Source organism: Miscanthus floridulus, unplaced genomic scaffold, assembly GCF_019320115.1.
Source record: "Miscanthus floridulus cultivar M001 unplaced genomic scaffold, ASM1932011v1 fs_365_4, whole genome shotgun sequence".
NCBI classification, from domain to species: domain Eukaryota; kingdom Viridiplantae; phylum Streptophyta; class Magnoliopsida; order Poales; family Poaceae; genus Miscanthus; species Miscanthus floridulus.
In genome coordinates, this window is record NW_027096649.1 from 1 (window position 1) to 60,000 (window position 60,000).

General features: G+C 46.1%; 5 protein-coding genes, 2 long non-coding RNA genes and 1 pseudogene across 15 annotated transcripts; 5 read left to right on the top strand and 3 right to left on the bottom strand.

Moving 5' to 3' along the window:
* The first annotated feature begins 4,507 nt into the window (after positions 1-4,507).
* On the top strand, positions 4,508-9,197 carry LOC136531513 (F-box/LRR-repeat protein 14-like). Its single transcript, XM_066524167.1, is given in 3 exon segments — positions 4,508-4,703; positions 7,482-8,713; positions 8,715-9,197. Coding segments are annotated over 2 exon segments (1,395 nt in total). The 5' UTR covers positions 4,508-4,703; positions 7,482-7,543; the 3' UTR covers positions 8,940-9,197.
* Positions 9,198-9,701: 504 nt separating this feature from the next.
* On the bottom strand, positions 9,702-11,517 carry LOC136531512 (sugar transport protein MST6-like). The gene has a single exon (XM_066524166.1). It carries the CDS (start codon positions 11,424-11,426, stop codon positions 9,846-9,848), a length of 1,581 nt encoding a protein of 526 aa, XP_066380263.1. The 5' UTR covers positions 11,427-11,517; the 3' UTR covers positions 9,702-9,845.
* A 6,113-nt stretch (positions 11,518-17,630) lies between these two features.
* LOC136531515 (F-box/LRR-repeat protein 14-like) lies at positions 17,631-19,935 on the top strand (annotated as a pseudogene).
* Positions 19,936-21,251: 1,316 nt separating this feature from the next.
* On the top strand, positions 21,252-21,928 carry LOC136531511 (uncharacterized). The gene is made up of 3 exons (XR_010778048.1): positions 21,252-21,382; positions 21,472-21,684; positions 21,806-21,928. It is a non-coding gene; the product is annotated as an uncharacterized lncRNA (long non-coding RNA).
* A 5,638-nt stretch (positions 21,929-27,566) lies between these two features.
* LOC136531516 (uncharacterized) lies at positions 27,567-29,445 on the top strand. 2 transcript variants are annotated; one of them, XR_010778050.1, is made up of 4 exons: positions 27,567-28,069; positions 28,163-28,334; positions 28,411-29,069; positions 29,145-29,445. It is a non-coding gene; the product is annotated as an uncharacterized lncRNA (long non-coding RNA). The 2 variants fall into 2 exon arrangements; XR_010778049.1 differs by having other exon boundaries at positions 28,411-29,064.
* A 2,857-nt stretch (positions 29,446-32,302) lies between these two features.
* On the top strand, positions 32,303-33,149 carry LOC136531514 (uncharacterized). The gene has a single exon (XM_066524168.1). It carries the CDS (start codon positions 32,426-32,428, stop codon positions 32,933-32,935), a length of 510 nt encoding a protein of 169 aa, XP_066380265.1. The 5' UTR covers positions 32,303-32,425; the 3' UTR covers positions 32,936-33,149.
* Positions 33,150-34,512: 1,363 nt separating this feature from the next.
* On the bottom strand, positions 34,513-42,784 carry LOC136531509 (uncharacterized). 3 transcript variants are annotated; one of them, XM_066524157.1, is made up of 19 exons: positions 42,412-42,784; positions 41,856-42,000; positions 41,389-41,580; positions 41,149-41,305; positions 40,780-40,934; positions 40,220-40,323; positions 40,017-40,112; positions 39,797-39,887; positions 38,820-38,940; positions 38,549-38,745; positions 37,821-37,921; positions 37,691-37,746; positions 37,174-37,263; positions 36,978-37,077; positions 36,416-36,517; positions 36,269-36,338; positions 35,465-35,619; positions 35,283-35,337; positions 34,513-35,193 (listed from the first exon to the last, which is right to left on the bottom strand). In XM_066524157.1, the coding sequence occupies exons 3-19, from the start codon at positions 41,567-41,569 to the stop codon at positions 35,126-35,128; spliced, it is 1,899 nt and encodes a 632-aa protein (XP_066380254.1). In that variant the 5' UTR covers positions 41,570-41,580; positions 41,856-42,000; positions 42,412-42,784; the 3' UTR covers positions 34,513-35,125. The 3 variants fall into 3 exon arrangements, with proteins under 3 accessions (XP_066380254.1, XP_066380253.1, XP_066380255.1); XM_066524156.1 differs by lacking the exon at positions 41,856-42,000; XM_066524158.1 differs by lacking the exon at positions 41,856-42,000 and having other exon boundaries at positions 34,515-35,193; positions 40,780-40,916.
* A 1,216-nt stretch (positions 42,785-44,000) lies between these two features.
* Positions 44,001-50,257, bottom strand: LOC136531510 (protein FAR1-RELATED SEQUENCE 5-like). Of its 6 annotated transcripts, none has more exons than XM_066524161.1 (5): positions 49,985-50,257; positions 48,927-49,095; positions 47,185-48,835; positions 46,751-47,110; positions 44,001-44,534 (listed from the first exon to the last, which is right to left on the bottom strand). In XM_066524161.1, exons 2-4 carry the CDS (start codon positions 48,957-48,959, stop codon positions 46,797-46,799), a joined length of 1,998 nt encoding a protein of 665 aa, XP_066380258.1. In that variant the 5' UTR covers positions 48,960-49,095; positions 49,985-50,257; the 3' UTR covers positions 44,001-44,534; positions 46,751-46,796. The 6 variants fall into 6 exon arrangements, with proteins under 6 accessions (XP_066380258.1, XP_066380260.1, XP_066380259.1 ...); XM_066524163.1 differs by lacking the exon at positions 44,001-44,534 and having other exon boundaries at positions 45,143-47,110; positions 47,185-48,549; positions 48,607-48,835; XM_066524162.1 differs by lacking the exon at positions 44,001-44,534 and adding an exon at positions 45,143-45,212 and having other exon boundaries at positions 46,838-47,110.
* Between the last annotated feature and the right edge of the window lie 9,743 nt (positions 50,258-60,000).

Sequence of the window (60,000 nt, forward strand, 5' to 3'; positions counted from 1 at the left end):
CGTTTATTATGTTTCTTGGATGGGCGGATGACCATTATTCCTGTTTGCAGTTTGTGGTTAGGCAAATAATCATGCAAAGGGCATGCATGAACCAGTGAACCACCAGACGCACACGCACACTTATGGCTTTGGTCCTGTTCGCTTCTCTTATAATTCGTTTTTTTTCTACTTGTTTTTTCAACCGGAACAACGTTTTTCTCTTACAACAAACCAGCCGGAACAGTATTTCGACTTGTTTTTTCAGCGAAGCGAATGGGGCCTTTGTTTGAATGTATGGGTATTCGCTTCAATCCATACGTATTGGAGTAGAATAAAATGGAACTTAGTTTAAATCCCACTCCAATCCACTTTAACACATGTGGATCGAGATGAATACATGCGCATCCAAACCATGCCTAAGCCAGGACGTCAGGTGCAAACTTGTGGTGGAAGAAACTGATATGCATGTGTACACAAACATACATATATAGATCATTACCCATTCTTGCAAGATACTAAAGCAAGCTTTTGGTGACGATAATAATGCAGTACGTGCTGCCTTTCCCAAGCTAATGGAACACACGGCGCTATGCGGATGCACATCGTCTGATGCCTTTTCTCTTTCATTTCAGATATGGTCATGGTCTTGCCACTACTCTTCCAAGCAAGGAACTCCCGATCGACCTTCAGCATTGCTAATATTATTGCATACCCTTATCTAGCTCCTACATGACTCCATCGATCTGCAGCGCACGCCTTATCAGCTTCCAGGCAACAACAGTAGCACTACTTGGGCATTTCTTGCTGTGAAATAAAAGCCTTGCTAGTCTCGTTGGCATCTGCCGAATTGGTTGCACAACTTTCACGTAATATAATTTAAGTTAGGTTTATTTGGGTCGTGTTGCTTCCATCCTTCCACAGTAATCTATAGATTATTTGAGGATGTTGTAACCAGTCAAACTCTACTTGTGCTTAATGAAATACGTGTCGCAAGGACGCGCTCGCGAAAAAAAAGAAACAAAAGCCTTTATTTTTGACGACATACACAAACAGAAACAGAGACTTGTTCTACACACCTGGTGGCCGGGCCGTGTGTGGAGTGTGTGAGATTTGTGCTCGAAGGAAACTGTTGCTGTATATTTTGCAAATTCTTGCAAGACACTACCACTAGTAGTCCACTAAACGAAAGCTTCAGATGCCGGCCGGTGTTGCCTTTTCAGGTCAATGCGAGACTGCACATATATAAATAATATTATTGCCTTTTGCAATGGGAAATGGGGGCGCCACTACGCCCGATGCCGATCTTTGGCGGTACCACTATAGCTAGCCACTTCCTCATCATCTACTATATCCGCAGTGCGCATGCACTGCATCTTTCACTCAACCATTTCTCCTATCCTATGTATGCACATATAATAATTCTCAAGCTTTCAGGGATAATAAATAATTCTTTCAGCACAAATAAATAAATAAACCTCTCAACACCCTCTTCCCAAAACAAACGAACGAACGAACAAACAAACAAACACTGCTGAGCTGTGTTGTCTGCAAGTAAATGCAATGCTGTCAAAGAAACAAACAACGGAAGGAGAGCGGGAATTGGAGTTTTCATCGTCAACACGCAGGTTCACCCACCACAACCAATCTACATCAAAGCCAAGATGTCTGACTCAACCTCAGTTTTTATGGCTGAGGCTGCAGATTTGGCACTGGCTGCAAGTGTCACTCAACGGCTTAATCTGCAACATACAAACTTCCTATCTGACAATCAAGAGCTGGTATTGTTTCTCAATGCTTCAGACCACTCCAACCCTCCGGACTGGAGAAGAATCAAACACTTCACTCAGCTCTTCATCAACAACACAAAGCAAAGAAGCACAGGGATTTTCAAGATCAGGCCGAACCTAAATCAGACAGCAGATACATTAGCTAGACAGGCTGTTTTAGACTCAGAGTCCTCCACTCTGACTTTTTCTTCTTCCTGTTCTAATAGTGCTCATGTATCTCATTGTCCTCTAATGGCTGCCCTTCAGTAGCCATCGACTATGTAACACTGTTAACAGCTAGATGCTGTTGGAATTAAAGTTGTTTGTTGTCAAAAAAAAAAAAGCAACGGAAGGAACGGTGGATAGATGAGGCGATCAATCTGTCGCGATCACATCATTGGGATGACGGAGGAGATGATCTGGGATGGATGGATCATCCGGAGATTTCCGGCAGGGGATGGAGACCGACTGACCATATTCCGATCGAACAAACTGGATCGGAGGGAGGACACGGTTCCTTTCCAGTCCAGCGAATTGAATGAATAGAGGAATTAACAAGCATGCTGCGTGCATGTGGGATTATTTTGCAGCCGCACGCTCGGCTTTTCAGCAGATTCTTTAAGCTGCCCCCGGTTCACACCCCTGCCGCCGGCCGTATTCGTCGTCGTAATCGATCGATCCCCCGGCCCCAAAAAGACCGTGTCGATTGCAGTAGGATTCTCGCCATGCACATCTGACCCAGGATAGGATAGGCCACAGACACACAGAGACACCTGCCTGTCGAGCATTTTCTTTTCGTCACAAAAAAAAGTGTTGCTGAATTCAGTAGTCTGCACACAGGTAGATTCTTTTAAAACTTCTGCTTTACAAGTATTATTTTATGCTTTTCTTTATTTCAATCCTGACAATCACCAATAATTGCTGAAATTTCCTCTAGCTAATCATCGCTGACTGAATGACGACGACGGTGATATATATCCTCCTCTCCTTCTTTTCGAGATGCAAAGGATCTTGATGGGTGTTGCATTGGGTGCTCGTAGCGCTTACGCAGACGACGCCGGGGGGGCCTGTGGAGATCGCGGCGGAGTGCCGTGTGGGTCCGGATCAACCAAAGGCCTCTCACCGCCTCGTCCTTGTCCTCTCCCCCCCTCATCTGCTCTCCTCTCCTTCCAAAAGCTGGTGATGGCAACGGATAGGATAGGGACGGCATAAAATCAACGTCAGGAAAGTGAGAAGAAAGATCAAAGGCACTCATATATACTACTGTGTGTAGCTGATCTTTTGTTCTTAGCTAGGAGTAGCTTTCTTTGTTTTTTTAATGAAAAAATAAAGGAGTAGCTTTCTTGGTACCCAACCCAATATAGTGGCGTGGATTCTGATTCACCAAGCAGCAACTCCCTCACTACAGGTCGGTCGTACGTTCTGGTGGATTGCACAGCACAAGACTGATCTCAGCTAATATAATTCTTCAGTTCAATGTATACAACGTTAGCATCTCCTTCAAGGTTTAACCTTTCCTGGACACAAAGTATGCATGTATGTGCTGAAAATGCTCCACCAGCACCAGGATGGCCTTTTATTATTTTTCTGAGGTTTGTGGTTTGTCCTGTGTGGAACTGTGGAAGACCTGCTACTTGGGTTCAAGTTCAACTTTGGAGGCTGGACATGGTTCTTTTCTTTGTCTTTAGGGCTAGACTATCGTCATGTTCGCTTGAACTTGTTTGGCTTATAAGTCGTACTTTTTTAGTCAACAAATAGTATTTTTCTCTCATATCAAATTAGCCAACGGTACTTTCAGCCATGACTTATCAGCCAAACAAGCCTAAACGAACGGGGCGTATACTGCTAGATTTCAAAGAGGAAATAATTAATGCCGCACTTTTGTGTCACTCTCTTTGATGTTACAGGCTGAAACTATTGCTTGCTTGTGTGCTTAGTTTGTTGCTTTGCTTGCTTGGCATCTATATATCCACACAATAAAATAAGCCAGTTTTCAGGAACTGGGCCACGTTTAGTTCCTTGCAAAGTTGTCGCCGGCTGAATTCCGGATCCACTGTAGCGCACTGTAGCGTTTTATTTTTATTTGATAATAACTGTCCAATCGTTGACTAATTAGGCTTAAAACGTTCATCTTGTAAAGTACAACCAAACTGTGCAATTAGTTTTTGATTTCGTCAACATTTAGTACTTCATGCATGTACCGCAAGTTTGATGTGACGGGAATCTTCTTTTTGCATAGTGCCAAAGTTTAGAATTGGGGTAACTAAACATGGCCCAAGTTAAAGGAAGCAGTTTTTCAGGAGTCTATGACTGCGGCTGTGACTCTGAGCATTTCACACCTAGTAATGTGTCTAGGCAAGTACATTTGTAAGACAGGATGCTCCAGTATGTGGGTCATCCATTTCATTTATTATTTTTAGGGCTACGTTCGAACAGTTTATCTAACAAAAATGTTGTCTAAAAGTTTTTTTCAGACCTGCATGCCGCTCGATATAAGTTTCCAGATACAGAAAAAGATATCTACAATGTATTGCTGAAGAAGAAGTATTGCTCAAAAAGTATTGCTGAAAACCGTAAAAAAGAAAAAGTATTGCTTTTTTTTTAGGAAAAAAAAAATATTGCTGAAGAAGAACCACTGGAAATTCGGTATGTAGCTGCTGGCCTGTTGCCTTCTTGGCTCGTTTGCCCAGTATTCGGCCCACGTCACATGACGGCCCAGCCCAGCCCAACTTTTTATCGGGACCACAAAGAAGATATTTTCCTTCAGCTCGAAAAGTGAAAGGAGGAAGAAAATGTCTCACTGACGCCGGAGGCCGGAGCGGAGGGGAGGAGGGCCGACCATGCGAGCGCCGTCGCCGCCGTTTCGGTCCTCTGCTCTTCCAGCCGTGCTGGGCGCCGTCTTTTCTTGATCCCGTCCCTAGCAGCCGACCCCAGCTTCCGATTTTCGGTTCCTTGGAGGTATGATTCTGTTATGGCCTGTTGGGGTCTGATCAATTTGGGATCGGTCTCTTTTTTGCGCGTGTCTGGTTGAGATGACGGAGCTGGAAAATACTCCAGCATAATCGGTTCCTTGCTTATTTGTTAATTCTGTACTGTCTGGGCCTCGAATTCTAGGCTGTAACGTATGCTGCTGGGGGCGAATGGTTTTGATTTGCTCGAGAATGTTAGAATAAACCACGACACATAGTGCCCATGGCGTGTGCGTCACTGTGCCGCGTCGTGGTGGTGTCGTGTGTGTTGTGTCCGTGTCTGTGCCATTGCAGGCGAGCTGCGGTGCGAGGCTGGGTGTAGGGCCTGTCCAGGGCGCGTTGTGTTCGGGCATGCCGTGGTCGAGCTGGACTCTAGTCGCTGTGCATGGAAGTTGCCAGGACCGGTTCAGTGCTTGGCTATTTTAGGAGTTCGTGGTGTGCGTGGCGCCGGTCAGCATGGAGGAAGCCGCAGTCCGGGACGAGCGAATGGCTCCCTGGTGTCGCTGAGCGGGTCGTGCTGATCATGGCGTAAAGACCGGGTGAGTGGAGGTGAGCTCCGTGGTGTGTCCCGTGGTTGTTAAATACGCCATGTACTCCTCGGTTCATAGTTGCCAAGTCTAGAGAAATAAAAAGTGCCAAGATACAGGCCGTTGTGTCGGCCGCGGCGTTCGTCGCCGGAAACAGCTTGTGTTCATCGTCTCCCTCGCCGGTACTTTGTGTTCGTGAGTGCGAGTGAGTTCCTGGCTGTAGCTTACATTTGGTACCAGAGCCGGTGTATGTACTACGGTGGTTCCTTCAGTCCACCACGAGAGCCGCCGAAGAAGAAGCGCGTGATCCCACGCAGAGGTCCAACGGCAACGACGATGGCCGGTGGTGATGTGAAGGAAGGCACCAGCTCGCCGCGTACGGTCGTGGTGGAGCGCGGTTTTGGTGGCGTCGAGATCCCGAAGCTGACGAAGACGAACTACCGCGAGTGGGCACTTGAAGTGCAGTGCAACCTGGAGGGCATGGAGCTCTGGGATGCCGTGGAGGGCGGCAACGCCGAGCGCGGCAAGGATCGACGGGCACTGGCTGTCATTCTCCGCAGTGTGCCGCCGGAGATGAAGTCTGGGCTCGTCGCGAAGAAGACGGTCAAGGAGGCTTGGGAGGCGATCAAGTCGCTGCGCGTGGGAGACACGCGTGTGCAGGAAGCCAAGGCGCAGCACCTCCTCAAGCAGTTCGAGAATGCGGCGTTCAAGGACGGCGAGGCGATCGACGACTTCGCCGTGAGGATCGGCTCCATTGCCGCGGAGCTGCGCGAGTTGGGCGAGGACATGGAGGACGAGCGCGTCGTCAAGAAGATGCTGCGGGTTGTGCCGTCGAGGTTCAACCAAGTTGCATGCTCCATCGAGATGTTCGCTGACTTCAAGAAGATGTCGCTCGAGGAGCTCGTCGGCAGGCTGCGCGTGGCCGAGGAGCGTTGTGGCGGCGGCGAGCTTGGAGGCGAGCGCACCGGGCAGCTGTTGCTCACGGAGGAGCAGTGGGAGGCGCGTCGTCGTCAGCGACGCAACAAGGATCGTGCACGTGCGGGAGATGCGCAGAACGGCCATGGCGGTGGCCGCGACGACGACGACGACGCTCGCAGCACCACGAGCTCAGGAAGCAGGCGTGGCGGGAGCCGCTTCCGTGGGCGATGCTATGAGTGCAGCGAGCGCGGCCACATGGGCAAGGACTGCCGTGGGAAAAAGAAGGAAACAGCTCTCCTCGCTGATGTCGACAACGAGCAGACGCTCATGTAGGTTCGGCGTACGGGGTGTTGTGGTTTAGGGGGTGATTGTTGGAATAAACCACGACACATAGTGCCCATGGCGTGTGCGTCACTGTGCCGCGTCGTGGTGGTGTCGTGTGTGTTGTGTCCGTGTCTGTGCCATTGCAGGCGAGCTGCGGTGCGAGGCTGGGTGTAGGGCCTGTCCAGGGCGCGTTGTGTTCGGGCATGCCGTGGTCGAGCTGGACTCTAGTCGCTGTGCATGGAAGTTGCCAGGACCGGTTCAGTGCTTGGCTATTTTAGGAGTTCGTGGTGTGCGTGGCGCCGGTCAGCATGGAGGAAGCCGCAGTCCGGGACGAGCGAATGGCTCCCTGGTGTCGCTGAGCGGGTCGTGCTGATCATGGCGTAAAGACCGGGTGAGTGGAGGTGAGCTCCGTGGTGTGTCCCGTGGTTGTTAAATACGCCATGTACTCCTCGGTTCATAGTTGCCAAGTCTAGAGAAATAAAAAGTGCCAAGATACAGGCCGTTGTGTCGGCCGCGGCGTTCGTCGCCGGAAACAGCTTGTGTTCATCGTCTCCCTCGCCGGTACTTTGTGTTCGTGAGTGCGAGTGAGTTCCTGGCTGTAGCTTACAGAGAACTGTCAGTTTAGGAACCACTAGTCGTCGTTACATGCTGTACGCTCGCAAATTCCATTTGATTACTAGTCAAGTGCTCCTTTGAAAATTTATTTTCAGTTTGGCATGGGTGTTTGCTTCTAGACCCTGTACTACTAATTCGTTGATTTGTTCTAGGTTAATTTGCTATACGTTTCAGAATTTTCTCCTGATGCCTAGGGCTTTAGTTTAATTTGGTGGTGCTTATTTGGCTGCTCAGCGATTTAGGAAAAAAATAATAATATTACGGCACCTCTGTTCATGCTGTTTGTTAGTGAAAACAAACATATGCTTCTTGATGAGTGTTTCTGCTGTCGTATGATTATACTGCATTCAAATGCTTTTTTTTTCTGATCACTTTAATTTCAGTTCAGCACTCTGTGCCTGCTCGACAACCTGAGATTACTCAAGTAGTGTAGCTCCACTAGGTGATGGAGGGTCTCCCGGAGCCACTGCTTGCGGAAATCATCAAGAGGATTACGAGGACAAGCGATCTGAATGCTCTTTCCCTAGTGTCAAAGGAGCTCTACAATGCTGAGGCCGAGGAAAGGGTTACCATCCGCGTTGGCTGTGGCCTTCACCCTGAAACAAAAGCCTTGTCATCGCTCTGCTTCCGGTTTCCCAACTTGTGGAAAGTAGAGATCAATTACTCCAGTTGGACATCCAAACAAGGGAGGCAGTTAGACAACCGAGGGATTCTTGTGCTTTCGTCTCGGTGCCCTTTGCTGACGGATCTCACCTTAAGCTTCTGCTCCTACATTAATGACACTGGTATTGGTTATCTAGCGAATTGCAAGAGGCTCAAGGCCCTCAGGCTGAAATTTGCCCCAGCTATAAGTTCTAGTGGGCTTCTCTCGGTAGCGGTCGGGTGCAAGAGTCTATCTGCTTTCCATCTCGTTGGCTGCATGAAAGTAGGCAGTGTGGAGTGGCTCTCGTACCTTGGCAGGGCCGGATCAGTGGTAGAACTTGTGGTGAAGGATTGCAAGGGAATCAAACAGTATGACCTCCTAAAGTTCGGTCAAGGATGGATGAAGCTTGAAAATTTTGAGTTTCAGATCAGCAATTGCTGGTTATCAGGGACTCCTTCTAGTCCCTCTTATGATGCTCAGCACCCGTATAAATATGATCTCAGTTGTGAAAATCTGAAGGATTTGAGGTTGGCGCATATTATACCTGTGCTGATGTTGGGGCATATTGTAGCTGTGCCACATATTGGACTCCATTTTCTTTTGAGAAAGTGCAAAGCATTGGAGAGACTTTGCCTGCACTATGTTACTGGTTTAGAGAAGAGCGATATGATTGCACTGTTCCAGAACTGCAGCAACCTTAGAAGCTTCACACTCCACGAATGGCCTACGGTGAGGATGCCACTGACTGATAAAACCCTTGTGGTTCTAGGTCGCAGCTGCCCTATGCTTGAGGTTGTCGAACTGTACTTCCCATATTGTTCCAATACGTATCTATCAGAAATAGGCTTAACACAGGGTATTGTGATGCTGGTTCAGTCTGCTCCCGTTCGTGTTCTAATGCTTAATGGCATCGGAAATTTTGGTGATGAGGGAATGAGGGGCCTCTCATCTGCACAATTCTTGGAGACACTCAGTGCTTGCAGATTGCGAAATGATAACTGATTCTGGGATAAGTTTCTTATCGTGCACACCGTCCTTGAGCAATCTCACTCTCCAACAATGCAATAAAGTAACTGATAATGGAATGGCTGAGCTGGTACATTCACAGAAATTGGAATCTTTGACTGTTGTATGCTGTCATGGGATCTCTCTGAATGGCGTGCAGGGGGCTGCCAGATCAGTTCACTATTCGGCCTAGTCTGAAAGCTTCCCCAGTCCAGAAGGGAGTACATTGTTCCGGCAAATATTTTACACAAAGGGGACATCTCGTCAAGGCCAGGGCAGTACAAGAAGAATGGAATAATCTTTGGGCGTTATGTTTGCCTGTTCTTCCCCGTTATATTAGTGGCTATATATGTTGTATTAGGGAAGTAGTGACTTTGAAGACGGGCGATGCTATGTTGTATTCCATCTGGTAACTCGAAAGTTCTTATCATACATAGTGAAGCTCTTGTTGACACTTGTTACCCCCCTTATTTCTATCTGGAATGTCTTGCGTTGCTTCACAATAGGGAAATACGGAGTATTAGGCACAAGGAAAGAAGAATTGTTTTGTATGAAATGTGCAGATTTGTAAATGGGCGTTTGCAGAAGAGAAAGTGGGAGAACCGGAGGAGGCAAGAGATAAATTACTCTCACCAAATGCTGTTTGATCAAGGGTTTAGATTACCGATGTTATTTGTTATGCCTGGGATAGCAGTGCAAAATCACTGAACTTGGCCCAAATTAAACATGCGCTACTTGTGATAAATTTGATATTTTACAGCAAAGCCAACTGCACACTCACAAAGCATAGTACATAATGACACGTTTTCAATGTGCTGGTTCGTCGTTCAAAATAAATCTCGCGTTTTTCATATGTCGACCAAATGTAGGAGCACAGCCCACAAACAATTAACAAAACAGAACAAACAAAGAATAATGTCAAAAAAAAAAGAGACACAAACACTATATTAATAAAGCCCACGAACATTATTAAAGGTCACTTTTTTTTTTGAAACGAAAAGCTCACAAACTACTTTTGCAGGTAATAATCTATAAACAACTATAAACACACGAAACATTCTTTAAAGGAAAAGCTAACACATGAACATTATTAAATCTTCTACTTCTTTGCCTCGCCGACGCAGCCCATCTCGATGTCGACTCCATGGCCGTCAGTGTCGTCGCCGTCGTTGACAAACCGTTTCCAGTACCAGTGCGTCTTCCAGACGCCGGCCATGTCCTCGATGGGCACACCCTTGGTCTCCGGCAGGAAGAGCGCGATGAAGAGCGTCATGACGACGACGCAGGCGGCGAAGAAGAAGAAGAGCAAGAACTTGAGGCGGCACAGCATGGGGAGGAAGGCCTGCGCGACGGCGAAGGTCATGAGCATGTTGACGGCGACGGTGATGCTCTGGCCCGCCGGCCGCACCTCCAGCGGCATCACCTCGCTGGGCACCAGCCACCCCAGGGGCCCCCACGACCACGCGAAGCCAGCCACGTAGACGCACATCACCACCACCGTGGCCGCCGCGTACCCCGCCGGGACCGTCGCCACGCCGCTCCACCCGAACTTGGCGCCGATGAGGGCGCCCACCGCAACCTGCGCCGCCAGCATCTGCGCCCCGCCCTCCAGGAACAGCGCGCGGCGCCCGGCGCGGTCCACCGTGAACACCGACACGAGCGTGGACACGAGGTTGACGAGCCCGGTGATCACCGCCGACATGAGCGACGCGGTGCCGCCGAAGCCCAGCGTCTTGAACAGCACCGGCGCGTAGAACATGATCACGTTGATTCCCGTCAGCTGCTGGAACAGCGGGATCGCCACCGCCATCACCAGCTGGGGCCGGTACCGCCGCTGCCTGATGTCGCGCCACGGGTGCGTCACCGCCCTGGACTCCTCGCCGGCCGCCACCAGGTCGTCGTACTCGGCGGCCACGTCGTCGGTGCCGCGCACTCGCTGCAGCATCCGATTCGCCTCCTCGGGCCGGCCGCGCTCCAGGAGGGAGTTGGGCGTGTCCGGAAGGAACAGGGAGCCGACGGTGATGATGGCGGCCGGGACGGCCGCCAGCCCGAGGCTGAGGCGCCAGCCCCACCCGCCGGCAATCTTCGCCGTGCCGTAGTTGATGAGGTTGGCGATGAGGATCCCCAGCGTGATCATGAGCTGGAACCCGTTGTTGAGCATGCCGCGCATCCGCATCGGCGCCATCTCCGACAGGTACACCGGCACGCTCTGGTTGGCGAACCCGACGCCGACGCCGAGCAGCACCCGGCCCAGGATCAGCATCGCCACGTTCACCGCGGCGCCGTTGAGCGCGCACCCCGCCAGGAAGGTGACCCCGCCGGCGAACATAGACCACTTGCGGCCCGCGGCGCGGGTAACGGACGCCGCGAAGAGCGACGCGACGAGCGCCGCCACGTAGAGCGACGACGTGAACAGCGTCAGCAGCTCGCTGTCAAACTTGCAGTACTGGTTGCCGCCGTCCGCCGACTCTGCCTGCTTCCGGTACACCGACGGAAAGAAGCGGCTCAGGAAGGGGTCCATGGACGTGACGCCGCCGGAGATGCCGATGTCGTAGCCGAAGATGAGCCCGCCCGTGGCCGCCACCATGCACGCCATGAACACGAACAGGGTCAGCCCGCCGGGATAGTCCTGCCGCTTGCCGGCCGACGAGCTCGGCGCCACTGCCGCGCCGCCCGCCATTGCCACCACTCACAAACGCAAGCAAGCACTCACGTAGGGTACGTATATGGATTTATATGGAACCGAAGACGTATGATCTGATCGACGACACAACAACGCTGGATGCGATTTGTGATTTGCGAGACGACACAACAACGCTGGATTCTTCTTTCGTTGATTCTGGATTCGACGGAACAAGTCGTCGTGTTGTTTTATAGGTTGACATGTGCATGTCGGAGCTGCGAAAACACGTTCAGTTTTGCTGATTCCGATTAGAACTCTGATGAAGTGTGTCCTATCGTATTCGGTATTCCCGCATACGGCTACACATCTAGACCGCTAGACTTTTCCTGAATAACGCTGAAAAAAAGTTTCACTTCCCTGTATAACATCGGCTAGACTGCTAGACTTCCATGAATAACACTAAAAAAAAGTTTGTATTCCTGTGTAACATCGAAATAATTTACATGCCTTAATTTTTTTTAGATAATGGATAGAAATCCGGCCTTTGACTTCCTAAAAAAAATCCGGCCTCTATATCCAGTTATCCACACGTGGATATACACAGCCATTACATGCCTTATATTACACTCGTTTTATCTTTTGTTCCCTTTAAGTCTCACATAAAAGGAAAATTTTTGAGGGAAACATAAAAGGAAAATTTTGCTCCTCCATCATATCTTCCTCAAGCCTGTTGTTTCCCTAGCTACCTGTGCTCCTGCCTCATCATGTTACCGGACCTGTGAAAGTGCAATCAAACCTTAATTATGGGTTTTTAGTAATAATGACCATACAATTAGAGAACTAATGAGATTTATCGATATGACAAGTAGGGAATTCATGTTCGAGGATGCTACACGAAACGGAGGAGCCTCCAATTACAAATGTAGATGGCTTCAAACTCAAAGGAGGTTTAAATTCTTTTATATTTTGAATTTAAGTATAAGAAAAGTCGTACTATAAAGGAGGACACAATGCTTAAGCTAATATGTGCTACCAAGTGCTCAAACATACACATGAATCCTCAGATTCACAGCCAAGACAGTCTACACTTCACTCTTACCCTTGATGTCTTGCGTGGTGTGGCACTGCCGCGACTTAAGTGACCGTAGGGGGGCTAGGGGGTATTTATACCCTTCCTCTTCCTCCTCAATGGCTCTCTGCCTCTTCTTTCTCACTTCAGCACGTCCAAAACAGAGCAGGAGCTCTCTCTCTCTCTCCCTCCATTGTTGACCTCAAGCCCCAAGCAAATCCATTTATTTCCACGTCAATCCTGAAGGGAAAAGGGTCCAAAACTCGATTAGAGAGCAGCTCCATTGATTCTCTAACTCTAAAGAGCACTTGGTTCACGTTTTGGCCGACAGTTGTGCTTGTTACTCTTGGAGCTTGGCTCCTAGCCGGCTAGAGCGTCGCCCGTGGAGCTTGCCAACTTGTGTGGCAGCCTCGAGAGGTTTGTAACTATCTCTTGAAGCTAGTAAACTCACCCATCTTCTCAAGAGTTAAGTCTCTTGACTTGAGAACGAGGAAGGGTTGAAAAGCCCTAAGCCTTAGTGGCTAACCTCAACAACGTGGAGGTAGGCAAGCCTTGGTGGCGAGCCGAACTACGGGATAAATCATTGTGTCACTTGTGCTCGATTTACATTACTTGCATTTCATATTGTTGGTTGAGGTGATTTCTAGAGTTTCTGTCGATCTACTTGTGTGTGGTGTTCCTACAACTTGTCGCGACTTAAGTGACCATTGGGGGCTGGAGGGTATTTATACCCTTCATCTTCCTCCCCAACGGCTCTCTACCTCTTCTTTCTCACTTCAGCACGTCCAAAACAGAGTATGAGCTCTCTCTCTCTCCCTCCATTGTTGACCTCAAGCCTTCAAGCAAATTCATTGATTTCTTCATCAATCCTTGAGGGAAAAGGATCCAAAACTCGATTAGAGAGCAGCTTCATTGATTCTCCAACTCTAAAGAGCACTTGGTTCATGTGTTTGGCCGGCGATTGTGCTTGTTACTCTTGGAGCTTAGCTCCTAGCTGGCTAGATCGTCGCTCGTGAAGCTTGCCAACTTGTGTGGCAGCCCCGAGAGGTTTGTAACCATCTCTTAAAGCTAGTAAACTCACCCCTCATCTTAAGAGTTAAGTATCTTGACTTAAGAACGATGAAGGGTTGGAAAGCCCTAACCCTTAGTGGCTAACCTCAACAACGTGGAGGTAGGCAAGTCTTGGTGGCAAGCTGAACCACGGGATAAATCATTGTGTCACTTGTGCTTGATTTATATTACTTGCATTTCATATTGTTGGTTGAGGTGATTTCTAGGGTTTCTAGTCGATCTACTTGTGTGTGGTGTTCCTACAACTTCTAGCTCTTGATCTGTGACTTTCATACCTGCAGACCTGCAGTAGGCTGAGAAATTTCTCCGATCTAAGTTTTCGTTCACTGATTTTAAACTGTGACTCAAAGTTATCTGTAAGTGCGGCAGTGCCGCAGGGTGAATTTGATAAAAATTTGAATGTTTATTTTGACAGGCCTATTCACCCCCTCTAGGCCAACCAGAGATCCTACAACCTGTCCACGTTTAATGCCGGCATGAGATATTGAGATAGCTACTGGAATTTCATTACTAGTATAGATCCGTAGGGGACTCTTGCTTTTCCATATAATAAGGCCTTGTTTAGTTCCTCCTCCTAAAATTTACTTTCTATCACATCGGATGTTTCGACACATGTATGGTGTATTAAATATAGACAAAAAAATAACTAATTGCACAGATTGTGACTAATTTGAGAGACGAATTTTTTAAACCTAATTAGTCCATGATTTGACAATGTGTGCTACAGTAACGTGTGCTAATGAAGGATTAATTAGGCTTAATAAATTTGTCTCACGAATTACTGAGGACTTCTGTAATTTGTTTTATTATTACTATCTGAACACTCTCATGTGACATCCCGATGTGACACCCGATGTGACATTCTTAAACTTTACTCTCTGGATTTAAACACCACCTAAATCGTGTGCTTTCCTAGGGGAACTTTAGAAAGTGGTCTCCATATATGTGGACGCGACTTGTCCTAGTGCCACGTATATCCCTGTATATACAAGTAAATAAAATCTTCCAACCGTAGGGGAATACACCCAGCAACATATTAAAAAAATTACCCGCTGCCAAAATGTTATTCGCTACCCGGTTTCAAATTTTCTTATTCTATACCTAATAATAAAGAGACAAAATTTCCGCCGTACTTTTTTCTGTCTCCTCTAAATTTATTTTTCAGTTCGGGTTCGAATTCCTTTTCCGGTTCGGCAAAATTTCTGCCGTACTGTTTTTTCTGCCTCCTTTAAATTCCTTTTTCAGTCCGGGTCGAATTCCTTTTCCAGTTGAATTTCTTTTTTAGTCCGGGTTCGAATTCATTTTCCAGTTCAGTTTCCGTCCGTATTTTTATGGCTGCTCGCATGTGTTCCATCTTCCAGCATATCCGCTCCTTGGAACTTGGTAGTCCCGGCGACAAAAACAACTAGGCTGTGAAAAATACGCCTAAAACTTCATGCCACAAGTCCTAAAACCAGGTTTCCAATAACAGAACCCAGCATCGAGGCACCATATGCTTTATACGATATACAGCCTGTTCGGCAGGCCGTAAACGATCATGGATTATTTACTGCTGGTTGGTTTGGTGTGAGAGAAAAATATTGTTCCAACTTATAATCCACGATCGTATACGAGCAAGCGAACAGACTGATAAAACAAAATTTTTTATATTTGATTCTCCTTTGAGCTGCATTGATTCGAGAAATTCAGGTTGATACATAAATCTGCACTAGCAAAAATGCTCGTGTGTTGCAACGGGAGAACAATTTATTATGTCATCAGCGTCACGAGTGTTGCTGTATAGTGAAGCCGTGTGTGGCACAGTGGCCACAATATAGCACGCACGCGTAGTGTCGTCGGGCACGGCCAAGCAATGTAGGACGTCGGTGTGCCAACCATTAAGACATGAGCTAGCACTGCACAACTACGCGATAGGGCGGCACAACGCTCGTGTGGCATGACTCTGGTGGTGGCGGAGCAGATCAGGCTCCTTGCAGCGGCATAGGCGTGGCCCGACGATCGCGATTGAGAGAGCGTGCAACCCTTACGGTGCCCTCAACGATCAAGAAGAGTGACGTGCATGGGAGATCTAGTTGTGCCATTAGTACCCGCGACGACGCAACAGTTGGTGTTGATCGTAAGGAGTAGATGTATCACGTGAGGGTCAATCGATTGCTCCACTGTCGGTCTTCCGAACCGCAGGTCCTCATAATTTTAGTATGCTTGATGTGTCTTTTGCCTTGCCTCATCGTTATTGATCTCCTACGCTTTCTCAAGGGCTCCGATTCTTATAGGGCCATAGGTCTATGACAATCCATAGCGCACGTGCGAATTAGACTCTAGAGGTGTAACGGGTTTAGACCTAGGAGAGGGAGCAAAACAAAGCTACCTCATCCGGCACGAAGACAAAATAGGTGACAAACACATTGATTAGGAAGCGGACAGACAAATGTAACTCGAGCAAAGGATATAACGGATGCAACAAATTGGTGGTGAAAAATATTTATTGAAAAAATAGAAGATACTTGTTATTAAAAAAGAAATACGACTAAGTGGTTTAGTATTGGAGATAGAAGCATAAGTAAGAAGTAAAAGTGAGAGGTACACTTGGGGGAAAAACAAAACTATACAAAGAAAACTTGGAGTAGACGGAAACTTTGGGAGAAAAGAAGGGGAAAAACACAGAAAGAAAATAACTGAAGGATCCTAAAAAGAAAAAAAAAATATATGCAAAAACAGGGAAAAATATATGGACGAAAATAAAAAATAGAACCAAGTGAAAAAGGGAATCAGAAAGGAAAAAACAAAAAAAAGAGATTCAATGTAAAGGTTTGAAGGTCGCAGAGGGTAAATAGAAAACGATTCGTTTTACATCATGTAAGTTCACATGGCCTAGTGGTTAGCAACTGTCATTTTCATGGTGGAAACCACGGTTCGAATCCTCGCGTTGCCCGAACTTTTGGCAGGGCCGGACAGCAGTCTAGTAGCTTGAGCGAATCACGAGTGGACCGAACAGTTAGGCCAGATTAGAATGGGCTGCACGAAAAAAACGCACCAGAAATTCGAGAACATAAATACTTGATTTCCTTTTTTTTTTGTCTCACCTTTGTCGTGGAACAGTCCAAGATGAAATGTTATAAATGATTAGGTCAAAGTAATTTTGAAGTGCTTGATGATCATCTTGATTGCGCACTACAATAACTAAATTGCATTATAGTTCAATAAAGAATCTTGACATGAAGATACTTTTAGGCTTGGTTGGTGCCGTAGTTTGGTTGCCACGGATATATCCTGTTTGAAACTGCTTAAAAGTAGATTCTCAGTTGCAGAATGCGACAATCATGGAAACACGTCGTGGTTGTGGTAATTTTCTCCTCGCATCAGGCCACGGGCCATGGGATTCGAACTAGAGTCCTGTTTTTTTGGTACCGCGACTCACGCCACAGACGCACTGCACGGTGGGCATGCACAAGCTGAGCCAAACATGATCAAAGTGCGGCGAGCAAAATAAAAGCTACACTTGCGGCAAACTTTGGCAAGAAAAGGAGACTATAACATGTGGAAACAGTGCTAAGAAAGTGTGGCACATCATAATTATGACAGTGAACCACACAATTACATTAAAAACTATGGCGTGATTAACTTATGACTTGGCAAGTTGTGGTTATAAATCAAACAAACCATAAGCCCCGCATTCGTTCTTGAACTCTCAAGAAAAAAAGACTCCCGTTGCAACACACGAACATGTTTGCTAGTATTTTCAAAAAAGACAAATACAACAACATCTATGCCAAAAATGTCCAGAGTGCCAGCTTGCTTTCACAGAACAGGAGCAAACACGTTCTTCATATATGAAAATGCACAGGTAAAATCACAAAGTTTTTTAAAAAAAATAAAGGCATGAACACCACCAAAGCCCCAAACAAAACAAGCGTTATGAATTTATGATTCTCGGAAAAGGTAAAAAAAAACTGAGAAATTAGAAAATCTAACGTAGTATAACTGTCTAAGTTCCAGCCCAGTAAAGCCTTTTCCTAGCCTAGCCCAACTAGTGACTGCACAGCCCATCCGCATCGCGCCACGGCGGTGAACTACAGGGGAAGAAGAAAAAAGAAGGCAACCTCAGATCACTCCGCGGGCGTCCCATGGAGGGAGGACGACGCCGCGGAGATCGATCCCGCCGAGTGCCAGAGGTACTTCGTCTCACGAATTAGAAACCCCTAGTGCTGATCGTTCGTATGAATTCTGGGCACTGTTTACTTGGGCACTGCTTTGATAGGAACCCTCGATTATTCTGCTATGTCTGATTTGGTAGGTGTGGTGTCTGAACCGACCTCCAAGCACAATGGCGTGCTGGAGCAAAACGATTTTCGATTTTTTTAATGCAACTTGCCGTTACCTGATGAGTGCTTCCTAGTACATTTCACTCTATCAATGCAGGTGCTCAGGACATGTAACGGTCACGGTCAATTTGGATTGGTTATGTCGTGGACTTCTACTCTCTCCAATTCCTCAGTTTGTTGGCTCTGTTTTTTAGATTAAGTGTAGGCTCTGTTAATGTTGTTGTTTCAGCAGTTTCATAAACAATTGGGTGCTAGTTTAGTCTGCTGTTAAGCCCTTTTTTTGCTCGGTGATCTAGATACATATACATTGCTGGCTTAATGTTATTTCTCAAGCTGAACAGTCACTAAAAAAATGTTCATCATAACATGCTTATCCTTGAGCTTGGCCACTGTAGTCTGATTATCTGCATACGCTTAATTCTGATTTTCTTATTTCAGAACTCTCTGAGTACCTTCTCAATGGAGGATCTCCCGGAGCCACTACTGGCAGAAATCATTAAGAGGGTTATCAGGACAACGGATCTTAATTCACTTTCACTCGTGTCGAAGTGCGTCTACGCTGTGGATGCAGAGGAAAGGGGCACAATCCGTGTTGGCTGCGGCCTTCACCCTTCGACAGAATCCTTCTCATCATTGTGCTCCCGGTTCCCCAACTTGTGGAAAGTAGAGATCAATTACTCTGGTTGGACCTCCGTCCAAGCCCAAGGGAAGCAGTTGGACAACCAAGGCCTCTCTGTGCTTTCATCTCACTGTTCCTCACTGACGGATCTCAGCTTAAGCTTCTGCTCAGACATCGATGACAATGGCCTTGGTTGTTTGAAACTTTGCACGAAACTGAAGGCCCTCAGGCTGAGCTTCACTCCAGCGATAACCTCAAATGGCCTTCTCTTAATAGCGGTTGGGTGCAAGAGTCTATCTACTTTCCATCTTGTTGATTGCATTAAAGTAGACAGCGTCGAGTGGCTGGAGTACCTTGGCAGGGCTGGATCAGTGGTGGAACTTGTGGTGAAGGATTGCAAGGGAATCAGCCAGTTTGACCTCCTAAAGTTTGGTTCAGATCAATGGCAATTATTGGTTATCAGGGGATCCTGCGTTTGATGATCACTACCCATACAAATATGATATCCGCTGTGAGAATTTGAAGGATTTGAGGTTGGCACATATTATAACTATGCACACCGACGATAAGGGTCTCCCAGCACCGACTGCGCAAGAGATTGGACTCCGTTTTCTTTTGAGAAAGTGCAAAGCATTAGAGAAACTTTGTCTCGACTATGTTGTTGGTCTAGATGAGGACGAGATGATTGCGCTGTTCCAGAACTGCAGCAACCTTAGAAGCCTTTCACTTCGCCTCAAGCCTCTGCGCCAACTGGACTGGGATTTCAGGACACCACTGACTGATGAGAGCCTTAAGGCCCTTGGTCTCAGCTGCCCAATGCTTGAGGTTTGTTGAGCTGACCTTTACGTTTTGTTCGAGTATGTATCCAACAGAAATAGGCTTCACACAGAAAGGTATTGTTGCACTCATTCAGACTTGTCCAATTCGTGCTTTCATGCTGAATGGAGCGAACATGTTTTATGACTCGGGGTTGGAGGGTATTTCGTCGGCGCCATTCCTGGAGCGACTTGAGCTTTTGGATTGCCAGAGGATAACAGATGCTGGGATGAGTTTCATCTCGCGTGACCCGCGCTTGAGTAGTCTCACTCTCCGGAAATGCAAAAATGTGACTGATAATGGAATAGCCGAGCTGGCACATTCAGCGAAACTGGAGTCTCTGACCGTTGTAGGTTGCCATCAGATCTCCCGGGAAGGTGTTCAGGGGGCTGCCAGATTAGTTCGCTACTCAGCTGATTCTGAAAGACATGATTGTCTCAAAGGAATGAAACTCACAGGCAAACCAACCGCACCGCCTGTTCTGGAAACCTTTGCAGCTTAGCCTGTTTGGAAACGTTTGCTGCTTAAACAAGTTGCAGAAAAGACATGATATCGGAATGGAATTGAATTATTATTACCTATATGTTTCTTTCCATTTCTTATATAATATAATATAATAGCTTTAGGTTCGGAACTGTACTATTATACCAAAGTAATATTGCAGTTGGTATGTTGCTGTGGATAGAATGGGTATTACCCCTCATGCTATGTTTTTCCTCCTTTTGTGGAGAGGAGTCTCAAGATTTTTGACTGACTTCTTATACATGGGGTGGCTTCTAAATGCCAGACTTGCATTCAGTTATGCTTCCCTGGCCACTCTGGCAGCATCACGTCTTTTTCTTTCTTTTTTGTGACTGCTGGCAGCATCACGTCTGGAGCACACATTATTGCTGCCCCTGTTGGGTCGTGTTTGTTGTGGGCATAAGTTCATTTGCGTTTCAGATGGTGTGTGAACGAGTCAAGTGCGCACCAACCCTCTAGCTTATTCCTTCCAAAAAGAAAAACTAATATCTACTACTTTATATCTGCCAGAGTTCATTTCTTTTTTATATGTATATTACATATATATAGAAAATAGGGCTTGATTTCATGGTGCGCTGCTCTGAAAAACAAACTGAAGGTGGCGCTTTTCCACGATGGCTTCTAGTCCCTGTCTGGGAGACCTTCGGCGTGTTCGGCTCGGCTTGTTTTAGCTTATTCTCTCTCACAGAATATTATTGAATTAGCCAAAACCAGCCGGAACAAACTAGTATACAGTAAAAAAATGTACCAGCCGAACGAAGCCCTTATCCTCTAAAATCAAGTTTGGCTTCTATAGAATCTTTTGCAGTGTAGTATGAAGCCTTCTTTCTCTCCTCAAAATAAGGCTTCAGTGTGCTCAACTGCTCTGGCTCCAGCTCTAGATGCACTACTGAACACTGTAGCACAAAATGAACAACGTGGAGCTGATGTTGGGAGGGCTTCCCCTGCTCTGGCATAGGGGAGTGCTAGGGTCAAAATTAGAGACGGCTTTTTAGGTATGATACTCCCTCCGTCCGTGAATACAAGGCGTGATTCTATTTTCACAAAGACCAATAAACGAGTTTAATGCTGTGGCTTCCAAGAAGAGCGCTTCGGCTCCGCGTCTAATTTAAGTAGTTATCGCGCATGCGTGCATGCATCATCCGCGAGCCATTCACTCTTCCGCGCGCCAAAGCAACGGCTCGGACTATTCCCTTGCCCCGCCCTGCATGCATGCAGATGGATTTTTTTTCCGTTGGGGCGCCAAAGGAACTGCATGCACGGCGCGCGCTAATTTCTCTCGCATGACCGAAATTTTCTTCCTTGGTGCGTGCCCATTTTGTCCCTTGGCGCCTACAAAATTTTCATTGGCGCTAATGGAAATTGATTTGCATGTGGCGCTACGGCCTATGCCTCCGGTATGTTCCTCCTATAAATACAGGGAATGCTTATTCACAGTGGACACCATATCTTACTCCTCTAATCTTCCCTCTACTCATAATGCCCGGTCTAGATCTGAATTGAATCAGCCTATTGATTGGAATGAAATTGAGGAATTTGAAGGAGGCATACTTGATTTGAACTATGATTTCGTTTGGGGACCCTGGCAACGAAGGTACTCATTCCTGGTGTCTGTTTCTATATTTCGATTGTGTTCCCATGTGTGCCTTTCCAAGTGTAATAGTTCAGCGGCATCCATCGCAGGTGATGACGATGACGACGAGAGCGACAACGACGCAGCTGATGGCACGGATGAAGCTGGAGCCGAAGGAGACGCCGTGGCTCAACCTGAAGCTGGAGAAGCGGACAACGGTGTACACGCCATGGACCAAACTGAAGAAACGGACAACGGTGCACATGCCATGGACCAAAATGACGCCACTGCCGATGAAGCTGATTTTGTGGCATTCGATTCAGGTTGGTACCCGATGGACGTTCTGATGCAGGCATCATTGTTTTTTTCTCATTTGTTTTTGTTGCTGCATGTCCCATGCACGTACGGCTATTTGAATACGAGCATTTTTTTTTGTGTGTGTAGGCACTCCTAACAATATCAAGAGGAGGAGGCATTACCCTCCTGACATAAAAAGGATCATCTATGCCATGTGCTTAGAAAGATCAGCTCCAGGCATGATGAAGGAGGGAGTAACGAAGTCCGTTGCTGCTGATACGGGGGTTCCGTGGAGAGTTATCTAGCGCATATTGCAGTTGACGATCCAGATTTTTGGCGTGCTGCACAAGCAGATGGGTGGGATATACGGCTAATGTGTCAGCCACCCAACTCTCCATATCTTAATATTTTGGATCTGGGTTTTTTTGCAGCTCAGGCATTGTTTGAAAAGTCATCTCCATCGAACATCCAAGAAATTGAGTAGAATGTGATCAAAGCGTATTTAGAATATCCGGTGGACAGGTCAAACCGTGTGTTCCTAACACTGCAGGGGTGCATGATAGTGATTATGCGTGCAAAAGGAGGGCAACATTATGATATCCCTCGTATGAAGAAGGGAACGCTAGAGAGAATTCATCAACTTCCAATAAGGCAACAAGTAGATAAGGAAATTTATCAAGATGCAGTGAATTTCATCGCTGCATAGCTTAGTGTTTCACAAAAATGTACTCCTCCTGCATGTAACCGATTAGATAAAAAACAAGAGTACACCATTGCTCGTTTCGCATCACTTGTGTAGTTCTGGAAAATTAGGGAAGATGATTTTAAACATCATTGGACGGACAATCGCAAGGGCTTTCTCATCCTTTTCTGCTTCAGCAGCAACATGTGCAGCAATTCTAGCTTCTTCCTCGATGTCCTCGAATGAATCTGGAACACAGGTGTCGCTGGCCAGTGAGTCTGGAACGTACCGAATGCTGTCGGAGTCGGTGCCGTGATCGTCACCGGCCGCTTCACTTTCGTCCATGATCGTGAGCGGATGAGCTCCACCAGTGTTGGACAGAGCTCCCGCACGGCGGAGCTCCACATGTTGACGGAGACGGAGCGCTCGCGCGCGGCCAAGCTCGACCTGCGCTTGCCGTCGCATGCGGATGGCGCAGACACGGAGCACTCGAGCATGGCCGAGCTCCTTCTGTGCCTTCCGAGCGACGCATGCGTCGAGCACTGGCGAGCTGCTGTCTTGCTTGCGCCCCAGCCACCTCTGCCATCTTCGCCGCTGCACAAAAATGTTGTGAGCTAAGGCGCAAGCACGCAAGTCAGATTCTGCACTAGTCTCACAGAAGAAGATGCTACTTACTCATGCAGTGAGAAGATGGCCACTAGAGAAAAGAGGATGCATCCTAAGAACTTATAGGAGAGAATTCCTTATTTGACACCAGACAAATGACCCGTTCCTTTCTTGGTTCTAAAAAAATTTCCGTTTCTTATTTGACACCGAGTTCAACTTTCGTTCCTTATACGACACTCCGTTAGGTTTGCCATCTGTGAACCGTTAACTGCCATGTGAAAAGACGATTTTGCCCCTGTGGGCCCCACCACCTTCGCCCTCCTCTCCTCCCCTTCTCCACGGCCTGGCTCGGCAAAGCGCTCACGTGTCCGCGCACATGCGGCTCACACCACCACCATGGCCTCCTGAAGGGTCGAGATGGTGGACTAGAGGGGGGGTGAATAGTCTTTTCTAAAATTAATCGCGTCGGCTAACCGATACAAATGCGGAATTAAAACTATCGGTCTAGCCAAGACTATACCCCATTATATATGTTCACTAGCACCTTGCAAAGATAACAATTATGCAACAAATGTGACGGGCTAGCTAGAGCTCTCCTAAACAATTCTAGGAGCAAGGTTACACAAACCTATGCCACTAGTACTTTGAGCAACAAGGGAGCTCCTACACATGCTAGTAAGCAAAAGCACAAAGCTAACTAAGCTCACTAGCAATGCTCAATAACAAGGCAATCAATGCCTAATTAGAGAGCGCAAATACTTAGCTACACAAACTAAGCAATGTGACTAACAAGGTTACTAAAACCAAATTAGCCACGCAATGGAGCTACTTCTATGCTACACAAGCAAGAAGGTAATTAGCAAGCTACACAAGCTATCTAATTACAAGAGCAACTACACAAGCTTAATATGTATAAGAGTAATTGCAAGCTTGTGTAACGGGGATGCAAATCAACGGGAAGAATAAGGTTGACACGATGATTTTTCTCCCGAGGTTCACGTGTTTGCCAACACGCTAGTCCCCGTTGTGTCGACCGCTCACTTGGTGGTTCGGCGGCTAATTAGCATCACCCGCTAAGCCCGCACGTCGGGCGCCGCAAGAACCTACCCCTTGAGTGAGGGTAGCTCAATGACACGCTTTACTAGAGTTGCTCTTCGCGGCTCCCGCGGGGCGAGCACAATGCCCCTCACAAGCACTTCTCCGGAGCGCCGCACAAGCTTCTTGCGCGCTTCGACGGAGACCACCACCAAGCCGTCTAGGAGGTGACAACCTCCAAGAGTAACAAGCACCACCGGCTTGCAACTCGATCACCTAGTGCCACTCGATGCAACCTCACGATGCAATCGCACTAGAATCGCTCACTCACACAATCGGATGATCGCTATCAAGTATGTGTGAGATGGAGGGCTCCTAAGCACTCTCAAGCATGGACACAAAGTCCCCCAAGGTGCTCCACACCAGCCATGACCGAAGGCCACTTCTATTTATAGCCCCAAGGGCTAAACTAGCTGTTACCCCTTCACTGGGCAACGGTCGGGCCGACCGGACGCTGGACCTCAGCGTCCGGTCGCCCACAGACGGCCACGTGTCCCGGTTCCAACGGTCACTTGACTTGACCGGACGCAGCAGCTTTCAACTGACCGGACGCTGAACCCCCAGCGTCCGGTCGTTTCCAGTAAGGTACCGACCTCGACCGGATGCGTTTGGTCACACTTGATCGGACGCAGCCAGTGTCCGGTCACACTCCAGCTTCTACATCATCGTACGTCAGTGCGACCGGACGCAGGCAGACAGCGTCCGGTGCATTCAGATCCAGCGTCCGGTCAGTTGACCGACGCCAGCATCTTCGTGACCAACTCGTTTTCACTTCTAACTTCTTCACCCTTGCTCCAATGAGCTAACCACCAAGAATTTGCATCCGGCGCAATAGAAAATAGGCATTCCATTTTCCCGAAAGCGCCGAATCCCGCCGAGCAAGCTCGGCAGGAGGGAGAGAGGGACCCAAAACCCATCTCACCCCTACAACCACCATCTCCTTTGTAAATGTGCCAACACCACCAAGTGTACACCACCATGTGTATGCGTGTTAGCATTTTCACAATCATTTCCCAAAGGATGTTAGCCACTCAACTTGCCACGCCACTCGATCCTAGCGACAATGCAAAGTTAGATCACTCGAGTGGCACTAGATGACCGATATGCAAACAAGTTTGCCCCTCTTGATAGTACGGTCATCTATCCTAAACCCGGTCATAAACTTCTCTACACACCTATGACCGGTGAAATGAAATGCCCTAGGTTATACCTTTGCCTTGCGCATTCCATTCCATCTCCTTCAATGTCGATGCAACACATGCACCAACACGATCAACAATGATATGATCCACTTCATATCATCACATGATCATATTGGTTCATCGATCTTGACTCTACTTGCTCTTCACCGTTGCCATAGTCCATCGGCGCCAAGTCTTGCTCAAGCTTCACCGCCACGCGGTCCATCACTCCAAAGCCTTCGACTTGCCCTTCACGCTTGCAACCGGTCCATCAAGCCAAGTCTTGTCTTGATCTTCTCCACCTTGATCACATGACTCAATGTCATGTCTCATGTGCATTTAAGCTCCTTCATCATCACATGTGTGAGCTTTGCAACATCTCCAAGCCATTTTCACCTCCATGGCATATGTTGCTCATACACATGTACTTGTGGACTAATCACCTGTGTATCTCACATAAACACAATTAGTCCACCTAGGTTGTCACTCAATTACCAAAACCAAACAAGGACCTTTCACCTCCGAAGAAGTTGCTGGCGCACCCGCTTCCGTGTGAGATCCGACGTCCTCCGGCTCGGCTCCTCCCTGCGAGATCCGGCGTCCTCCGGTGCGGAGCTCACCTGTGCAGCATTGATCGCCTCGTCGTCTGGCCGCCATGAGCCTTGCTGCCGCCACCGAACATGACTCGTCCGTAGTCATCACTAGCGGATCGATCGCCTCGATCGACATCTAGAGCCCCGCTCTGTAGCCGGCCAGCGCTCGCAGTCACGGCACGCGTGATGCCTCCTCTGGCGCCGCCGCACGGCGAGAATAAGAGCAGCAGCTCCGCGCGGCAAGCATCAGCGGTAGGCGATGACAGTGGCTGCGGCTCAGCAGCGGTCGGCGTCGTTCCATGGGCGTGGGACCGAGCAGCGGCACCACCAGCCGCAGAAGCAGAGGCCCAAGAGGTTTCCTAACCTGCTCGCCGGCGTCAGCGCAGCAAGCTTCCGTGGTGACACGGGGAGGAGTCCAAGGAGGACGCTGAGCAAGGTTATGGTGAGCGTGGCGGTGCAGCAGAGCATGTGGCCGCTGCACGTCATGGTGTCCGCCGAGTGGACCGTGGCCGACCTGGTGGCCGCCGTCGCACCAGCAGAGAGCGTGCGTGCCGTCACTGCCACCGCACAGAGATGGCTGCGCGCGCGTGACTGCTGCCACCGCCGTGCCGAGTCGCACCACACCGGCCTCGCGCGTGCGTGGTGCCTCCGCCGCCGCGCCAAGATCGCCACTGCACCTGGGCGCTGGACTGGCACGTGCCCATCACCTACTCGATGAAATGCCATTGAGAAGTGTTGTGGTACATTGAGAAGTGCACCTGGGAGCTGGGCCGTGGAGAAAGGGAGGAGAGGAGGGAGAAGGGTGGTGGGGCCCACAGGGGCAAAATCGTCTTTTCACATGTCAGTTAACGGTTCACGGATGGCAAACCCAACGGAGTGTCGTATAAGGAACGAAAGTTGAACTCGGTGTCAAATAGGGAACGAAAATTTTTTGAGGGCCAAAAAAAGAACGGATCATTTGTCTAGTGTCAAATAAGAAATTCTCTCGACTTACAGTGCTTGCCTTCGTATAGTAGGAGTACTAGCCTCGCTCGAGAGAACATGCATGCGCTGTGAGTAACGGCCAACTGCATGCAGCGTGGGAGCCGAGGAGATGTTGCATGCGCACGTGAACTACCGCCGAGCCGCCGCCGCCCTGTATTCCCCGGAATATATATATATATATATATATATATATATATATAAAGTAGTTACGCCCTGTATTCACGGACGGAGGGAGTACGAAGCTAATAGAGACAGGGTGGGCAAAATTTCACCGAAACCGACTAGGCGAACTAAACGATTTAACCGAAAAAAATGTTAATCAAATTTTTTGTGATCTATTGACGAAGACTTTGGCTATATCGATAACTATGTTTTATTTGGATTTAAACCGGCATTAACCGAATGTCTTTTTGACTATTGTATTAATCACTAAAATTGTTCTATTTTGCAAAATTTAAATGTATTTTGATGAGAATATATTTGTTAGAAGCATTCTTTTGTTGCTTTTCCTTTTGTTTCATTACATGATGCATATTTTGTTGGGTGCTTTTCATAATTATGTTGTTGCATTATCCCCTGTAGAAAGTATAATGGGTTTTGCGGTTGACCGAAACCGATTTTATCGGTTATTAGTTATTTTTTTGAAAACAGTCATTGAATCATTTAACAAATTCTCAATACCGGATTTAACCCAAGTACCCAACCGGGTTTCATTTAAAGAGAATAGAGCGTGTGGCCAAGACGGGCGCACACAGTGTCCACGGTAGCAAAATTATTTTCACTCCTCGGATTCCTGATGAACGGTGCTCCTGTCTCCTCCCGAGCCACTCCGCAGCCAAATATATACTGGGTCCAAACCCTACCTCTCTCTCGCGTCCGCATCCGTGCCTCCTCCCTCTCCCTCCTTTCTCGCGGTGGCGACGCGGCTTCCAGGCGAGGCCGGGCACCTCGCCCCGGCGAGGCCGGCTCTCTCTCGCGTCCGCATCCGCGCCTCCTCCCTCTCCCTCCTTTCCCGCGGTGGCGGCGCGGCTTCCAGGCGAGGCCGGGCACGGCGCCCCGGCGAGGCCGCCCCCAGGCGCGGCCGCAACCCGGCGCGGCGGCGCCCCGCGTGGCGGCGGCCACAGCCGCGAGCACGCCCCGGCGGCGGACGCAGGCCTGGGCGAGCATGCCCGGCTCCTCCCGATGCCTCCTCCCTCGGAGCTCCGGGCGCTGGTGTGAGGCGAGGGCGCTCCCCGGCGCGGCATGGTGGCGCGGCAGCCCCCCAGCGCAGGTTTCTTCTTCCTTTGGTGATTTTGGGCCGGATATTCATGGATCTGGTGCTTTTGCTTTGAGATTTCTTGATTCCGAATCTGGCTGTGTACAGCACGGCAGCCCCGGCGAGGAAGGCCCTCGGCGCGGCGGCCTCTGGTGCGGCGGCCCCGGTGCGCGTGGCCCCTGGTGCGGCCGCGGAAGACCCAACAACCATCCGTCACGGTCCGCTGGGGATTCTGTCCTTAACACATAGCAAGGACCCAAGCTTTACAAGCGCACAACCTGTACGTATTTGATTCTTGTTAATTTTTTTGTGAATCTCGGAGCCGAGTCTAATTATTGCTTTGTGTTCTGTACTAGGCCTGCAATGTGACGGTTTCCTTCAGGGGTTTAGGGTTTCCCAGTAATTGCATTTTGATGTTGCTTTTGCTGTTAATTTTGTCAAGGTGTCCATATAGAATTGTAGAGTAATTAAAAAGGTGCTGCCAGGTATGCATCCTCTGTATATGATCTTTCAACTTTTGCTCTGATCCATTATTTATTTTGCTTCTAGGTTTCTAGCTCAAAGTTAACATTTCCTGAATTATGAAGCATTTGAAATGCCATCAGAGAGTTAATGTTCTGAAAAGGCAGCTTTTAATCATGCTAATAAAGTGTTCTGAAGAAACTGTGAATAGTTGGATAAAAATGCTAAATTTATTATGTTGTTAAATTCATGCTAGCTGTGTCATGTTACACCCCTAGACTACCATTTTACAAATGAAAATATTTCAATATTCCATTATACAAATATGATGTACTGAACTTGCATATTATTACAGGATGCTTGGCCTGTAATGGTTTTTGGACAATAATCATGTCTCTATAAATGAATAGATAAGATGTTGATCTCACCTATGTTGCTTGTACCAAAAGTTGGTTTGAGTGCACTGTGATATTAATCCAATCCAAGCAAGTTTGGTGATTCTGATCTTTGATTCAGGTGTGTCGCTAGGCAGGTTGGCGAGCGGCTAGGTGAGGTTGTGTCATAGTCTGTAGGTCAGGGCAGTGGCCGGACATTGGTTGTCCAATTAAAGTTTACATGGATGTTGCAGGCTGAGGCACAGAGAACCCTGACTTGAAGCTTCATCAAATCCATACAGAAGCAATCAAGTTTAGTTCTCTACCTCTATTTATCTCAATCTAACCAAACACAATATCACAGGTGATTCATTTAGGAAAGAAAAATACTTTTGAAGTCATCTATATTTTGCTATGGAAATAAGATCACCTGGGATGCTTTTGGACATGTAGTATTACATCCGTCTAGCATGGTAGCATTGGTATTTCAAATCAGGAAAAAGTTACTCTTTACAACCTGCATTTATGTCTAGGCAAATGGCATGACAAGCCGCTGATTTTGCAACCTTCAGGGGCAGTAGTAGGCTGACTAGCTAGCAGCGAGGCGAGCGGCCCTGCCTGGAGCGTTCTGCAGAACAGCAATTGTACTTGTCTACTTGAGCATGGCTTGCTAGCAAGGTAATCATTACATGGAGCCACCTCAAAATCAGGGTATTTTGATTTACTATCTTTAATTTCTGAACTATATCTTTGTATTGGCCTTCTTTGATTCCTATTGTATGGCTGTCACAGTGATTATAACTTTTTTGTTTGGTATATGACTTCGCTTTTAGCTAATATATGAACTCTAGCACCGGGTAAATGTATAGCTTTTTCAAGAATTTTGATTGCTACAATGCTATGTTGTTGCACCAATTTTAATTTTAATTATGTGTAAAGTAGCAATTGTCTACAAACAGAGACTAAGCTGCTATGAAATAGTCGTGCTAAATGCTATTCATAACCATGAGAAAACATCTCCAACCCAAATATATGGATAATAGATGTCTTTATACTTGATGCAAAGATAGATATTTATATTTCTTTATTCCATTGCAAGAAGGCTTATAGTTTTGTAATTAGTGCAGGAGATAGTTATTAACTGCCATTTCGTGTAGGAAAGGTCTTCCTGAAGCAGTCCTGAAAGTGAGCTGCATGCAAGCTCTGGGCCAAGTATGTGTTCCTCTCTGTCTCTTTGCCAATATGATGCCAAGGCAGGAATGGATGGATTCTTTTTTTTGGGATGTAAAATCATATATAAGTTTGGTTTTGCCTTCCAGTATGAAACTGAATTTGACATTGGTATCTGTGATTTATGTTGCCTGGTATTTGGGAAGGCCTAGAATTGAAACACAAATGATGTCCTGGCAGTCCTTTTTTGTTGTCAACTACAGTCCAGTCGTCTGGTAATTATCACAAAAGAAGCAAATGGGTACTTGGGTAGCCGGTCTATAAAAGAACTTTCTGAATATATGATGAACTATGTAATTTTTGGCACTGGATAATCTGTATATGCACATAAAAGAGTGCACATCCTTATATTCATTTTAAAACAATGGCAGGATTGAACTTGATAGTGGCTACTTAATGAATCATGGTTCAGAGTCATCATCATTTGAACGGGAAAAATGGAGGCGTCTTTTAACAGATGCGTGTGACTGATTTTGCGCAGGTAGTAAAAGATGAAAATAGTTTGTCCCAAGTTGATTCTCTACTTGCAGGAGGCCTTTCTCTAGCTGATGTATCAGCAAAACCCTGTACCGTGTATGACTGGGAGTCACCAAAATTATCTAGAATTTTATCAATCAATATTTTCTTCAAAAAGATGTAGGAAAAATTGTGTACCATGTCATTTATCCCTTTCTTTCCTAAATCTATGCCTGTACCAAAGGCTCTAACAACATCAAATTATGTTAAAATGCTACTTCGGCTGTCAACCATTGCATTGCCTTCACAGGCAGCAAGTCATGTGGGCTGTTTTACTGCATGGGTATATATATTTTATAGCTTACTGTTAATAACTGTCAAGTAGGTACTCCCAGTTAGTTGACAGCCATGGAACACTTGGGTTGCAGAATGCTCATTGTGTGAGGCGTGCTCTACACTGCCTCTGCTCATGCATATGTCAACAGTAGAAGAATTATATTGTCCCTTACATAGAGTGGTTCAGCAACCTCTATATTACTTATATGTCATTGTTGATGTACTATTTACATGTCATAGTTTGGAGGTCAGGAACAATGCAGGCAACAGAAAACATGTTGCAGGCACAGCTTCTGGCACGTTTCCACTGGATATTACAAAACTATTTTCATTAAGGTTGATCAGGAGAAGCTCATGGGCAGAAGCTACTTAGCTAACCCTGTGCTCCTATGACATGTGCTAAGTATTGTGATTTATCTATCTGTAATATGGTATGTTGTGCCGTCTTAGACGCTATGTCTCGTGGACTGAAAACTTCTCATGTGCTTTATTTCTCATGTAAAATATATGTAATATTTGAACATATCACATAAACTCGGCTTTGGCTATGTATAATATGCTATATGTTCCACCATCTCGGCCTAGCTCTATGCTGAAACCTGTATTATTCATGTGTATTATGACATGTAAGATATTTGCAATAATATTCAATATCTATGCATCCAGTTTAGAGTTTTTGATTTGAGGACCAACCTTATATTCCTTACTCTATTGATCACATGTGTTCTGTCATTATCTATCTCAAGGTTCCATTTGACAAATAAAACTGCAAAAGTTATCATGGCCATAAACTCTTTTATGTAGCATTGTGTACAATCTGGACGCTTATCCACCTGAGGATTGCGTCCTATCTGTATGTATTATTGGCACATCCTATGTAGGACGAACTAATCTCTCGTGTCGAGTAACTGATGGCTAGATATCTTTCAGTCTATTACTACAACGTTATGATCACATTTGTTCTTAGGTCCGTTCTGATTCAGTGATCGTAGGCACTACCGGCCAATGCCCCCGTGCGCGCCCCGCGCGCATGGGCGCGCGCAAAAAGACTAGTAGAATTATTATTAACCGAAACCTTTACGCCTAGATGGAACATCCGCTCTCGGGCCTCGCAGCCCACAGAATTGCGGCGGACAGGGAATTCCCCTCTGGATAGCTACTCCAACCGGGCTCCCGCCTGTCTTTCCCGCCCCCAACCGATGTGCATGTGCATGTGCTGCTGAAAGTTATCCTGGTCAGGACACGTCTGTGAGGCAGGCAAGTTGCCAACCCAATCTTTATTCTTATCTGTCATCCCTGTCCCCGTCACTGCACCGTCAACAAAACGACTGCTGCCCTGCCCTGCTGCGGGTGGGAGCAAAGCGAAACGATTGCTACTCCTACTCCTATTTAACAGACGGAGGCGGGGCAGAGGAAACGAGTGAATACTGCCATTGCTAGTGCTAGTACGTGCAGAGAGAGACACAGCGCAGGCGACGACGACAGGGTGGGTGGGTGGGCATCGATCGGAATCATGGACGACGGCGACTGGATCACGGCGAGGTACCTCCTCTCGTCGATTCTCGGGCGGAACCCGCTGGTGGTGGACTACGTCGACGAGGAGTCCTTCCCCGTCGTCGACCCTCCTGGTCCCTCCTCCCCCTCTTCCTCCGGTGGCCGCCGCGCGGAGGTGCCGCCTCCGGTGCGGGCGCCCGCGGGGGTGGCCGGCACGGTGTGCGCGGTGTGCACGGAGGAGATCGCCGCGGCGGACGCCGTCGTGCGGCTGCCCTGCGCGCACTGGTACCACCACGGCTGCATCGCGCCCTGGCTCGGGATCCGGGCCACCTGCCCCATGTGCCGCGCCGAGCTGCCGCCGACGGAACCCGACGACGAGGAGGGCGCGGGGCGCGCCAAGCCGGCGAGGACTCGGGGTGTTGCCGCCGCGGGGACCAGCGCCGGCGCGAGCGCGACCGCAGCCGCGCGTGTGCGGCGGGAGGCGCCGCACGAGTACCTCGCCGTCGCCGGCGGCGTGTTGTCCGGCTGATCCGATCGATGGCCGCGTGCACCTGCCGGCCGCCGAGTAGATAGATTAGCCGCGTGGACCGAGTCGTGTGAACTCAGGCTCCTTTTGTACAAAGCAAATTGGGTAGTCCGAAAAACAATAAAGAAAAAAGAGTTCGACACAAATTATCGGCTTGGGGTTCAGCGTTATTCATTTGCTCTGTTCTGAAATGATAATCGTGTATTTCGTATTGAAATTCGAAAGAAGTTCAATTTTATAAAGTTTAACCAACTATTATTCAAATTACATCAACATAATTAAATTCAAAACAACTCAGATATTCACTTTTTAGTGGGTCAAAATTTGTTTTCCATGACTTTTTTGCTGATCAAAATGCGTTTATTATTTCGAGTTGGATAGCGAGTGACAGACCAACTTTTATTCAAGTCTCAAGGAATAGCAGCAGTAGTACAACATGTATAGAAGCAGTGTACTTTTAATAACTGTTACCGGTTGCTGGTGCCGCGTTTGCGCCATCACGTACTCACGTTGGTGCTTTGCTTCACCTCCCCTTGATAGTGATAAACGCCTCCCAAATACTACTACTGCTATTATTATTATTGAGCGGACTGCGTCACTAGGTTAGCACTCAATGGCCCCGTTCACTTCTCGTATAATCCATCTTTTTCAGCTGGAACAGTGTTTTTCTCTCACAACAAATCAACCAGAACAGTATTTCGACTTGTTTTTTCAGCGAAATAAACGGGGCCTATGGTTTGAACATCTCAATAGCTTTCACACAGAGGCGTCGTTCGCTTGGAGGAATTTTGGAGGAATCTGTGAGAGAAAAATACTGTTCCGGATGAAAAAAAAAACAGATCTAAGTCGGATTTAAGGGCACACGAACATGGCCAGAAGTAGTACCAAAAGTTGCTTTATCGTCTTATCTTAACATAGAAGTGGGCACACAAATCATTCCATTTAACAACTTTTCCCTTTTTCTAAAAAAAATCATATTGGCCTACGGCTGCAGCGCTTGCACGACAAATTTTTTTTTCCCGGAGGCAACAAGTAGATATTCATATTCTAAACGTATGCGTGAAAATAACCATCAAATCTGAACACAGATTCTACAGCTGCTCACACAGTCACTGAGTCACATATGATACGTGGAGATGTCGCCATCCGAACGCCAAACATAATAAACCCACGAGCTTCCGTCGGTGGGCGCTCGTGTGTTTCGCGGTGCGTTGAAATCATCACCACCAAACTAATTAAAAGGCCGATGGCGATGGATTTGCTGCCCGGGTAGACGTCCCTTGATTTGTTATATATGTCCCTACTTGCGAGTTTCGTTCCTACTAGCTCAGCTCCCTCCCAAATAGAGACGTGTTGTTTACTAGTTCTATACATTCTCTGCTTCTCTACTACGATGCCATCCTATATCTATCGAGGATCGACGCCTCGACGATGCAACTATCAAGGAAGATAGATAGCCATATTTGCCAACTGAACGTTCAGGTTAAGCTGCCAGGTTCCTCGTGATAAAACCGATCCACTCGAGTTCAAATCATCAACTTGACAGATGTATTCACATTTACTGAATTTATTCCAAGAGCGTTATTTCGATGATAGATGACTTCCCCATCGACAACAAAAACACAAGTGGTAACTAAGTTCCATGCGCTCTACGTCTGTATCGTGATTTGCCTAAAAAAAAGGCATATTTTTCAGACCATCCTGGACTAGTGGACTAGATGGGACTGCCCTTAATATAATCTCGCTATACATGCGAAACAACATAAATGAAAACCCCTTCCGTGAAATTTGAGCTTGGTACTGTTATAGACGTTCTGTAAAAATATGTTACTATGCGAGATGGGAACCTAGTCCCAAACCGCCTTGTTCCTTCTCGTGCATAAGCACTCCAGCGTCAGACTTGCTTCGCTTCTGAGGATTACCCAGATAAACAATGCCATCTTTCTGACCCACATTGGTGTACCTCATCAGCTGCCGCTGGAGAATTATGCTAACCTAACATTCCCCCATTGCTGAATTATCGTGAGCCGAGATACCATAACCAAAATCACATCAGCAACAGGTCACAGGCAAATATAAGGTAAAGGGAATGAACCACCAAATATCAGAACTGGGCATGGGCATAGTTGCGCTGTCAGGTTTCCGTTTGCTGGGTTACATTCATGGAGAAAAGCTCCTGGGGGTAGCAGATGATCACACGGATACATGCTGCTCCACAACATTTTTAACATGTGGAAATCGATCAGCCCATCGCCTATAACCTGCACCACATACTCCAAAAAAGGGTAAAGTTATATTTTGTTTGTGTGCATTGAATGCTTACTTTAAGTCAACAGATTAGCATGTTTACCTGATACGATGATCTGCTTCTGGTTGAATTGCTCCCTGTCATCATCAGGGATATCCTGCAGTACATTACATCATATTATCAGCAATTCAGCATATTCGGTGTATCATAAAACTTCGTCCTAGTGAACAATCATCCTATAAATAAAGGAGTCCCAAATACGAAATAAAGACTAGTAAATTAACCTGCTGCAAACTTCTGATAATGAGCTCAGACAAACTCCCAAGGGTCTTGGTATCAAAGTGAGAGCAGCTCAATAGAAACTCTTCTGATGTCAAGTCCAACAGCATTGCACATAAGCAGGATGCTGTCATGGTTACTGATGAGGCATCTGTGATTCCTATAAGCAATAACATATAGTGACTGATTCACATGAATAACACCAAAAAAACATGGGATAATTTTGCTGTTGATTAGTATGTTAATTAATACTTAATAGGTGTGGATAAGTTATCATTCCAGCACCACATATAGAGAAAGATGACAGGTTTCTCACAAGTCACTACAGGCAGTGATCGAAGCGCATGAATTTCATGATATGATAATCTGACTGTATGAGCCAAGAAAGGAAATAATTCATGAAGTCTGCCTAGTTCCAGATTATAATGTTGGTGCATACCTTAGGTGCTGACAAGTTATAGTCATCCATTAAACATAATGCCATAATGTGGTCAAGGTTTCTTTTTGTGCAGTTAAACCAAAGTGATGAAGTTGCCAGAACAGAACACAGAAACGACTACAGGCTAGCAACGACCTCACAGAATTGTACTCCCTCCATTCTAATTTATAGATCGTTTTGGCTTTTCTTGATACACAACTTTTGTTATGTATCTAGACAATATCGTATATCTAAATGCATAGCAAAAACTATGTATCTAGAAAAACCAAAACGACCTATAATTTGGGACAGAGGGTGGTATCATCTAGTCTATGATGCACAAAGATACATCATACATGTTTAAGCAAGATGAAAAGAAGTTAAAGCATACCAGCCCATGTAACAAGTGCCTTTAGGAGGCGAATGAAACGAGGATTCACTGGAATATGGACACTCTTCCTCTACAAAAATACCGAAAAAATATTAATTTTCCCATGGCATGCAAAAAAATGACCTTTCAGAAAATCAAGTTACTTACATTAGACATGAAATTTATGATGGTGTCAGATGCCAAAAACATGCTACCATTGTCAATCATCATTCCATCCTGCTCAGTCATTTTAACAAGGCAATCTATAACCTGCGGAGAAAGTGAGAAATACAGTCAATCAACTGTTCACATCCCAGCATACACAGTGCTAATTATGCTGAACAAGATGTCTCTGTTAATAGTTGAGAAGTTAACTGCAATCTCATGTGTTCATGCCAATCAATAAACAATTAAACATCACATTAACATTGATTGGCTTTACAGGGCTACAAGCCACTAGAGTCATAAAGTTCCATAAAATAATATAAATCATTCTAAACGCTAGACATTGGTTCTGGAGATCTCTGTTCCATGTTCATCTTGAAACAGAGGTCACACAGCTTTTACAAACTGATGGTAACATGCAGGCAAAAACAAGAAAGCACCTACTTACCAATGAACAAGCAAAACAAAGTAAGCTGACTAGGAAGATAAATTCATTTGAGGAACAAATACAAATGGAATTAGTAATCAAGCTTTAGAAAGTTGAAAAAGAAACAATTCTACTTACTGCTTTATAGCCGCCAAATGATGCCAAAGTTTTACATCCATCAACCTCCATTGTTATTTGGGATAGCATTGGAAGCATGAAGCAAATAGAATAGAAGGGGCTGTTGCAAGAATAGAACTCTATACCATCAATATTTTGCATCATGAAAGAAGATGTATATATACACCTGGTGAGCACAAAATAAAGAAGAAGCAACCTTGATTCATCTTGACCTTCTATAGAAAAGATAAATTCCAATAGATTTCCGGTCTTCTCCTTGCAGGCATATGGTGCTTCTGCCAGATAACTGCAACAGAGTAACACATAGATGTGATATTGAAATCGAGGAAAATACGTTGTACAGAAGCTTGATCTGGACGCTTTGACATTGAACTATTGAAGATGCTCATGGGTTAACAGATTATGTACATTGTGCACATGGGCAAAAATGAATTGGACAAACTGTACACGTTTGTTCAAAACGATGAAAACCAGCTTAGCTTTTATAATAGGAAAGCCAACTTTGTTGATAATGTTATAAAACATATACACAATTCATTACAACAAGCAGTATGGGCAGGCAGATGAACTAGTGTTTCTTTGAAGTCACAACTAAAGGTCCCTGAACAGCATGCTGTGTTCAATTGCTACAGATAAGGAGCAATTATTTACTAACTGAGGAACATAAGGATACATGAATTCTCAAAGAATAATAAGATGAGCAAGCAGCACACCTTCCTACTATTCTTGCAGCTGCCAAAAGATCATCACCTTTCTGTTGACCATGATCCTGTCACATTTTCATCTTCAAGATATTATTATCTTACAATACGAATGTTACATTTGGTTGATAACAATATGTACCTTTGCATCCTGCAGAAAGTCTAAGACTAAACTGATTGTCTCATTTAATCCCGTAATGGCCTGCATTATGGTACTTTCACGGATGGTCTGAATTGGTGCACCTGCATACAGTTTACTATCTTAGTAGACTTTCTATGAGCCATTGAGATGACTCCCGACTTCGACAGAAAGATAGGAGAAACAGAAAGCTCAAGGTAACGAATTAGGAAATATAAGGGAAATGATAAAACTTCACCCCCAAAAGCTTAGATGCTAGCAATGCCAAAAATTAGTGCCACTGTATTCTAGAAATTTGGGCAATTTGGAAACATAACTAAATTGCTAAATACAACAGATAGTTGATACTCATATACCACTAAAAAATTTCGAGCCCAAAGTAGATAACGTAAATCACTGAACTAATAACCATTTTACTATTGAATGTGTTATCAAATGAGCCTGCCTGGTGAGTGGTGACTGGCATGCAGTGGCCTGATCATTTTGCCAAAACATTTAGCACTTCAAGGAAATGTTTTCCCAATGTTCAGATTTCCTTAAGAGTGCTGCATCAGCACGTACATCTCCATGCTGATGTGTGTTCTGTACATGGAATGGCATTATCGAAGACTAGTGATGCAGAAATGGAGAATTATCATCATTGGATTGCACTGACAGAGAAAATACACAGACTCTAAGCTTCCTGGTTTGATGCCCATGGAACAAAAGTAGACAAGAGAATCGAAACATACCTTCACCACTACTGGCATTAGATATCATTTTGATTATTCTTTCTATTAATGAAAATAGTATAGCCAGGTTTCTCTGTTTCTGACTGACAGCTTCATCTGTCTGAGAAGTTTTTGACGACTCGTACTTCAGATAAGCAAGCTCATTTAGTAGGACTGCCACTTCAACCCTTGCGGATTCCAGAACAAGCAATACAAATCTGTAGAAAATCACATATTGTTATGGAAAATTACAGGAACATCCCAATAAATACAGGAGATATGTGAAACTTACTTGTCAACAGGCAACACATTTTGGTTATCCTGGACTTCAAAATCTTCTGACAACCAATCCTCGCCTAGTATGGACATCATGCACTCCGCCAGAAGAAGAGCATGCAGCTTTTCAGAGGATACTGAACAGCAACAAAAACATTTTAACATCATGAGCATCTCAAAAAGAAAGAATATACTAGCATGGTTAGGTTACACTCCTGTACCCTTCAGTACGCCACTCATTCCTCATACAATAGGGCCAAATTTGGCAGCGCTCCGCTCCATGAGATTCGGGCGGAGTGCTCCCAAACACCGCTGCTCCTGCCCACTCCACGCATGAAGTTCTCTTGCCGTTTTGTGCCATGGGTGGGGAGCAGAAAAGGCCCTCTCACCACACTCTGCTCTGCTCCCATTGTCATTCTCCGCTACCCCACCACTCGCCTCACCTCGCCTCCCCAACCGCCTTTCTCTCCCTCCCTTCTCCGTCTCCCACGCCACCCTCCTCCCCCACTGATTCGGCCTCCCCCGCCGCCCTTCTCTGCCGATTCACAGCTGGATGACCATGATTCGTGGGAGGAGCACAATTCGCCGGTGGCTAACTCCGATCCATGCAAGGAGGAACTTGATTTGCCGCTGCCGACCCGGTGGTGTGCTGACTCCATGCCACTGACGCATGCAGATGGAGCGACGAAAAGTTCTACCAAACAGTTTATGCGGGGACCAAGAGCGGCTAGGAGCAGGAGCTAGAGGGACGGGGAGTTGCTTTGGAGCGCTACCAAACTGGCCCGTAGGTAGTCAAATAAACAGAAGAAACAAACAATTCCAAGATAACATATGGGTAGCTAAGCATAAATCAAGGTATGGTGCTCTTGAAACAAAGTGGCACATATTAGCATTATTGCCTTCATCCATGAAGAAAACACCTCATTACAAAACCTATAATGTTTTTGCCAAAAAAAAAATGTTATCATTTATAAATATGAGGCCTGGACATACCAACACGATTTTGGAGAATGGCAGTGATTCCAACTCGAATGTGAGATTCCCAAATTGATGCCGGTATTGATCTCAAAGAATCATGAAGTGGCTTTAGCGTTCCAACAACAAAACAAACATAAAGGATTAAAGAAAAATCATTGGGAGGAATTGATCAAATATCATGCATAACAAAATGTTTAACACTCTTGAAATAAAACAAGGGAAGGGTAATCCTTACAGATTCTTTTTGGGACAGGAGGGTGGTAAGCATGTGCAGGGCATGAAATTTAACTGCGGTATGGAGAACAGCAAAAAGCCTGGCAAGGCAAGTCACCTGAATTGCATTGAAAATTGGTGATCAAATCATCAGATCAGTTTAGGAATGGTGAAACAAAAAATGCAGGAAGATTCATGTAAAACATTCCGGTACATCAATCATACCATGCTAGTCATGCCTTGCAGTTTCTCCACACTCATAGTGTCAACTTTGAGTTTATGAACTAGTAACTGCATTAGGTTAATGGCAAGTTCTACGCACTTAGAACCTACAAACAATATAATCAAGAAAACCATATAAGAAACTAAGCATCAAACTATATTGAACACCAATTAAACAAACAAAATAGTAATCCCTTTTCACAAGTTATGACCCAACAAATTGTTATTCATTAACCCACAGCACAACTGCTAAACACTAGCTAAGACCGAATTCATTAGGCTATGCGAGTTTGTCACTTAGGCAAGCTTTCAAGTCCACATTTCAAAAACAGAGTAACAAAAGCACCCATCAAGATGCACAAATTTAAAATATGCCAGGCTATGCGAGTTTGTCACTTAGGCAAGCTTTCAAGTCCACGTTTCAAAAACAGAGTAACAAAAGCACCCATCAAGATGCACAAATTTAAAATATGCCAGCTAAGATCTGCATCTAAAGCATCAGTGCTAACACCGCAGTTTAGAAATGAAATTGACAACAAGATACAGGCAGGAAAATTTAATACCATCTGTTAAGCTTAAGATTTGAAGGAAGATCATGTCTATTACACCAGGCTCACAAAACTTGTATGCCCCATCTTCAGAAGCTATTGCTATAAGTGACAGAAGTTCAAAGCATTCTTCAGTGATTGCTGGATCGGTCCTGCAGCACACGACATAGCTACAATCATAAGCAAATATGCAACACGAGCACAGCATTAAAAGTAGTTAGTGATAGCAAAATGGTTGGCCTCAGCTCTTAACAGATTCAAAACAGGATACATGTGTCTATTCAACTAGCAGGGATTGCAAAATACTAATAAAAATGTTTCACGTGTACTGCTACGTTAGTACTAAGTATGAAGCATCAGAAGCACAGAGAGCAAATTTCTTACGATTTGGTGATAACCTCGGCGACTAGGGGCACAGTGGAAACGACCCCCTCGTCGGCCGCAACCTCCGGGACGCGCGCGAGCCCTGCGAGCACGGTGACGGCAAGCCGCAGGTATGCCTCTCGCTCCTCCTCCTTCCCGCCCTCCACTTTCCCCAACCCTGCGCCAACGAAGCAGAACTCGATAAGCCACTGACCTCCCCACCAGACAACCACGAGGCGCACTTCTAGACGTGTCTCTTACCAGTGCTGAGGAGGCGTCGGAGGAAGCGGGGCCCAACGGCGCGGTAGACCTTGGCGACGGCGTTGGAGTCGCCCGCACGGCAGATGTTGGCGGCGACGAGCAGGCCCGCCAGCTTCTGCTCGTCGCGCTCACCGCGGAGGAGGCGGAGGCAGTCTTCGAGCGGCGGGCCGGAGGCCGCCATCAGCGCAACGGCTGCGGCGGCGGCAGCCATTAGTTAGCAACAATCATCCTTATGCATATGTGCAACAGATGGCTATATATTACATGTCCAATTTTTATACCATATTTTCATGTGAAAATGCAATACTTCAGAGTTAAGAGCAATTAGTGCTCAAATTAATAACTAGATAGAAAAGGAGCACATGTAATATGCTAGGATCGATATTGTCTATCCATCTTAGCAGATCCTTTATGTAAAATTATGTGTTTCTAGAAGGGTGGGCTTGGTGCAAGCGGCAGAGTCTTACCGCCTGTGACCGGAAGGTCCCGGGTTCGAGTCGCGGTTTCCTCGTATTGCACAGGCGAGGGTAAGGCTTGCCACTAACACCCTTCCTCAGACCCCGCACAGAGCGGGAGCTCTCTGCACTGGGTACGCCCTTTTTTTATGTGTTTCTAGTGCTCAGTGAAATATTATCAAGTAAAATAAAATAGGAGTTAATTACAGAAATTGCATTAATATAGTTCAAGCACTTTTTAAAGAAGTTGACTAATCATAACAGGGCACTTAACAATAGCAAGGCACCACCGCATCAACATGCATTGTATTTGATCCACAACCTTTTATCTAAAATACAGGGTTCGAAAAATACAGGAGTTGTACTTGTACCACTAGAGCATTGCTTGGGTTCGAAAAATATGTGTGCAAAGTTCTTTTAGACATTTTCACTTTTCAGGTCTTCACAAATAACAATCTAAAATTCTAAATCTGCTAATTAAATGTTCAATCATTCGACTCATAAATCACAATCGCAGAGAACATTTGAATGACTTTTATTAGGGATTTAGGGGCAATAGGGGTTATACCTAAAACCTAGCCTGTCGCTGCTCTGCTCCTCCGTTGCCGGCTGGGTGCTCTGCTCTGCTGCCCTGTTGCCGGCTTGCCGCACCGGCACACCCTGTCTGCGCCGCCGTGGTTCAACGGAGCGCCGCCCCCTGCGGCCTGCGCGGCTGCCGCTGCGCGCCGCCCGCCTGCTCCTGTGCCGCTGTTGCGTGCGGCTTGCCGCGCCCCGCCTGCGCGCCGCGCTGCTGCTCACCGGCGCCGCCCCCTGCGCGGCTGCTGCAGCGCCGCCCGGTGACCCGCGTGCGCTCCACGCCTCGCGAAGTCGCGATAGCCGCCAGCCAAGAGTCGGCCAGTGCTGAGGCGGCGGCTGGTTTCTTCTGGGCTTCCGGAGCACGTGGCCGGCGAAAGGTTATCGAGTTTGGAATTTATATTCCGAAATTTTAAAATGTTACTAAAATATATCCATATTTGACGTTAATTTGCTTGTTGTTTGGCGAATTATATGGTATATAGTACGTACGAAGATATTTATACATGTTCATACACTCATCATTACGACCACGTTTACCATTGTATGGATAATTTAAACCACAAGTAACCTAACCAGTTGAGGTACGATTAATTTGTAATGTTAATTTACTTGTTCACATAGACTATGGTATGTATGATCCACATGTTAACTCGACATCTCTTTTCTTTGCCTTCCCTCTTCCTTATCTCTCCTCTCTCACCCTAGAGGCCGAGGATGGCAGGAGGATGGTAGGATAGCCGTTGGGTTCACCGCCCTGTTTGCTTAAACTTATCAACTATGGTACAATGTTTTTCTCTCACAACAAAACAGCTACAGCCAGCTTATTAGCTGTAGAAACTATCAGCCGAACAGCTACCGCATGTTGTATTTAGGTTAAGCAAGATTAATAAATATTTAAATTTTTGCTCTATCATGTATGTATATATGATGATTACTTAATTGTACGGGCGATATGTGTACGGCTTTATATGAGGCACATATCAGGAACAACTAAGATTATTCCACCCCACCGAGTTAGCCGGGATAAATTAGGATTATTTTAACTGTTGCTCACACAGTTGATAAGTTTTGAATATCATAAACAAAGTGTTAAGAACTCAGGATACAATGCAGTTTACTCCATATTGGGTCTTTCACTCGGCGGAATGCAAATATGAAAGTCCATATACAGCATAGTATCCAGCCTTTTGGTAGTGTTCAGTGTTCACTAATACTCCCTTTGTCTTTTGGTACAGTTCACTAGTACTATCTTTATTTTAAATTGCAAGACATTTTGACTTTTTTGATACAAATCCTTTGCTATGCACTTAGACATATACTACATATAGGTATATTGTAAGTAATGTATCTAGAAAAATCAAAACGTCTCAACACAAGTGTTTGCTATAAGACCTAGAAGTAGGTGAACCTCAAAACGTGATAATATGTCTCACCAAGATCGAGTGTCTCTGGAGCAGCATATAGCAGAGCAAGTAGCATCTCTTGAGACCAGGTTTGTTTTGTGTTGCTGGTAGGCAAGCTTTGTTGCGCAACAATATTGTAACTCCAGGAATTCTATGCTCGAAACTTTACAAGATGAAAAGGGAACAAACTGTTCCTGAACCACTTGTTTACTCTTTTACAACGACTACGCTCTGCGAGACGACCTGATGAATGGCTCAGACCTCAGTGGACATCATAAAAATTTGGCAACCAAAATTATTCAGTGACATGGTTCTCCAGATTTTTTTAAAAAAAAAAAAACTTTGGACTGATTCAGAACTCAAAGATCAGATCATAGCTCACAAGGACCAGCATCATTCAGCCCTTGCCCTCTGCTCACCGATACCTGGCTGTTGTTGTGCCCTCCAGGTTTACAACCAAATCATTCGGCTCACCTATACCTGGCTGTTGTGCCCTCAAGGTTTACAACCAAATCATTCGGCCAAGGATACTGTTGGTGTGTGCCAACTTAGATAATTTTACAATGGTCTCGGCTCACCAATGGTTCTGAAGATTTAGCAGATTGTGAATCCTCACATGCAATTCCGAGCCTAATAACCACGTGAAACTACAGTGCCGATGCCCGGTAGTTGTTCTTGCTCCCTCAGCAAGGGTGCCTGCACCCCTTTTGTTCTACAAACAACAGAAGAATACCTGATCAGAACAAAGACCAGAGAACCCCAACCATGACGTAGCCAAGTAGCCAACCAGCCAGCCAGTTGGAACATATTGACACTGCAAGTCTATAACCCAACAATACTGAGAAAACATGTTAATAGGAGATTTATTCATCAATACAATTAGCCATCGCTTTTTGAAGCAAATGATCATGTTTGCCATTGTCACGTTAATAGCAGAAACTACTGCTGTCAAGTTTTCAGTGGTAACCAAATCCTACAATACATTCATCATGATAAAATCTTTACACCATTATGATGAAATCCTACAATATTTTTCTTGCTAGCTGTGCACATGAAACTAAAACAAAAATAATGAGACCTATGAATATATAATGTTTTGTCAGAAATTCAGACTCGTTTCATCCATGAAGATCTAAACAGAATATATAATGTTTTGTCAGAAATTCAGGCTCGTTTCATCCATGAAGATCTAAACATATATGTTGTTTACATTTGGCATTACTTCTGCAGTTGTCTATCCAAAATTCTTACAGTTGCACATGGATGATATGGGACGATAAAAAACAATCGCAGAGCTGAGAATAATGAAACATTTCTTACAGTTACACATGCAGTGATGTCTATTGATTTCAGAGCCTACGGGGTCAAATTTGACCACAGCATTAGTTTCCTGAAACATAAATCCATCACACAACTTAGTTAAGGTGGATAGGACCATTCACTACTACTGGAAAAAAAATGAAAACGTAATAACAAAAGTCTGCACATGCACCCATTCTACTATCACCAGCAGCAACTGAACTCTTACAGGTTACCTGTGCACATGCGCATGTTCATCGTACCAGCATGTTAAAGCCTATGTTGACTATCTCCAACCATGACAACCCAAACACAGCACCCATTCTCTGATTTGGGTCATGCACAGTAAAAAAGATCCCAACCCAAAATTTACGTTCTCCAACAGAGGACCCAAATCACCCCCCGTCATCTACGGTACAGCACTCTTTCTTCCTCCCGTGTTCGTTTCTGTAGGAACGCACAGCAGGAAAACGAAGAGGAAAGCGGCGGCTAGCCACGGCCTACAGGGCCCATGCCTGCACCGCTCTTCACGCGCTCGCCGGCGGCCAGGGAGCTGCGGCGGGGCCAAGGGCGCCCGCGCGACCGCGCCAGGGGACTGGGCAGCGGCGTCGGACAACCAGGAGGGCAGCCCGTGCGCGCGCCGCTTGCTGCGACGGCCAGCAGCAGCGACGGCGGGGCCGGAGGCGCCCGCGCGTTCGCGCCGTTGGGGCTGCAGCGGCAGCCTGCGGCCGGCCGAGCGCGCTCACCGGTGGCGGCGGCCCCTGCTGGGGGCGGACCGGATCCGCGAGCCTCTCCCCTTCCGGTCAGCGGCGCGCAAGGCCGAGAACTGCCGCTCGCCGAGGCGGAGGCCGCCGCCGTCGCCGCTTCCGCGTCGGAGCCGTCCAAGGCCGCTTCCTCGTCGACGCCGTCCAAGGCCGCTACGCGCAGCGGAGAATTGGGTCGAGGAGAGAGAGACAGCCATTTTTGCGTACCCACTCGACTCCGACGCAAACTGCGTCTTTGGTTTGGGTACTCGGTTGGAGCGTCGTTTTTTCACCGAAAGCAACGTGCACGACCTATATTTGGGTTTGGGTGCCGTGATGGCTATCCCGTTGGAGACAGTCTTTACTGTGACGAAAAATCCATCTTTTACTCTTATGAATATGCTACTAGTCAGCTAGAATTATGCAATTTTCTCAACCAGATATGCAACAACAACAATTTGAGAATACATCTGATCTAGAAGACTCACAAGGAGAAAGGAATATTAAAAAAAAAAAAAACTAACTATGGATGAGAGGAGAGGGAGCTTTGTTCGTGGTAACCAAGTTCCTTGTCATGGGGGTGAGGTGATGTGCTCGAGGGCTACATGCCAGGAGGCATGACCCATTTCACTAAATAAACTGTTAGGACATTCTGAAAATTGGTGCATATCATGATTTCAGAAAATTAAGAAGGTTAATTCAGGGACGGAGTGTGGGACGTGGGATGTTTTTTAAATCTGGAATGTGATGTTTGTGTTAAAAAAAGTGTTTTTTTCTCTCTGGTTACTTTAAATGTTTCTCTGATAAAAGAAATGGTTCTTTAGCGTCTATTAAGATGGTTCAATAATCACAATTGTACATGGACCTAAAAAAGATATCATCTCACTGATTTGTGCTTCCTGGAGACATTACTCAGCAACACAGCCAGGCTACTAAACAGACGGACCCTCATTGGATTTTTCTTGCATCTTACTTAGAGAATTATCTGCTTCCAAGTCCAGCTTATTTATGGCTTTCTCCAAATAATCAAGAAGATCTTTTGACAGTGAACACTTCAATGCGATGGATGCCACCTTTCTTGAGATACGTGCAGCACGCATTTTCAAATCTTCCGTCTCAGTTCCTTCTTTCTCAATATAAAATCCTCTTTTTGCATATTTTGTCCATCTGTTCAGAATGTATTGCGATGGCAAAACGAAAACATCATTCGCATTGAAGACTTTCAGAGCATGCGTGCACAATATACCTATAAGATAAGGATGACACTTTTCATCATATTGTATTAGAAACTACATTGTAATTTAAAATGTGTTTACGTACCTATGGATTCATACTTCCTGCAGGAACATGTAATGGTCATATTTTCCTTGTTGAATACAACCGTTGCTCCATGAACAGATTGCATATGCATAACCATATATGTCAAGTTGGACCCATCAGCTTGTAACAGTTTACAAGAGAATGAAAATTGTTGTTTAAATTCTTCCTCAAACTCTGAATACACCCTCCTTGTATATGATTCTGCTGCAGTCTTCAACAGAGGTAGATTCGGGATGTAAATAACTGGGTTCTTTCGACGTGAATTAAAATCCGCATCTAACTCATTTTCACGAAGACTAGCAGAAACCTTCTCATATTCCACAAGGAATTCCGAAAAAGAGAGTTTCCTACGAAATTTTTTCTTGAAAACATTTTTCATACCTTCGCTCCTATGAGTCAAGGTCATATCGGCTGTAAAAGAGCCGTTGTACACAGTAGCCCACTTTTTCCTCAAATTATAAAGGTCTGCCATCCATTGGTTGTCCTCGAGATTATATTCAGTCACCAAATCATGCCACATCTTGATGAACAAAGTCTCTGATCTATCTTCATAGACACATCTCTTAAAATCATGTACAAACTTCTCAGAATGCTTCTGAATTACATGCCCGAGATGTTTAGCAGCATTAAGACAGATTTGCCACAAACAAAGCCGATGGCTTGTATTTCGGAATACATAAGCTATTGCTCCTGTCATGGTCGCATCCTGATCAGTGAAAATTGTGCTTGGGTGCTTGCCTGACATTGCTGCTAGAAAGGTTTCAAAGAGCCAAACAAATGACTCAACACTCTCATTGAATATTAGTGCAGCCCCAAAAAGTATTATCTGCATGTGATGGTTGGTTCCAATTAGCGGAGCAAAGGGCATTTCAAGCTTATCAGTCTGAAATGTGGTGTCAAATGACACAGCATCACCAAAGCACGCGTAATCCATAATAGACTGACTATCAGCCCAAAAGAAATTAGCTATTTGACCATCTACCTCATCTACTTGAATGGCATAAAAAAAGGTAGGGTCCTCTATCTGCTTATTCTTCAAGTACTCTAACAGTGTTTGCGCGTCATTGGGTTCTAAGTACTTCTTGCGCTGCCAACCAATCTCATTATTGCAACCCATCCTTGGGAATGGCATTTTGTCAGCTCCTCCGTAAAACTCCTTCATGAACTCATACACCTGGGCTGGCTTCATCCCGGCTTCCCGTATCTGACTAATTAGTCTCTTGTCCGCTTCTATAACACGTCGTTGGGACCTCAGTTTGTGCGACTTATTTGGACTTGCAAGATCATGATTGTGATCAAGTACAACCTTTTGTACTCTCCATGTCCCCTCTCTGTTGACACTAAACTGAATACGGGCATTGCAACCTGTTCTTTTAGCGTCCTGTGATGACTCAGTTTCTCGATGAATACGGGCATTGCAACCTGTTCTTTTAGTGTCCTGTGATGACTCACTTTCTCGATATCCTTGGTTACTGCAAACTATATATTTCTGAGAAATAGAACCATCTACTCGGCGCTTTGTATGGCTCTTTCTAACACTGAACCCAACCTTACCGGCATAGGTATTGTACATCTCATAAGCTTGGTCCTCTGATTTGAAAGCCATCCCAACTTCAGGAACGATCAAAGTTTGACCATCTTTATCAACCATCTGTTGTACAAAAGAGTTGAGAACTAAAGTTATATATATATTACCAATACGAAATATCATTTGGTCGCTCCAATATGTTACGTTTCATTACCTCATCTGGTGCTTCATCTTCTATTGCTTCCATGATGATCTAAAATGGTGGAAAAGGAACCCTTGATTAATCCAAATCCAATCCAGCCCAGTTCACCCCTTGATTAATCCAAATCCAGTCCAAAGCACAGACTACTCTGTTCTAATATCAACTGACTAACACCTCAGATCTGAAATGGCAGAAAAGTAACAGTACAAGATGTAAGATTCATACAGCCATTATCTATATTTGATTTTTTTTTTTAAATATCAGGAATTGCGGGTTCTTCTTACGGCACAGATTATCTCAACAAATCCGCAGCTTATCTCTCATGTACACGAGTTATTAGGTGAAGTGACCAGACAAAGAAAGTATTAGGGAAATAGATAAAAAGATGCCCAGTGAGTGATGATGCGTTGATGCTTTTCACAGTACATGCTAGCCAAAGGATATAAGCTGCTGATACAAGTGGCAAACTTATGGCTTAGGGGATTAAGAGATTGTGCTTTCACCATTAACACCCCTGTATGGTGTGGTCTGGTCTCCCTCTGATTTCAATTTTCAAGGAAACAAGTGCAGGTGTCCCCTTTCAACGTTAACTATCCTGAAAATGAAATGTTCAGTCCCTAACCACTAGCCTTGTTTTCTTCTGAAATGGAATCCATAACAGAAGGTAGACAAACAGATAGAATGGAAGTTTTTAAGGTATGTACCACCGGCATAGAAACGACATATGCTTCATATCATTAGTGGTAAAAGGGGATCCTCGTAACATCAGGGCCGGATGTCATGCTAAAATGTCGCTAGTATGTTGTAAACTTTGTTCTCTCACTTCCCAGTTCGACAACCTAATAGATCCGTTTTCCGGCAAACCAGAATTTGCTAACTTCTATTAGTACCCATAAACGCAACGCAACGCAGCTTCCTGTTCGCAAACCAGAATTTGCAAGTTCTAGTACCCATAAAAGCAACGCAACGCAGCCTCCTGATCGCAATAGACGGTTTGTATTTGAGCAGGGGATCCCGCGGAACAGGACGCACCATCCATCCAAGCAACCAAGCGAGATTAGGCTCCTTACCAGGTGAGGAAGAAATTGACGAGTCCCGTCCCACTCCCGTCCCTGCGCCGGCCAGTACAGTGTACAGAGTAGCGCCAGGAGGAGAAAGAGGATCGCACGTTCCTTCCTCGCAGCTGCCGCGGCGCTAGGAAGAGAAGGGGCGGACCCGGACCCAACCTGAAGGCGTGGTGGGGCGGCCGCCCAGGCTCCCGGCGAGCAGTCACCACCTTAACCTACCGGCGAGCGGTGGCCCGTCGAGCGTCCTGGACGGCGCCGTGGAGAAGTGCTCAGAACGCTGAGAACCAACACAAAGGGTTATGGTCTTTTGGGCTTATTGCTAGTTATCACTGGGCCAAAGCCCAAAAAAATGTAAACAGACCCTTTCCAGCCCATCGACCGCTTCGGCCAGCTCAGCACCTACACTGGGTTAACACTGCTCCACTTGAATAAGGGGGTGTTTAGATCCGTGACTAAAATTTAGGAGGTGTGTCTTGTATGTGATGTTCGGATATTAATAAAAAAATAAATTACATAATCCGTCGGTACTCCACGAGACAAATTTTCTAAGCCTAATTAATTCATCATTAGCACATGTTTACTGTAACAACACATTGTCAAATCATGGACTAATTAGGCTTAAAAGATTCATTCCGCAAATTAGTCGTAAACTATGCAACTAGTTTCGTAATTAGTCTATATTTAACACTCCATGCATATATTCAAATATTCGATGGGACAACGACTAAAATTTAGGAGGGGCAACCAAACACCACCTAAGGTTGCGTTTTGATCCATCTCTATCTATGAATCCTGCAACCAAAAGCGGGCTAGTGGATAGGGCCACGTTGCCCATTAGCACGATACCCGTTAGATCAGGCGAACATAAGATCTGGTACGTCCAATGTGGATCGATTTGGATCTTCTACCCGCTTTATCATTTACCCGATAGATCACGAAGGTTCGCGGCCCGATGCTCGTCCCCTCCGCCTACTTCGCGTCCTCCCCATCTCCAATCCACCCTCCGCTTGCTACGCCATCGGAGCGTGCTAGAATCGCGGTCACCAGCTGGCTCTGGCGATTGGCCCTCTACGCGGCAAGGCGAGGATCTGGTGACGGGCCCTCGACGCGGCGGCTCCCGGCCAAGGCGTGGGTGCGGCCAGCCATGGGTCCCCGGCGCGAGCGGCAGCGAGCAAGACACCGACGCAGGTCCATTGGCGCGGCAGGCCATCGGCGTGTGTCCCTGCCAACGGTGAGCTAGCAAGGCAGAGGGCTGCCGGCGCGGTAGGACCGAGCTCGCGCCGGCGGAGTCACGTGCGCCCGGGGCCGACCACGCACACGCCGTGGAGACAGCCGCATCCCGCGTCGGGGACCAAAAAATTGGTAGATAAAATTCTTAATTAACACAGCCTCCACGGCATAGTTGACGCCAGAGCCTCAGATGGCCGCCTAACGGAAGGAAAAAATTGCAAAAATGACACTCTTGAAAGATTGACTTCTTGATTATAATGACACTCGGATAAATGACAAGTGGGTCCATTTATATCTATGAATATGAGTTCAGTGTCAAATCTACAAACGACCGATGTTTCTACTCCCATTTTTACAAATCGCCCAATGAAAGCCACTGGCCCAGAAGTATAGATGGCCAACGGGCCGGGCCAGCACGGCACAGCACGAACCCGTGAAAGCACGGCCCGATAGCCAACGGGCCGGCACGACACACCATGCCTCTTGGGCCGTGCCTCACAGGGCCATAGGCCTGGCCTCCGGCCCAGGCACGACACTATGGGCTGATTTTTATGCCGGGCCGGCCCGAGAAGCACGACCAATTCGTAGGTCGTGCCAGCCCGAGGCCCACTAGCTGCCGACAAAGAGAGATGGGAAGGGGGTCAACGTCGCTCGCCGCCGAGGAGATAGACGTTGGATCCGGAGGAGGCCAGCGCGCTCGCCACCGAGGAGCTCGACGTGTATCCACAGGAGGCGTGGAGCGGTAGAGGAGGCCGATAGAGAGAGGGGGGAGCATGAAGGGGAGCCTAAGAGGTGTAGAGGGTCCATCGATGAGCCTGCCAAGCCCATCGCGCATGCACCGCCGCAGCTTGTCGAAATCCCACATCCGTCGTCACCGCTCGCCGGATCTGTTGCAACGGTGTCGGATCCACCGCTCCCGAGCCCATATCCATGCGTCATCGCCACTATTCACTAGATCCACTAGAAAAGGGAGGGAGGGAGGACGCGGGGAGCGAATCCGCCATGAAGGAGGAGATCCACGTCGTCCCGTGCTGGATCCACGCCGCCCCTGCCCAGAGATGTCCGCGCCGAAGGAGAGCTGCCTTGCTCCTTAGGCCGGATCTTGCCGGCTACTTGCAGGGGAGCATCGGATCCCACCGTCTCCTCACAAGAGCACCACTGTAGGGCCCACGTGAGCTCCACCACGGGGGCCACGCGAGCTCCACCGCAGAGCGCCGCTGTAGGGGCTGCGCGAGAGGGGCTACCATCGGGAGAGAGGGAGAGGGGCGCCGTTGTTTGCGCTGGGAGAGAGTGGAGGGAGGGCCAGAGGGAGAGAGAGGAGCTCTAGATCTTGGTGAGGAGGATGAGTGAGTGCGGCAGCGTAAGGGATACGGTTCGAGCGTGGGGAGGGGGCTGCGCGGGGGAGCCGGGGAGGGGAAGGGATAGGGTTTGGGCATGGCCGCGTGGGGAGGGGGCTGCGGTGCTGCGTAGGCCGGCTGGGGCTCTTAGCAAGCCGACTGGCCGAGCCGCTAGTGGGCCGGCTGCTCTGTAGCAGGGCATGTCGTGCCGACCCACGTGCATGGGGTAAGGCCCAAACATGACCTGCTCCTCCGGGCCGGGCCATGCTTGGGCCGGGCCAAAAAAAATGGGCCTTGGGCCGGGCCAACGGGCTCGGGCTGCATGGCCAACTATGCCTAGAAGTCGAGCCGGTGACTTCGACTAACGGACGCCATGACATGCTCGGGGGCCTAGCCCACCGCGCCGCCACGCCGAGGCGGGTCTGCCCTGCCATGGCTGGGGCCAGTGCCACCTCGCCTCACCGTGCTCCGCCATGGCTACGTTGCCGCTGTGCCGGGGCCTCCGTACCGCCGTCGTGAGAGACAAGGAGTGTGACCCATGCGCCGTGGAAAAGCGACAGGAGCAACGCTTGAGGCATCGTGCTGGCACGTCCGAGCAGTCGAGCACTAGGCATAAGGCGCCGCGGCTGCCCTGCCTCTCGCCTGCACTACTCCCGCGTGTTGTAAGCCTGCAACTGCCACCTCCTGCTTCCTGCAATCTTACAGCTACAATTCTTGCAGTCAAGGGTAAAAGGTATGTTCTTCTCTCATATTTCTAAGGGTCATACAGCACGCTATGTATCCATTACTAAGAAGCTTGATGTTTCCTATAAAAAAAGAAGAAGCTTGCTATTCCCTTACATTTGTATGTTGTAATCTATATGGCCAGAATGTTCCTAGCCCTTTAGCTGTTGCATATTTGAATAGCAAATGCAAATAGGATTAGGAAACAAGATGGGATGTGCTAGCAGATTTTCTAGCTTTCTCATAGTACCCAGCCTAAGTTAAGGCCCTCTTTGGCAGGGCTCCGGCGGCTCTTGCTCCTGCCCCTCCGCACTTGTCGGCCGTCCATGGGCCGACAGGGGGATACTATTCACCGAAACCATTTTTCTCTCTCCTCCTTTCCTCTCTCACAGACAGGGGCGAAGCCGGAGAAGCTCGTTTTTTAGGCTCCGCGGCTCTAGCTCTGCCTGGCACCTATCGGCCCATGGGCGGCCGACAGGTGCGGGAGCCGGAGCCGCCGAAGCCCTGCCAAAGAGGCCCTAAATGTACTTATGTACTCCCTGCAAGCTGTTCGGCAGTTTTAATCCTGGCAGTTGTCCGACAGTTTTAATCCTACGACATCCATTATACCATTTGTAATAAATATAAATATTTGGTTATATGCAGGGAAACATATTCCAGAGATTACTTACTGCAACATCAGTTTACAGGGAACGCTGCTTCTTTTTGCCAACTTACTACGCCGTTGTGAAGCCAACTTTTTTCGCATCCCAGACAGCATAGTAATATGAGTTGGTAAATAATCTTGCAATCGAATGGACATAGAACATGGGCATCTCGGAATAGCCTTTGTTTAGTTTCAGGTCTTTAGTGCAGTGTTCTTGCAGATGGGCCACACATTCTTCAGCAACAGCCATTCAATGAGCAGTGCCGGGGCCAATCTTAGTGCACCTCTCAATTTATCCTGTTTTTTAGCAGGCTAGGAATTGTATAGTCAAATTGTTTTCAAATTGTGTACTATTAAACGAACCAATGGTTCACTGGATTTTTACATGTTATGTCTGTACTTACTATATTTAAAGGACGTACTCAATGCAGAGAGCTCCCGCTCTATGCGGGGTCTGGAGAAGGGTGTTAGTGGCAAGCCTTACCCTCGTCTGTGCAATGCGAGGAGACCATGACTCGAACCCGGGACCTTCCGGTCACAGGCGATAAGGCTCTACCGCTTGCACCAGGCCCGCCCTTCATCTTGCAAAAATTATTCACACTTCTACATGTTGATTTAGTTATACATTTGTTTTCAGATAGCTTACGGGTCATGACATGGATTTTTTAGTCAACCACCCAGAGAAACAAGTGAATCCCTCAGCGAAACATGAACACCAAGTGCCTCTAGATTCAATCACTCAACCAATGCACTTGGATTCTCTCTCAATCTCACAAAGATGATGAATCAATGATGGAGATAAGTGGGAGGGCTTTGGTTAAGCTCACAAGGTTGCTATGTCAATGCAAATGGCCAAGACAATGAACTTGTGCCGGCCATGGGGCTTAAATAAGAGTCCCCATGAAATTGAGCCATTATGCCCTTCACTAGGCAGACTGCGCATCGATCGAACGTGCCTCTTCATAATGATTGGACGCATCACGGTGGAGTCCGATCACCGTGATGATGCCACGTGTCATCCTCGTTCAACGTCGCTTGTTCGATACCAACGTGCCACACCCGATTTTAAGGATAAAATGGGATGCAAAATCTTACATGCACCCAGAGATCAGTCACACATATAAACTGACAAATTATAAATAGTATCATCATAAGTATTTATTACATCATGAATAATAAGACATAGTCTTTACATAAATGTAGTGGAAGTATAAAGAAAGATCTCTCGCGAAAGCTTCATATCACAGGGACATCAACTGTTTGATCACAGGTCTAGTAATCCTCAGGAAGTCATCATTACCATAGCCATTTGTTACCCATCTGGGATTTTTATCCAAATAATGAAAACAAACAAGCATAAGTACATGTCGTACTCAATAAGTGTAACATGGGGTTCATGAGGCTCAAAAGGCTTGACACACGTTTAACAGCATTCAGCTTTTAGTTGTCATAATTTTAGCATAAGAGTAGCAACAAGTTGTTTCAATCCTAAAGTAAAACACATGATCAATGTAAACATGAATAATGAGTAGCATAAACGGATAATTCTTAGTGATCATCTATTCCATAAGGGTTCCAAGGCCACTCGTGATCATGAGCACGGCTGATATACCAGTTTTACACTCTGCAGAGGTTGTACACTTTCACTGTGAGTCGTGATACCCATATGTCTGGGTTAATTACTCCCAAAACACTTCTAAGGTGAGCAGGCAGGTTTCACTATGAAGCCTTTTAAAGGTTCGTCTAATAAGTTAGGACCATTAGATTCACTCGGCAAACAGATATAGGAACCCCCCTATCGAATGGCACAATTCCATCACGGCTATACACATAAGAGTAGAGGCTGTCCTATACCTGATTCATCAAGTCATTCTTACGCCAATAAAAGTAACCACTAACAAGTTACAAAAGGTCATCATACTGAGCTAAAGCCAGAGCTATGTAGCCCTCACAGCTGTACTATAAGTCCCAGTTGTTCTCTTATAGATAAGGCCTTAGGGAAAGGAATCTGAAGCATTTAGAAAGTAGCTAAATACTCCAGCCCCCTGTTTCTAAATTGCTAAAAAGTCATGGTTGCATATACCATTAGTCAAGTTACAAGATCATGGTTTAATTAAGCATTAGCAAAGCTACCCAAAGCATATCCCATAGGAGACAAGGTATAAGTTCAATTCTAGGGAATCCCTATCAAGGTGACACATGAAACATGAATTAAATGTATTAAAGTTGATAGAAAATAAGAATAATCCCATGCTATATTTGCCTTGAACAAAGTGCTCCTATTGATTCTGCTCGTCAAAGTAGTACTCTTGTTCACCCACGAATTGCTCACCGTCTATACTCAATAATCACAGCAACATACAAGCATCTAGAACCAATCATGCATAGCAAACAAAGGCTATAGATTAGAATAGTATACCAATAACATAAAATCAAGATGAAGAGTTTGAAAAATGAATCTACATCTCGCTATGAACACACAGACGCAAAGATCAAAAAAATCAGAGCTAAAATGAAGAAGTTATGTATTAAACAAGACTCCCTTTATTAAAATAGTGGATTAAATCTAACCTTGAATTTCAAAAGTTGAAAACATACTTAACAGTAATATGAACATGTAGATTACGCAATTATGAACCTAACGCAACTTGAACGGATCAAATCGAAGTTAAAACAGAGATTTTATGGCCTACAGAAGGTAGTGGCAGTTGTGTAAATAGATGAAACCTATTTTTTGAATTTAAATAAATAAAATCAGATTTTAAACCGAGCCAGGGACTGCAGCCATGAAAACAAAGAAATATAGGTTCTCTTTAACAAAATTGCAGGGACGACGGGTTGAGATCCAAATAATTATAAGGGTCTTTTTGCAAAACGACGGGCGAAAGGGTATCTCAAGATCTAGACCGTTGGATCGGAATCGGACGGCGCAGATTAGATCAGAGGGGAGGGGAAACGGCCAACGAGGATGGTGGGGAGCCCTGACGGCAGTGCCATGGATGGAATTGGCCGGTGCTCGTCGACTGAAGCTGAAGACAGGTGAGGACCGTTGGATCCTATAAATGTTTATTGTCCTACACCAAAACATGTAACAACACAATTGTTCAGAAATTTTCACTGTCAAGAGTTCTATTACACGGGTAGACAGATACAACTGAAGCTGAAGATAGGCGTTTCTTTATGGAAGTTGTAGACAAATCTGTTCATGATGCCATATCAAGCCAAAATGAATCTTTCTTCGACACATTCCACAACGCTATGAAAGAAGCGATTCATGGGTGTCTAGTTGGTTCAGTTGGGCTGACTTATTACAACATTCCAGATCCATCGACCCAAAGAACTAATCAAGTCGGTACTAGCTGTCAAGAAGCAGCATCGGCTAGTAATAGTGACGTCCAGGCAGTTCAGGGTTCATCTGAATAGACTCAAGGAACTACTGCAAATCAGATACAGTACAATCCTAGACCGTTAGTAAGTATGTGCAACAGCCAGTGGAGCAAGTCAGAACCAAGTGATCAATTTTGGCACATCAGGCCACATACCATCATCGACTCAAAAAATAGCACCATTAATTTAAAGGATCCGTAGAGATATAGATCCTTATGTCTATAATCAGAGACTTCAAGCAGCAAGCCAGCAAATGACCCAGCAGATAGAGGTTCCACAAGGATGTCACTATGGATTAGACTATAACACCCTTCACATGATTCTAAATCTAGGGTATCAAGGCACACAGGATTTTAATCCACAGATAGGTCAGCAGGTACAGAGAAATCCAAATTCAAGTGCTGATGAGTTGCTGCTGAAGGTGATCGAGATGATGAATAATTAGTTCGGTCTGAAGCCAAAAGGGCTGTCTTTTTTGTACAAACACCCATATCCAGAATGGTATGTTTGGTCGCTCTTCCCATAAATTACAAGCTTCTAGAGTTTGCTAAGTTCACTGGCCAAGATAGTACAAGCATGATAGAACTTGTCAGTCGGTATCTTACATAATTGGGCGAAGCATCAGTTGAGGATGCCCATCGAGTTCGTTTCTTCTCCTTGTCCCTATCAGGGCCAACCTTCACTTGGTTTTTATCATTGATAGTCAATTCCATTATCAATTGGGCTAACCTAGAGAAGAAGTTTCATACATATTTTTACACTGGGACCAGGGAAAAGAAGATAACCGATTTGACAACTATAAGGTAGAGGACTAATGAATCGAGCACTGAGTTTCTTCAGAGGTTCCAAGAAACTAGGAACTTGTGCTTCTCATTAAACTTGGCTAATAATCAACTAGCTGCTTTAGCTGTTCAAGGAATGCTGCCAATATGGAAAGAAAAACTACTGGGACAAGAATTTGACAACTTAGGTCAATTGGCTCAATGAGTGGCAGCGCTCAATAGCCAATTCTAGAGTATGCGTAGAGATACCCAATTTTAGAAGAGTACCACAGTAGCTGAAGCTTATGATCCATACTCAGTCAATGACGACTAGAAAGATGAAGAAGAAGAGGTTGTTGTGGCTGAATGGAATTGGGGCAAGAAGATAGTAATGGTGTCAAATCCTTGGGAAAGAGGAGTTGAGGAGAGCTATGACTTTGATGTCATCAAATCAGACAAGCTCTTAGATTTCTTACTTGAGAAGGGGCAGATCAAGTTGCCCGATAGTCATGTTATGTTGCCCTCTGATCAATTGAAGAATAAGAAGTTCTGTAAGTTCCATAATGCTACCTCTCATTCCACTAATGAATGTAGAATCTTCAGGCAGCATATACAGAGGGCTATTCAGCAAGGGAGGCTCAAATTTGACAGGCCTCGGAAAATAAAAGTTGATGATAATCCTTTCCCAGGAGATTAGAATATGGTTGATGCTAGACTGATCAAAGGAAAAGCTAAGGTCCTAATATCGACCAAATCAAGAGAAGCTGGAACAGTCGACCCCAAGATGCAAATATTGGCTGATGAGTACAGAGAGATTAGAAGACGTCACACCAAGCAAAAGAGCCGATATGAGCTAGGGGAGACATCAAAAGATGGGGCGACAAAGCCACGAGTTGCATCTCGGATCCTGTTGAATAAGTGGGTAGCGGTAGAAGGAAAAGGATTATCAACGTTGGTTAAAGGATCAAGCATTCCAGCATCATTGAAAGAAGAGAAGTATGAAAGAAAATAAGCCGAATTACATTGCAATTGTCATTTCTTCAGACATTGCTGGAATAAAGGTTTGAAGTTACCTACCTGGCATGACTGTCTAGAATGCAACAATCAGTATTGGGAGTTTAGGCAATCTCAAACCAACCGCCAGTCTATCCATACTCAAGATGCATATCAACATAATAACATGGATCGGCACTTAAAAAATGGAAGTGTTCATAATCGGCTGAGAAAAAAGTTGTTGACCAGGACTGGGCTGATTATGAAGAGGAAAGCAATGAAAGAAAATATGTTTAGCAGGAAGGCCAACGGTGTCCAGGAGGTTCAACAAGAAGCCAGAAGAGAGAGGTGCAATGCCTAAGGAATAAAGAGATGGAACATGCTCAAGCATTCGGTAAACCTCAAGTATAGCGTACTAAGCAAACAGCCGATAGAAAACAACCATCGGCTAATATCCAAATGGCTTTTCTGTTGCCATCAGAATTCATAGTCAATGGTGAAAGTCAATAGCTGATCCAAGCAGTCGGCTTTGAAAATTTGTATTAATGGATAATCCAATAGATGGTACAGATGGCAAATTAGGACATGGCTTCACGTCGGCTGATGACTTGGAAGAAGTAGATATTAGTCCTGGAGATAGACTTAGGCCGACGTACGTGAGTGCTAAGTTGGAACTGGAGTATAAGCGGAAATTAATTGATTTATTAAAGGAATTTAAAGACTGCTTTGCTTGGGAATACTATGAGATGCCTGGTTTAGACCGGTCAATTGTTGAACATCGGTTGCCAATCAAACCTGAATATCGACTGTTTAAACAAGCTCTAAGGAGATTCAACCCAAACGTGCCCGATGATATAAAAAAGGAGACTGAAAGGTTACTAGAAGCAAAATTTATCCGACCATGCTGATATGCAGAGTGGATATCAAATGTTGTCCCTTTAT

Coding starts and splice junctions, on each gene's coding strand:
- LOC136531512 (XM_066524166.1), bottom strand. CDS start 11,426: ATGGCGGGCGGCGCGGCAGTGGCGCCGAGCTCGTCGGCCGGCAAGCGG.
- LOC136531514 (XM_066524168.1), top strand. CDS start 32,426: ATGGACGACGGCGACTGGATCACGGCGAGGTACCTCCTCTCGTCGATT.
- LOC136531509 (XM_066524156.1), bottom strand. CDS start 41,569: ATGGCGGCCTCCGGCCCGCCGCTCGAAGACTGCCTCCGCCTCCTCCGC. Junction 38,941..39,796: donor CATTCTCCAAAATCGTGTTG/GTATGTCCAGGC, acceptor GTTGCTGTTCAG/TATCCTCTGAAAAGCTGCAT. Junction 37,264..37,690: donor GCTGCAAGAATAGTAGGAAG/GTGTGCTGCTTG, acceptor ACTCTGTTGCAG/TTATCTGGCAGAAGCACCAT.
- LOC136531510 (XM_066524161.1), bottom strand. CDS start 48,959: ATGGAAGCAATAGAAGATGAAGCACCAGATGAG. Junction 48,836..48,926: donor AAGATGAAGCACCAGATGAG/GTAATGAAACGT, acceptor TTTGTACAACAG/ATGGTTGATAAAGATGGTCA. Junction 47,111..47,184: donor CAGGAAGTATGAATCCATAG/GTACGTAAACAC, acceptor CTTATCTTATAG/GTATATTGTGCACGCATGCT.